General features: G+C 31.7%; 2 protein-coding genes across 19 annotated transcripts; one reads left to right on the forward strand and one right to left on the reverse strand.

The window, feature by feature from the left end:
• The first annotated feature begins 6,765 nt into the window (after nt 1-6,765).
• LOC141701581 (cytochrome b561 and DOMON domain-containing protein At4g17280-like) lies at nt 6,766-8,511 on the forward strand. Its single transcript, XM_074505214.1, has 4 exons — nt 6,766-6,833; nt 7,226-7,382; nt 7,707-7,961; nt 8,457-8,511. The coding sequence occupies exons 1-4, from the start codon at nt 6,766-6,768 to the stop codon at nt 8,469-8,471; spliced, it is 495 nt and encodes a 164-aa protein (XP_074361315.1). The 3' UTR covers nt 8,472-8,511.
• Nucleotides 8,512-41,930: 33,419 nt separating this feature from the next.
• Nucleotides 41,931-46,046, reverse strand: LOC141701583 (small RNA degrading nuclease 5-like). Of its 18 annotated transcripts, none has more exons than XM_074505229.1 (11): nt 45,757-46,046; nt 45,228-45,289; nt 45,021-45,125; nt 44,814-44,939; nt 44,635-44,675; nt 44,167-44,392; nt 43,775-43,851; nt 43,605-43,678; nt 42,789-42,824; nt 42,279-42,341; nt 41,931-42,176 (listed from the first exon to the last, which is right to left on the reverse strand). In XM_074505229.1, exons 7-11 carry the CDS (start codon nt 43,785-43,787, stop codon nt 42,138-42,140), a joined length of 225 nt encoding a protein of 74 aa, XP_074361330.1. In that variant the 5' UTR covers nt 43,788-43,851; nt 44,167-44,392; nt 44,635-44,675; nt 44,814-44,939; nt 45,021-45,125; nt 45,228-45,289; nt 45,757-46,046; the 3' UTR covers nt 41,931-42,137. The 18 variants fall into 18 exon arrangements, 17 of the variants coding, with proteins under 17 accessions (XP_074361330.1, XP_074361328.1, XP_074361329.1 ...); XM_074505227.1 differs by having other exon boundaries at nt 45,021-45,136; XM_074505228.1 differs by having other exon boundaries at nt 45,228-45,306.
• Between the last annotated feature and the right edge of the window lie 7,897 nt (nt 46,047-53,943).

Here is a 53,943-nt window from a genome sequence, read left to right on the forward strand (position 1 = left end):
TGCTATAGATTTTCTCTTGTCTCTGAAATCAGCTTGATATTTAGGCCAGTTTTAACTTATTTTTAAGATTGTAGAAATCTCTTTTAAAGTGAATTTTGTTGCCGCATTCATAACATGTGTCTGCCTTTGAATCTTTCTTTGCACCAAAAGCTTTTCCTTTGTCCTTGGTCATTATGTTCTTCTTTTCAATTAGTTTCTTCATTTTCCTGGACATGAGAGCCATTTCTTCATTTGATTTTTAGTCCTCATCTGATTCCAGCTTGTTAAAAAATGAGTAAAAAGATAAATTCTTATTTTCTCAGTTGATAGTTTGACATGTTCAGATTTGATAGCTTCAATTCTTGACTTAAATTTTTCCAGCTCAGCAAAGAGAGCATAATCCATTGTATTAGCATTTATGGCACATTCCAAAGCTGTAGTCTTGGATTGATAGATAAAAGGAACTGAGTTAAATACTTTCATGTTGATCTCCTCTTGTGGAATCTTCTTGCCCAATATTTGTAAACCATTGATTGTATTCTGGAACCATGCTTGAGCTTCCTTAATAGTTTCAACATCTTCCAACTTGAAGTTTCCAAAATCATTAATTAGAGAACTAAGTTTAAATTTCCTCCATGCTTTGAATCCTTCATGGTATGTACACAACGGGGAGCTCTTCACAAATAGTCTCCTAATTCTGGGCTTCAACAAATCCTCCGTCTTAGAGTAAGGTTGTCCACATTAAAATAAGACACAACATTAAAATACATCTACCAGGATATTTAGTAAAATTACAAAAATATCTAGAAAAAATTAAATAAAGGCAAAAGAAACAATACAAAAGATTAAAAGATTAAATAAAATTATATAATTTTTCCTTCTTGACTCACTCCTCAAGAAACTCCTCTAGTAAGATCTAGTAAAATCTAGAATCTTCAATTTTATTTTATAAATAGATAGTCCCTGGCCTATCACTATCTGATCCCTCCCCACATTTTCTTCTCCCCTCTTCCCTTAAACAACTCAATAAAAATTTTAGTAAAAATTAGAGTAATTATAGCTTTTGTAGTTTTGAATAATCTTATTAAGATATTATAGGAGATTTAGCAGTTTTTATTTTTTCTAGAATTTCATCTCCACTATCACTATTTTGATTTTGTATGAGCCAAATGGTATGTCGTATGGTCTTTTTGAATAATTATCTAAAATCTGGTTTTTATATATGTATGTATTCTATGATCACTTAGAATTAATTCTTTGTCCAGACATAACTTTTAAGATTTGTTTTTTGAAGATATCTTTCCTCGATCACAAAAAAGTTGTGTTTTCATTTATGTTTTGATACTGAATTCAATAGTTTTTCATAATTAGAGCTACTTAGATCCTAATTATTTTTGGTTTGAGATTTGAGCTAAGTTTTTCATTAATTTTGGTTTTCATCAAATTTCATCCCATGTACAACCAAATCAAGATATATAAATTAGGATTTTTGGTTCATTAATTGTTCTTTTTTAGATCTAAATATGAGAATTCAAAATTTTAATTGCCATCCATGTCCATGTAAACTATTAAAATCTATATATTATAGATTCTACCCAAATATTATCAATTCATTTTTTAATACTCTAATCCAAAATACTCATATTACTTTTTTTATTATGCACAGTAAACAATGAAGAAATTGCGCCACAATTAAGAGATACTATTCTTTTATATTTATCAAATACATAGAAAACAATTATTAATAATTTATTTAATTATCAGATTCCATGTTATAGTCATTTGTATTTGTTACTTACATTTGATTGAAGAGATAATTGGATGACAAATTATTTATTCTTAATTTGAAGGTGAAACTCCCAACACACCAGGGATTATCGTTGAACATCAGCAAGTAGTTCTTTTTTATTGCACATCCTTCTTTTATTCGCTGACATGATCACTCATGATTATTTTATAATTTTATTTTTTATTGCTCCTTCTTCATGATGCAATATATTCTCTACTGAATTTTGAACCAATTCCCATTAACACAGCTTTTGAACACGAAGGGTCTCTTCTAGGAAAAGTGGAAATGTTAGATTATGTATGCCGATCCAATCATATATGATGTATGCAATTCAATCATGTCAATTGTATTAATAGCATGTAGCATAATAGTTTCATCATTTCTCAAAATTCTATGTTGTCAACTTTGCATTATCTTTATCCATATGTCCTGTACCACCTGATGTACAATTTTTGTACTAAATTGAAAAATAACCTTTTAATCTTTTACTTGATTGGTTCTTGATTGGTTGATTTTGATTTTTTTCAATGTATCCTCTCTCTATATATATATCATTGTTTACCAATTAGTTTTATTATTTAGAATAAAACAAAATAGACGTCAATAATAACAACTAAAAAGCAAAAAAGATCCTTAAAATAATATTATGAGTTTGAGTAGTGGTAGAGGTATCAAGTTGTATAATAAAATTTGGTTCCAAATTACATGACATGGTGACTTGAGATGATATTATTGGTGAGATTTTTGTGAATGGAGGAGGTCTACTATTATTAATTAATTTATTTGAGATCCATTTTGGTTACCAATATGTTACCTGTATCATTATTCTTATCACTTTATTACAAATTATCACTTATAATGCTTAACACTTGTGCCATTTTATATTTTTGTCCTTTTGTATTATGTACTCAATTATGTTTTTGGAATTTTTTACATTTTTAAGTTTTCAAATTTGTATAGTTTCAACAACATGACAAATTATTATACCCAATAGTCATTCACGCCATTTAAGTGCTTCAAATCACAACCACATACTATCACCTTAAAAATAACTAATTATTATATTATTATATTTTATACGTTGTCAGCCATGGTGAGGGGTATAATATTTCCATTATGACATAACAACACATGAATGGACCGTGTTAGCCGCAAGAACTAGGTGGTATAAGAAAACTACCACAGCTCACACTTGTTGATCCTTTAAACTCTGAATGAATTAGATGAGTTTGGTGGTTCATGTATTACAGTTGAAAATGTGGTATCTTGAACATGACAAAATTCTGGTTTGTAAATGAGTAACACAAACTAGAATCATTCGGTCTTCAATGTTGATAGTAGTTTCAAATATTCTCAACCTCTTATTATCAATGATGCTTCAATATATTAAAGAACTTTTATCACTGTTGGCATGCAAATTTCTTCATTGCAACAAAGACACTGTAAATGAACCGAGTTGTTCGTGAGCAGTTCAAGCTCGACTCCTTAAATTAAAAATCGGTTTGGTTCAGCTCGTAAGAGCTCGAGCTTGAACAATAAAAAGTGTTCTTTAAGGATAACGAGTTCGAAGCGAACTCTAGCATGTTCGACTCGAGTTCAGCTCAAGAGCAATTTCAAATTAATAAATTGGTTCGAAATTGAATAACTCGTGTTCGGCTCGTTAGATCTCGAAAAAAGTACATATAATATTTTTTTCTATTTTTATGGTATATATTCAAACCGGCCCTGATTTTTTTAAGAAGCTATTTTAATATACAAATCTGCAATAAAATAGAGCAAAATCGAACATTACAACATAAATCGATGTATACCAAGAGAGATAAATAGATAAGTTAAACTATATAATCGCATACGTAATATATATATATATAACATAATCAAATATGTGCATCGTGAAATATATAGAAAGAGGATAGATGATTATGGAGAATTAGGAGATGATAAATGATGGTTGAAGATTTAGTTGAGATTCTGCAGCTTTAGCTTCACCGTGTTCTAGTTTTACACATTTAGGGATTGGGTTGTATTAAATTGATTTACTTTAGGTTGGGTTAGGCCTAGATTTCTTTCTTATATTGATAGTTATATTTGAGCCTTTATTTGTTAATAGTTTGCTAAACTATTTAGTATGAAAAGAGTAATGTTTGCGAGCTGCTCGATTTGTACACTAGTGTGACTCTACTCGTTAATGTTCGATAAGCTCTAGTTCGACTCAGTTTACTAACGAGCTCGAGCTCGAATACAACTTTTGTGCAGTAAAGATGCTCGGCTCGGTTCGTTAAGAAAAATGGTTAAGCTCAGCTCATTTTCCACAAAACTCGACTTGACTCAATTCTTTTACGGCCTTGTATGTACCAATTCTTCGGTCTTCATAGATTTCTTTATTGATATAATATTATTTGATGTCTATAAGTCCTAATTAGTAAAATCTCCTTTATTAGCATCAATGTTACACTTTATCTTTAAACATCTCTTGTTTGATTGTGAAGCATTAATAACTATTAAATTCATAGAAAAGAACTCATTTTAATTGTGTGTTTTACTATTATTGATCAAAGATATTGACTTCAATTATTCATTTTCGTTCTTTGTATTACAGAGTGATATTTTTTCAAATTATCATTTCTTCAATGCTAAAAATATTAAAAAATTATCATATGATTTTAGGTTTCCCTTTATGATGAATAACATCCTATATATAAATGTTAATTTTTGTATCTGACTCACTATTTTTGGACTGCTAGATGTTCTTTTCCTCAGAAACCTCAAACGCAAATTAAAAAATTGGTTTATATTTGTTTCACAAGATTATTTTCATTTGCACAAAAGTGTGCAATGAAACAACGTTGCATACACAATCGCTTGTAGCTTGTGAGAATCAAGAACTTAAATTTACCTTATAAATACCTAGCTTCTTTCGTACAAGATATGTTTCTCAACTTCGGGTTGAATCAACGTTGTTAAAACAGTTTAAAAATTAAGAACTTCTTTGTTAGTAGCACAATACAAAACTAAGCTTAAAAAAGAATATACGTGAACATATATATTTAGTAACAAGATCTATGTTGTAAGTAATATAAATGAAAAAATTATGACTACATCTATAATCATATTTTAAATATGCAAGAAAGTGTATCCCAAGAAGGAAGAATAAAATATTTCGACCTTCAAAAATATAGATAAAAGAATAGGTAAAAAAACACATTGTGAACATTTTTGAGTGGTATATTACAACCTAGAGTGCTAGCGATCAACTTGTTATTTCTTTTATCACTCTTACTTTGATTAATCAGAATTATGACTGGATATTTATATGTATAACTTTGAGTAAATTATTAAGATTGATCAATAATTAAGCGTCGTGTAAGAGCTCCCAATCTTTCTGCATTTCATAATGTCCGTCGCATATATAATAACAAGGAAATTACATGATACACATTCTGTTGGATAAAGTTAACACTACATAGCTACAATTGAGAAGTTATATAACAATTCACAAGAACATTCAGATCCGCCAATAACAAACTAAACACATAGGTCAAAGTACAACATATATGAATGACCGTAATTAAAAGAAAAATATGATATCACTTAGATATAGAGCAGCTTTATCAAAATCATCGCAGTCTGTGAACCCTCGAGAAAACTTGATTGTTCTTAAGGGTTTATTTTCCCACTTAGGCTGTTATGGGTTGCAGGACTATCAGGTCGAGGATCATACAACTCTGAAACACTCAGAGACAATCAGTTCACATATATGACAAGGCTTAATAGCAATTAACACCTCAATTCACTAAAAAAATTGATCTACCTTGTATGTATATGTGGAAGAGAGCTAAAAAGATGAAATTTTAGGGTTTCTTCTATTTTCCCATTCGATCTCACTTCTGAGACATCCAGATCTAACTTATGTTTATCGTTGATATATTATATATTCCACAAGAGCCAAATTTATATATTTATATAAAGGAGAATCACAGAATCACACGAGTCTGACCTGGCAGGTCTAGGCTTTCTTCAAACCAAATTCTCCCATTTTCAAAAGTTTTAGTATTTGGGCAATATTTTGTAATAAAGATGATCGATTTGAGGATTGAGAACTTTTCATATATCCACTCCAATCAGGCATGGACTTTTGACTTTCTATCTCCCATCCGGTAAGCTTTAGGCTTTCATCTTTATCTCCGAAATCCTATTTAACTATTTATGCATAGGAGCTCTAGTAAAAAAGCTAAACTAGGAGGACAAAAGAGATTCACCCGAATTTTTGTTCAATCAGGTTTGTAACATCTCAATTTCAGATCTATTTTCATTTTTAAAAATATTAGGTTGTACTATGTATTAATTTTTTGTTGATTGAATATGAATCTAAAGGGAAGCACTGAATTACAAAACTACATAAATATTTTGTTTAAGGTCATGCTTTTTTCCCCTTGTATGTGTCAATCCAAGCTATAGGAATGTAACAACTAACAAGCAATGATGGTGGATTCAACTTAAATTATCCATGTTCTCCTTCTTTTTATGTGTATGCTCACTACATCAATTGATCTTTTTTAAAAATCACATTAATTGGTTTTTGTTTTATTATTGGTATTAATAAGTGTTATTGTGGGGAAAAGCAGAGCAGTTGTTTTAATCTCGGTGTGCAACATGCAAGTTCTCATCAATCCACTCAATTTGTTTCAACTCAAGTATATTGTGCATGGTAAAAATCCCACTTAAACTTAAATTTGAAGAAACTGAATATATGAGATTGTTGGCATCACTTAATTATTGGCATTGTCCTATTAATTTGCGACTTCTAATTTTCATTGTTCCAATTAATTAATTAGTTTGTACTATATTGACTTAAACTAAATAGATTTTGATATTTGTTGGCTGCTACATTTGTATTCCGATTTAAGTTATGAAAGCATGCGTTTTATGTAAATTTCTTACAATTTTAACCATATATACTCGGAACAAACACTAGCTCGTGCCTGGACAAATCAATAATGGAAAGTAGGCGGCCAATTGCGAGGACACCTCTTTGCACTATGGCAAAACTGCAGAATACATGTCGGTATGTCAATTTACTCATCACTCTACATGTTATGCAACCATTTTTTGATGATTTTCCGTGTAGCAAAATTACTATATACTAATATAAATTTAGTGCAACTAATCATCCAAGAACAGGGAGCTTAACTGGTAGCAGGTTTAAGTAACACACTCATTAATAAGAATTTCCCACTAAGTTCCTCAATTAGATGGGGGGTTGAGAGACATTGATATCTTATTCTTGGTTATGAGCTTGCGTTGTTGCCACCAATTCATGTTCGATTTTAGACTTTTTCCATTATTTTATCTTGCCTTCGTCCTTTAATCCTGCAAGTTAAGGTTTACAATTATGTTTCCTGTTAAATCTGTTGACTTTTTATTGCTCATTGCGTTGTAATAGCATTATTATTCAAGTCATTATCTGTGGCAAGAAGGGCCTGTTTCGAGTGATAATCCAGGTGCACATGCACTGGGTTCAGCTAATACAAATTCTGTTGGAACTGTGGACTTTAGTTCAGCTCAAGCTAGTGCTGGTGGTGGTGTTGGGAACTCGAAGAGACGAAAAAGAAATGTAAGTCAATCAATCTTTTTATTCTAGTCCTAATTTAAAATTTTCTGCTTGGACTAATTAATTGTACGGTATAATTATCATAAATGATTTTGTTCAGCTATTTGTATATTTTGGTTTCTTAAGCTGGTCAAAGTGCTTATTAGTTTGTTTGAGCATCTGATTAGTTTGTTTGGTTAATGATCCAGCTAGGTCATTGTTGACGAAGAGTCTAATGTTGGTGACACTTTGAATATCTGATGCACCGATGTTCTTTGAGAAAATTAGCAGTCAATTTATAGATAAGGGTATTATCGATATTGAATTCTGATTCTGATGATTTGACAGGTTCATGGTGTGCTGGACACAGTGGCCTGGGGAATTTTATTGCCTTTGGGGGCATTGACAGCTTGGTACTTGAAGGTATTTAAATCAGCTGATCCAGCCTGGTTTTACCTTCACGCTTTCTGTCAATCTTCGGCCTACATCGTTGGTGTTGCTGGATGGAGCACTGGCCTCAAACTCGGCAGTGATTCACCGGGAATTACATATCACAAGCATAAAAATATTGGCATAACTTTGTTCTGTCTTGGAACTCTTCAGGTACTAAACATTCTTAACTCTAAGTCTGTCCTTGAAAAAACATTAGTTAAAACACCTATAACATGTCATTCAATTTTTTCGTTGATAATATGGGGCAGGGCTCTATGTTGCCACTCCCAATTGGCTTTGGAAATGAATAGATAAATTGGTTGCCTTGTATGCTTTTGTCTCTTCATGATATCGTGTGTTCTTACTCTTCCGGAAGTGCATTCAAATTGGCCATGCTATGTGTTGTGTATAAAACAAGTGCATGTGATATCATTGACAAATGACCAATTATTTAGTGTTTAATTACTTGAAACTTTCCAAAGTTTGCCCCTTTCATATTTTCGGAGATAATATACTTGCACTTTTAACCATGTTACTGGTTTGACGCTTCTTTAAAGCAATCAAAGAAAGTAAAACTTAATTACATTATTTTATTATGATCCATGTTCCAACTCAAAGATTACCTATTATATGTATCATTTCTTTTTTATGTTTTTGATGTTTCAGGTTCTTTGCTGCTGATTAACCAAAAGGAAAAGGAAGAAATGGTCAGCTTGTGCAAGAACAAGGAAGTGGAGGTGTTGTGACTTGCGCAAAAACAGAATTTCCTGGCTAAGTTAGTAAGGTTAAAAATGTACATCTTACATGATATTAATTTCAACGCCGCAAGCATAAACCTATATTCTTTATATTGAGCCTATCCATGTGTATGTTCAGTTGTATAGTCACCCATATTATTCATATTGATATACAAGCTTATTTTTATTATATTTTTGATAATTGTTTACTTCAATAAACTATTATGATAAATTTGATGTTACATTCAAGCAATAGCAATTTCTGGTAATGATTTCTCTTTTTCACTCTTTTATGTATAGTTGAAGTGAATTGTTTTACTTTCTTATACAAGAAGTGTATCAACACTAATTCTGCAAATCAAGAATATAGGGGTTCATGCGTGTTCTTTTGATTTGCAGCATACCAGATAAGAGAATCTAGACCGGCTTTGGAGGAAGCTGTCATTGGCAAAAAAGGAATGAAGTTTGTCTGAGTTTTGAGTTTTGGAGGCTTCTTTGAATTGCTGGCATGGGTAAAAAAATGTAAACTGTCCTGTTATCAGATACCTTGAATTTCATTAAAAAAATAGATGAAAAGGTTGATGAAGTTCTTTTTTCAAGAAATTGTCAAGTTAAAAATGTATTCAAACTTTTTAGCCCGCAATTGTTTCAAGCATGAATATTATTGGTATCATGGCCAAGCTAGGAGGGAAAAGAACAATTGATTATAATATCACAGCCACCACTTTGTATTACCCCAGTCGAAGTAAAATAGAGAGTTCTTCTCAATAACAGATAAAGGACTACATACCGCACGCCACACTTGCAAATAGCAACACTCCAATAGCGGCAAACACAAATTAACTTATAAATCTTTTTTATACTTGATTGTATAATAACATAATGATAATGGCTTTATTCAATCAAACTTAACAAAAAATGATAAATAATTTTATTATTTTTCTTAACTAGAGATAAATGATACTCTCTCAGTCCCTTCCAATTGTACATCCTTCTTTTATTCGCTGACATGATTACTCAAGATTATTTTATAATTTTATTTTTTATTGTCCCTTATTCATGATACAGATATATTCTCTACTGAATTTTGAACCAATTCCCATTAACACAGCTTTTGAACACGAAGGGTCTCTTCTAGGAAAAGTGGAAATGTTAGATTATGTATGCCGATCCAATCATATATGATGTATGCAATTCAATCATGTCAATTGTATTAATAGCATGTAGCATAATAGTTTCATCATTTCTCAAAATTCTATGTTATCAATTTGCATTATCTTTATCCATATGTCCTGTACCACCTGATGTACAATTTTTGTACTAAATTGAAAAATAACCTTTTAATCTTTTACTTGATTGGTTCTTGATTGGTTGATTTTGATTTTTTTCAATGTATCCTCTCTCTCTATATATATCATTGTTTACCAATTAGTTTAATTATTTAGAATAAAACAAAATAGACGTCAATAATAACAACTAAAAAGCAAAAAAGATCCTTAAAAATAATATTATGAGTTTGAGTAGTGCTAGAGGTATCAAGTTGTATAATAAAATTTGGTTCCAAATTACATGACATGGTGACTTGAGATGATATTATTGGTGAGATTTTTGTGAATGGAGGAGGTCTACTATTATTAATTAATTTATTTGAGATATATTTTGGTTACCAATATGTTACCTGTATCATTATTCTTATCACTTTATTACAAATTATCACTTATAATGCTTAACACTTGTGCCATTTTATATTTTTGTCCTTTTGTATTATGTACTCAATTATGTTTTTGGAATTTTTTACATTTTTAAGTTTTCAAATTTGTATAGTTTCAACAACATGATAAATTATTATACCCAATAGTCATTCACGCCATTTAAGTGCTTCAAATCACAACCACATACTATCACCTTAAAAATAACTAATTATTATATTATTATATTTTATACGTTGTCAGCCATGGTGAGGGGTATAATATTTCCATTATGACATAACAACACATGAATGGACCATGTTAGCCGCAAGAAGAACTAGGTGGTATAACAAAACTACCACAGCTCACACTTGTTGATCCTTTAAACTCTGAATGAATTAGATGAGTTTGGTGGTTCATGTATTACAGTTGAAAATGTGGTGTCTTGAACATGACAAAATTCTGGTTTGTAGATGAGTAACACAAACTAGAATCATTCGGTCTTCAATGTTGATAGTAGTTTCAAATATTCTCAACCTCTTATTATCAATGATGCTTCAATATATTAAAGAACTTTTATCACTGTTGGCATGCAAATTTCTTCATTGCAACAAAGACACTGTAAATGAACCGAGTTGTTCGTGAGCAGTTCAAGCTCGACTCCTTAAATTAAAAATTGGTTTGGCTCAGCTCGTAAGAGCTCGAGCTCGAACAATAAAAAGTGTTCTTTAAGGATAACGAGTTCGAAGCGAACTCTAGCATGTTCGACTCGAGTTCAGCTCAAGAGCAATTTCAAATTAATAAATTGGTTCGAAATTGAATAACTTGTGTTCGGCTCGTTAGATCTCGAAAAAAGTACATATAATATTTTTTTCTATTTTTATGGTATATATTCAAACCGGCCCTTATTTTTTTAAGAAGCTATTTTAATATACAAATCTGCAATAAAATAGAGCAAAATAGAACATTACAACATAAATCGATGTATACCAAGAGAGATAAATAGATAAGTTAAACTATATAATCGGATACGTAATATATATATATATATATATATATATATATATATATATAACATAATCAAATATGTGCATCGTGAAATATATAGAAAGAGGTTAGATGATTATGGAGAATTAGGAGATGATAAATGATGGTTCAAGATTTAGTTGAGATTCTGCAGCTTTAGCTTCACTGTGTTCTAGTTTTACACATTTAGGGATTGGGTTGTATTAAATTGATTTACTTTAGGTTGGGTTAGGCCTAGATTTCTTTCTTATATTGATAGTTATATTTGAGCCTTTATTTGTTAATAGTTTGCTAAACTATTTAGTATGAAAAGAGTAATGTTTGCGAGCTGCTCGATTTGTACACTAGTGTGACTCTACTCGTTAATGTTCGATAAGCTCTAGTTCGACTCAGTTTACTAATGAGCTCGAGCTCGAATACAACTTTTGTGCAGTAAAGATGCTCGGCTCGGTTCGTTAAGAAAAATGGTCAAGCTCAGCTCATTTTCCATAAAACTCGACTTGACACAATTCTTTTACGGCCTTGTATGTACCAATTCTTCGGTCTTCATAGATTTCTTTATTGATATAATATTATTTTATGTCTATAAGTCCTAATTAGTAAAATCTCCTTTATTAGCATCAATGTTACACTTTATCTTTAAACATCTCTTGTTTGATTGTGAAGCATTAATAACTATTAAATTCATAGAAAAGAACTCATTTTAATTGTGTGTTTTACTATTATTGATCAAAGATATTGACTTCAATTATTCATTTTCGTTCTTTGTATTACAGAGTGATATTTTTTCAAATTATCATTTCTTTAATGCTAAAAATATTAAAAAATTATCATATGATTTTAGGTTTCCCTTTATGATGAATAACATCCTATATATAAATGTTAATTTTTGTATCTGACTCACTATTTTTGGACTGCTAGATGTTCTTTTCCTCAGAAACCTCAAACGCAAATTAAAAAATTGGTTTATATTTGTTTCACAAGATTATTTTCATTTGCACAAAACTGTGCAATGAAACAACGTTGCATACACAATCGCTTGTAGCTTGTGAGAATCAAGAACTTAAATTTACCTTATAAATACCTAGCTTCTTTCGTACAAGATATGTTTCTCAACTTCGGGTTGAATCAACGTTGTTAAAACAGTTTAAAAATTAAGAACTTCTTTGTTAGTAGCACAATACAAAACTAAGCTTAAAAAAGAATATACGTGAACATATATATTTAGTAACAAGATCTATGTTGTAAGTAATATAAATGAAAAAATTATGACTACATCTATAATCATATTTTAAATATGCAAGAAAGTGTATCCCAAGAAGGAAGAATAAAATATTTCGACCTTCAAAAATATAGATAAAAGAATAGGTAAAAAAATACATTGTGAACTTTTTTGAGTGGTATATTACAACCTAGAGTGCTAGCGATCAACTTGTTATTTCTTTTATCACTCTTACTTTGATTAATCAGAATTATGACTGGATATTTATATGTATAACTTTGAGTAAATTATTAAGATTGATCAATAATTAAGCGTCGTGTAAGAGCTCCCAATCTTTCTGCATTTCATAATGTCCGTCGCATATATAATAACAAGGAAATTACATGATACACATTCTGTTGGATAAAGTTAACACTACATAGCTACAATTGAGAAGTTATATAACAATTCACAAGAACATTCAGATCCGCCAATAACAAACTAAACACATAGGTCAAAGTACAACATATATGAATGACCGTAATTAAAAGAAAAATATGATATCACTTAGATATAGAGCAGCTTTATCAAAATCATCGCAGTCTGTGAACCCTCGAGAAAACTTGATTGTTCTTAAGGGTTTATTTTCCCACTTAGGCTGTTATGGGTTGCAGGACTATCAAGTCGAGGATCATACAACTCTGAAACACTCAGAGACAATCAGTTCACATATATGACAAGGCTTAATAGCAATTATCACCTCAATTCACTAAAAAAATTGATCTACCTTGTATGCATATGTGGAAGAGAGCTAAAAAGATGAAATTTTAGGGTTTCTTCTATTTTCCCATTCGATCTCACTTCAGAGACATCCATATCTAACTTATGTTTATCGTTGATATATTATATATTCCACAAGAGCCAAATTTATATATTTATATAAAGGAGAATCACACGAGTCTGACCTGGTAGGTCTAGGCTTTCTTCAAACCAAATTCTCCCATTTTCAAAAGTTTTAGTATTTGGGCAATATTTTGTAATAAAGATGATCGATTTGAGGATTGAGAACTTTTCATATATCCACTCCAATCAGGCATGGACTTTTGACTTTCTATCTCCCATCCGGTAAGCTTTAGGCTTTCATCTTTATCTCCGAAATCCTATTTAACTATTTATGCATAGGAGCTCTAGTAAAAAAGCTAAACTAGGAGGACAAAAAAAAATTCACCCGAATTTTTGTTCAATCAGGTTTGTAACATCTCAATTTCAGATCTATTTTCATTTTTAAAAATATTAGGCTGTACTATGTATTAATTTTTTGTTGATTGAATATGAATCTAAAGGGAAGCACTGAATTACAAAACTACATAAATATTTTGTTTAAGGTCATGCTTTTTTCCCCTTGTATGTGTCAATCCAAGCTATAGGAATGTAACAACTAACAAGCAATGATGGTGGATTCAACTTAAATTATCCATGTTCTCCTTCTTTTTATGTGTATGCTCACTACATCAATTGATCTTTTTTAAAAATCACATTAATTGGTTTTTGTTTTATTATTGGTATTAATAAGTGTTATTGTGGGGAAAAGCAGAGCAATTGTTTTAATCTCGGTGTGCAGCATGCAAGTTGTCATCAATCCACTGAATTTGTTTCAACTCAAGTATATTGTGCATGGTAAAAATCCCACTTAAACTTAAATTTGAAGAAACTGAATATATGAGATTGTTGGCATCACTTAATTATTGGCATTGTCCTATTAATTTGCGACTTCTAATTTTCATTGTTCCAATTAGTTAATTAGTTTGTACTATATTGACTTAAACTAAATAGATTTTGATATTTGTTGGCTGCTACATTTGTATTCCGATTTAAGTTATGAAAGCATGCGTTTTATGTAAATTTCTTACAATTTTAACCATATATACTCGGAACAAACACTAATTTTTATCCGGAATGATCCAACGGGATACTAATTTTCCGTAATTATAAATAGCCTTTACCATATTTTATTTCGTACCGAAAATCATTTGCAAATAGTATTTATAGAATTTTCCAGAGAAAAACCCTAATTTTATAAAACCTACAGAGAATAAAACCTCAATTCCAAGGTGTTACCGGAATCCGTTGGTGAAGCTCGAGTACTCAAATCAAAGCTCTTGAAATATACTATCAAAATCTGTGCTTCATATCACTGCAGAATCAAAGGTTTATTTTCTGTAATTTTATTTATTTTCAAAAATATGAATTTTTGTACGGATGATTGTTCGAATGATTTGATGCGTGGATGTTGTAGAGCTTGTTCTCCTGATGATTTTCATATGTCATATGACTGATTTGAAGTTCAATAACATGTTCAAAATTGAGTTTAATTTTCGAATTTAAAAATTAGGGTTTATAACTCGTATGAATGTTTTTAATTGAAAATTAGGGGTTTTTGTTCTCGGGGTTATGAGCTGTTGAAATATAGTGGGTTGTGTTCCTTATGAAATTTGCAATCGATTGTTGTATAGCTCGTTAACAGCCGATTCATGGTATGAAGGGAGTTGTGTTTTTAAAGTTACGTCGAGCTCGCCGGAAAACGGCGAACTTCCTGACCATTTTCCGGCCAACTCAGGGGTTATCTGTATGATTGAATGGTATGGTTAAATTTTTTGTGAATTGTAGAGTAATTCTGGAGCTTTTGATGATGGGAGGATTCCGGGAACGAATTCTCCGGCAAACCCCGACTATTTTCCGGCTAGGGGTGGTAAAATTGCAGTTAGGTCCCTGTACTATTGAAGATGGTGAAGTTTAGTCCCTGAAGTTTCTGGAAATTACAGAAATAGGATTCATGTTTATAAAATGTTTAAAAATCATATTTTCTATTTATTTTAATTATAAAAATTCATTTTTAATTTCCGAAAATCCCAAAAATTATATTTTAATTCAAAAATTTATTTTTAATTCAAAAATAAATCTGAATTAATTAGTTAATTAATGTTAATTAATAATTAATTGATTAATTGGTCAATTAATTTGAAAATTAAATAATTAATTGATTTAATTAATTATTAATTAATTTTAATTAATTATTTAATTAGATTTAATTATTTAAGAATGATTTAAAAATTCCGAAAAATAGTTTCGAGCTTTAAAATATTATTTTAAATTGTTTTCAAGGCTCGATAATTATTATAAAAAAATTTTGAAGCCAGATTTGGCCAACCGAACCCTGTTTATTGCTTTAAAATTGATCCAACGACCCAATTTAATTCCGAAAAAGATTTAAAAATCATATTAAATACCCGAAAGCCTGTTTATCTCTCAAGACTCCTTTATAAATGATATATCATTGATTGTTTGACGTGTTACGTGTTATATGTGACTTGTTGATTGACTGACGGTCTATATGTTCGGTGTTTACTTATTTATAGCATAACTTTCAAATTGTTAATCAGATTTGGGTAAAATGAAGGGTAGATAGAAGTATATATCAAATATAATCATATGATTTGAGTATTGATAGATGTTTATGATATGTAAGAAGAAGAGGCAAGGCGTAGGAAAAGGAAATATATAGTCGAGGAGTAGGACATTGTGATTGGAAGTTAGAGAAGTATAGCAGGCTAATATCAGGCAAGTGTTCTGAACTTTCTCGAGATATATTGTAGTTGATTAATAATCTTGTTTCATATAGCAAGTGCTTTGAAGCACTGAACCCTAAACCTTATTATTTTTAAACCATTGATTGTTGTATACCCGAATACGAATCACAGATATACGATACTACTCCACAAATACATACAAACTAAATGGCAAACATTGAATCTAATTACTTACATACTCAAACCATTGTACCTTATGCTTGGAAAGACCAAATCCATGTAACCTTGAAACGTTGATTCCTTTGTTATCCAATTCTTTCATTACCTAACAGTCATTCTTTGAAATTGCCATACTGTTCCTTTGTGAAGATTATAACCATCTCGTTATTGAACATCCAATGTTGCTTATAATTTTGTTTATTGCTTTACATTGTTTATTCTGTTATTATGTTAGAATTGGATTGTTTTATAAAATTGTGGACCAGATTCGTGGTCAGACCAGATTGGTGGTCGAGTTAGGCCAATGTGTGCCTTGGATCCAGTGATTAGAGCAGAGCTGTGTGCCTTGCTCGGGGTTAGTGCGTGACTGATCAACAGCCTAACCTTGGTTTTAAAAAAAACATAATATCCGATTCTAAATCATTAATCATTGTTCACTTGATATCTTAACCTTTTTCACTTGATGATCATTATTCCCTGTCTTGTCTTTGTGACTTGCTAAGCTAGTTAGCTCATTTGTGCAATGTTGTTTATGTTCTTTTCCAGTTAAGAATGAACCAGTCGGTAGCGAGGATCCCCAATCTAGTGCGAGAGCTAGGGGTCCAAGTTGATCAAGTTAAGATAGCTGGAAGCTTTTGAGGTAGTTTAAGTTTGTAATAATATTTAATGTTCAGTTCTACGTTTGTAATATAAGTGTGTGTACGTGGCTTGTGGGCATACTTTAACCTGTTGCGGTCTGTGGTAGTTGGTAAGTAGGGTCACTGCATATTATTATTATCTTTATTATTGTTATAAGCTGGTTATAATAAGGTGTGTGTGTGTGTGGACCCCAAACTTCTGACCCGATTTGGAGGGCGCCACAGGTTATAAGTCACTGACACAAGCCTAGGTTGAAGGGAATGGGTAGAGGGTCAGGATTAGAAGTAAGGAAATAGAAAGATAGAATGTCGAGAGGATGAGTGTGACGGTATAACAGGTATTAGTATAATTCGTGTTGTGGTTCGAGATTCTTATATTGCGATATGATTTTAATAACAGCGATGGCTGACTCTTTCATCTCCGTACCAGCTGATCACTCAGAGCCCTCAGTTGGAGGACCATCTTCAGATCCACCTCCTGTTGATCCACCAGTGTTGGTTATTTTACCTCCACCTGTGTTGCAGCCCGTACCACTGCAGGCTATTCCACCCCCACTGTAGCCCCTTGGCTGATTCAGGTCTTACTGGTCACTCAGTTATAGGTGTACCTTTCCAGTTTTCTTCCTATCATGCCCCATATCATTAGTTCGAGGGTCAGATTCATGAGTTATTACATATCATGCGTACCAGAGAGGTTGGGAGTGGTGAGAGGAGACTCAAAGAGAGGCTCCAGGTATTTCAGAGAGTAGCTTGTGTGAGGATTCTTGAGGCTACATATGAGGATATCACCCTTGATTTTCTTGTGGAGTGGGCTAAGTGGGTTCTGGAGGAGTTTGAGGAGATTGGAGGTCCAGACTTGCCATGAGCCAGAGGCACAGAGATGGAGATGCTAATTAGTGCTGTTGTGGTTGTTTAGTATGTACAGTAGTGTGTAGTATGTATCAGTAGACTTTTGGGTTATATTTATAGACTAGATCTGCTGACTAGTGAGTAGGTTTCTTGTCCCCTTTTGCTTTTCTTCCGAAGCGTCTTTACGCTTGTACTGTTGGATTTTAATCACAGCGGAAGCATGGTAAAACTCTTTACACATATAAAATCCAAATAAAAGCATATAAATTGTGATTAAAACATATGAATCGATTACTAACCTTTAACAGCGATCCAAAAGCAACGATCGGAGATCCTTAGCAGCTGCTCCTCAAACGTGAAGCACTCCACCGGTATCCACCAAGAAAACGATGCTAAGGAGGAGGAGGAGGTGGAGAGAATTAGGTTTTTCTAAAATTTTGGGTTAGAATAAAAATATGGTTTATAATAGTATATTTATAGGCAAAATTTTCAGCTGAAATTTTCCCATAAAATATTATTATTATTAACCCTTTATTATTCATATTAATAATTGAAACATCTTTTAATTATTAATCCTTTTTCTAAACACTTTAGAAATAATTCTCTCCACCTCCTCTTGATTTAATTTCGAAAAATTAAATTCTTAATTAATAATATTAAAAAAATTTCTTAATTAATTTATAATCAATTAAATCTCATTTAATCAATTAATAAATTTACCAATTAATTATTTATTTCATAAATAAATAATTATTAGCCATTATTAATTAATTCCTCCACCATTAAATCATTCTCTTTTATGGTGTGACCCTGTAGGTTCAATATTAAGCCGGTAGTAGAAATAAATAATAATAAAACTATTTTATCATTATTTATAAAAATTCTCTAATTTATTAAATAAGATTAATTAATTATTTATATTTATTTTACATCGTGAGGGATACTTCTCAGCATATCGCGACTATCCGGATAATACGAATTCACTGCTTAGAATACCAAGAACCTATTCAGTGAATAGTTACCGTACAATTAACTCCTTCTACCCTCCAATGTCCTGATTAAATATAAGGCATAGATCTTGTGTCAAGCCTATCTAATTTAATCATTTGCTTTCCCATTTACTATGCTCAGTTCTATGTAAATTAGAAACTCCTTTCTAATTTCATTCACTCTGGCCAGAGATTCCTGAACTAGCATAAGTGGATCAGCCTTGAACATTCTCTTCCTTCACTGGAAGGGGTAGATCCTTTATTGATCATACACTATCTTCATGTACAAATTCCTATACCCAGTAGAGCCCTAATAATTGTCCCTGGAGACTAAGAACTAAACCAAAGCATAGTTCAGTGTACACAAGGTGACTATGATGACCTCAAGTCTAAGTATACTTGTACAACTATCACTATGTGAACAACAGCTGACACGTGAGTGAACTCCATCAGTTGTTCAGCTGTGCGAGTCATGTTCAGTGAACTTATTCTATAATAAGCACCTACATACTAGCTATAGTGTCACCACCCAAATATCTATGAGAACAGACATCCTTCATAATGAAGCAAGCATAGTATATACCGATTTTTGCGTATTATTAATTACAAGTTAGTAATCCTATGACCAGGAACTATTTAAGTTTAGAGTTATCATCTTTTAGGTCTCACTATTATGATCTCATCATAATCCATAAAATTTTTTACTCTAAACTATGGTATATCTTATTTAAAAACTTAAATAGATAGAGCCCGTAATAAAAACAAAACAAGTCTTTTATTAATATCAATGAAATCAAAACAAATTACATAAAAGTTATTCCTAAATCCTCATACATTATTAGACTTAGGACATATTCCTTTCAATCTCCCACTTGTACTAAAGCCAATCACTCTGGTATCTAATACCCATCTTGTCTTTATGACGATCAAAGTGACTTTCAGAAAGTAGCTTTGTGAGTGGGTCTGCTATGTTGTTATGTGTGTCAACTCTCTTTCAATACTAGAAATATTACCGCGCTCCCACTTACCCTTTTATAGACAAATGGTTCATCTACGTTTTTGATAAAACCAAACTCTTTGATTGTCTCATCAAAACGGATGTTCCCTCTATGAGAAGCTTGCTTTAAACCACATATGGTTCGCAGTAGCTTACACACCAGGTTTTCATTTCCCTTGGAAGGAAAACCATATGGCCATTTGCTAGATTTTATAGTCGTAGTAAGCAGCATTCGTAAGTAAAATCCAAACTGATTTTAACAGGGCTATAGGTAAAAGGTTTCATCAAAGTCAATCCATTGCCTTTGTTTGAATTCTTTTGCCACAAGCCTGGCCTTAAAGGTCTCCACCTGGCCATCTGCTCTAATCTTTCTTTTCTATACCATATACATAGATTCCATTTCGAATTTCATGGCACTTTGCCATTTCTCTTAGTCAACACTACTCATAGCCTCATTATAGGTCACAGGGTCGTCTTCATCGATGATTGACAACTCATTGTCATTCTCAATGATAAGGCCATAATACCTCTCAGGTTGGCGAGACACTCTCTCTGACCTACGAACGGGCTGTTCCATAGAAGGTTGTTTAGTCTGAACAGGTGTTTCCACTTGATCCGTAGTAGTTTGTGCTTCTTGAACTTCATCAAGTTCAATTTTTCTTCCACTGTTTCCTTCAAGAATAAACTCCTTTTCCAAGAAGGTAGCATATCTGGAGACAAACACCCGATGATCGGTGTAAAAGTAATACCCTAAAGTCTCTTTAGGATATCCCACAAAACTACATTTTACGGATTGAGATTCCAGCTTATCTGGGTCAACTTTCTTGACATAAGCTGGACATCCCCAAATCTTAACATGTTTAAGACTCAGTTTCCTTTCTTTTCATATCTCATATGGAGTTTGAGGAACAGATTTGGAAGGTACCTTATTCAGTAAATATGCTGAGGTTTCCAATGCATAACCCCATAGGAATACTGGAAGATTCGGATAGCTCATCATGGACCGAACCATGTCTAACAAAGTTCGATTTCTTCTTTCAGATACCAATCTGGAGGAGTCCACTGGGAGACTATACACTTTTCTTTGAGATAATCCAGAAACTCTCCATTCAAGTATTCACCACCTCGATCTAATCGAAGAGTTATAATACCATTTTTGGTTTGTTTCTCCACTTCATACTTATACTCTTTGAACTTTTCAAAGGCTTCAGACTTTTGTTTCATCAAATACATATCCGAATCTAGATCTATCATCTATGAAAGTAATGAAGTATGAAAATCCACCCATGGCTTGCGTAGACATTGGTCCACATACATCTGTGTGTACCAATCCTAGCAAATCTGTAGCCCTCTCTCCATGTCCACTAAATGGAGATTTGGTCATATTACCCAATAGTCAAGACTCGCATGTAGGATAAGATTCAAAATCAAAAGGGGGTCAAGTAACCCTTCCTTATGCAATGTCCGCAGTCTATTTTCACTAATATGACCAAGTCCGCAGTGCCAAAAGAAAGTGAGATTTTCATCATCCCTTTTCTTTTATTAGTTTGTTCAATCTGAAGTAAATTATGTCGCATACATACAGACCTTTATTTAAAGTACCACGTCCATAAAGAATATTATCTCTAAGAATAGAACATTCATTATTCTCAATAATAAACGAAAATTTAGCCAAGTCTAACATGGGAATAATATTCCTCACAATCGAGGGAACAAAATAACAATTATTAAAAAAAACAATAGTCTTGCCCGTAGGCATATGTAAATGAAATGATCCTACATCTTCAGCAGCAACCCTTGCTCCATTTCCCATCAGTAGAATCACCTCCTCTTCCTTAAGAGTCCTACTTCTCCTTAGTCCCTGCAACGAATTGCAGATATGAGAAACACAGGTGGTATCTAATACCCAAGTAGAAATTTGATTTAATGACATATTCACTTCTATCATGAACATAACTGAATCAGAAGCGGTAGTCTCACTACCCTTCTTCTTCTTCAATTCTGCAAGCTAAACTTTGCAGTTCCTCTTCCAGTGCCCCACCTTGTTACAGTAAAGTCAAACAACTTTGCTCTTGGGGTCTTCAGCTTTTGGTGGAACCGGCTTTTTTTTACCTACTTTCTTCTTCTTGGAAGGGTTCCTCTTCCTTTTCTTAGGATTGGAACCTTCACCAATTAGAAAAACAGAACTCTTCTTAGGGGAAAATTCGATTCCGCAGTCTTCAACATGTTGCGGAGTTCAGGCAGGCTGACATCCAACTTATTCATGTGAAAGTTCACAATAAACTGTGAGAACGAACTCGGAAGTGATTGCAAGACTAAGTCTTGGCTCAGCTCCCCATCCATGGAAAAACCAACTTGTCCAAGACGTTCAATCAAATTGATCATCTTAAGTACATGGTCATTCATAGATGATCCCTCAGACATCCTACAACCGAACAGCTCCTTCGATATCTCATATCGAGCTGTCCTCCCCGCCACATCATACAACTCTTGTAGATGTATTAGGATAGTGTGAGCATCCATATACTCATGTTGCTTCTGTAGCTCAATGTTCATGGAAGCTAGCATGATACATTGAGCAACATTATATAATGTGAATTCTTTATGTGGCAAAGTGTTAATAGATTCGGGACCAACTCGATCGTTTATTTCTCAAGATCTTGTTAGTTAAATTGTCCGGTTGAGTATTTAAATAAAATAATAACTGTGGAATTAGCAAATCAAGAACGTATATCTGTTAATCAAGGTTGTGGGAATTGTGAGATTGAGATTTCTGGTGATAAGTTTTGTGTAGATTTGATACCATTTAAGCTAGGAGAGTTTGACGTTATTTTAGGGATGGATTGGTTATCTAAACATGATGCCCAGATAGATTGTCGAAATAAGAAGGTAATGGTAAAGATGCCAGATGAAAGAATAGTAACGTTTAAGGGTCAAAAGCAAGTAAAGAAGTTTTTAACAATGGTTCAAGCTAAAAAGTTACTACGGCAAGGATGCGAGCATTTCGTTGTTTATGTGATTGATAGAAGTCAGGAGCCAGCAAAATTTGAAGATATTTCAGTAGTCAATGAATTTCCAGACGTGTTTCCCGATGAATTGCCAGGACTTCCTCCAGAAAGAGAAATTGAGTTTGCAATCGACTTAGCACCTGGAATGGAACCAGTATCCAAGGCTCCGTACAGAATGTCGCCCATTGAAATGAAGGAACTAGCAAAGCAATTGCAAGAATTGTTAGAGAAAGGAGTAATCAGACCCAGTTTGTTATTATGTTTATAGATGATATTTTGATTTATTTAAAGATAGAAGAGGATCATGCAAACCATTTGTGAATAACTTTGGAGATTTTAAGAAAGAAAAAGTTATAAGCTAAATTTTCAAAGTGTGAGTTTTGGTTACAGGAAGTTCAGTTCTTAGGACACATAGTCAGTAATGAAGGGATCAAAGTAGACCCGGCGAAGATTGAAGCAATTATAAATTAGGAGAGACCGAGAACACCAATAGAGGTAAGAAGTTTCTTGGGATTAGCGGGATATTATCGCCGAATTGTTCAAAATTTCTCAAGGATTGCAACACCATTGATGAAGCTTACACGAAAGACTGAAAAGTTCATATGGATCGATAAATGTGAAGAAAGTTTTCAGGAATTGAAACGATGATTAATTACGGCACCTGTTCTGTCACTTTCAGATGATCAAGGGAATTTTTAATTTATAGCGATGCTTCTCATAAAGGGCTCGGATGTGTTATGATGCAGCATAATAAGGTTATTGGGTATGTGTCAAGGCAATTGAAACCACATGAACAGAAGTATCCTACTCATGATTTGGAGCTAACAAATATAGTATTCACTTTGAAGATTTGGAGACATTATCTATATGGAGAGAAATGCGAGATTTATACCGATCACAAAAGTTTGAAGTACATATTCACACAGAAGGAGCTTAACATGAGACAGAGAAGATGGTTAGAGTTGATCAAGGATTACGACTACACGATTAACTATCATCCCGGTAAAGCCAACATTGTGGCGGATGCGTTAAGTCGGAAAGAAAAGTTGAATGTGGTATCAGTACCCGAAGAGATATACAAGGCATTTGGGAAACTGGAATTGGAGATTAGGGTTTGCAAGCCTGATAAAGCGAAAGTGTATAGTCTGACTTTTCAACCGGAGTTGTTAGAAAATATAAGAAGTGTCAAATAGAGATAATGGATCATGACATTAACCATTTGGTAGGAGAGGAATTATGCACGCAAAAGGACGATCAAGGTATTCTTAGGTTTTCTTCTAGAATTTGGATTCCACCAGTAACGGAGTTGAAGAATGAAATTTTACAGGAAGCTCATAATTCAAGGTATTTAATCCATGCAGGAAGTACCAAGATGTACAGAGATTCAAAGGAAAATTATTGGTGGCCAGATATGAAGAGGGAAATTGCGGAATGGGTTAGCAGATGTTATACATGTTAAAGAGTTAAAGAAGACCAAGTGGATTATTGCAACCTTTGGAGATTCCAGAGTGGAAGTGGGAGCATATTGCCATGGATTTCATAGTCGGATTACGAAGGATGAAAGCTAATCATGATGCCATTTGGGTTATAGTGGACAGACTTACCAAGTCAGCTCATTTTCTGCCTATAAATGAAAGATTTTCACGAGACAAGTTAGTCCATATGTACCTGAAAGAAATTGTAGTTCGTCATAGAGTCCCTGTGTCTATCATCCGATCTAGATCCAAGATTTAATTCAAGATTTTGGAAAAGTTTTCAAGAGTGTTCGGGAACGAGACTGAATATGAGTACCATCCACTGACGGACGGCCAAAGCGAAAGGACAATCCAGATGATCGAATACATGTTACGTGTTTGTGCCATTGATTTCCAAGGAAGTTGGGACGAGCATTTACCCTTGGTAGAATTTGCTTACAACAACAGTTATCATGCCAGTATTGGGATGCCACCCTATGAAGCTCTTTATGGACGCAAATGTCGATCTCCCGTGTATTGGGACGAAGTAGGAGAATGTAAAATACTTGGACCTGAATTGGTGCAACAGACGAAGGAAGTTATTGAAGTTATCCAGAAGAGATTGATAGTAGCACAAGACGGTCAAAGGAAATATGCAGATCAATCAAGGAAAGATATGGAATTTGAAGAAGGAAATCTGGTATTACTGAAAGTATCGCAGTGGAAAGGATTGACACGATTTGGAAAGAAAGGAAAACTGAGCCCAAGATATGTCGGACCTTTTGAGATTTTAAAGTGCGTTGGAAAAGTAGCTTACGAGTTGGCATTACCTCCGCACATGGAGCAAATTCACAATATTTTCATGTATCAATGCATAAGAAGTATAATCCAGACTCTAGACATGTAATCAAATATGAGCCAATAGAACTTCAAGCAGATTTATTTTATGTAGAGAGTCCAATAGAGATTCTAGAAGAAAAAAAGAAAGTGTTAAGAAATAAAGTGGTAAAGTTAGTAAGAGTACTGTGGAGAAACCCAAAGGTTGAAGAGTCAACCTGGGAGTTAGAAGGTGACATGAGAGAAAAGTACCCTCATTTGTTTTCATAGGAGATTCTGAGGACATAATTCTTTCAAGGGGGAAGGATGTAATATCTGGGATATATCGTGTAATTATTTTTGCTAATAAATAAATATTATGCATGTTCAGTATTTATTCTGTGAATTAATTATTAAGTGGTATATGCATTTGGATGTTTAAAAATAATATCAATTGAGTATTTTAATTTTCATATGTCCAAAAATAAAATATAAATAATTGTCATATCTTCCTATTTATTTTTATGTTAATTTATGATTTTATAGGAAATATATGGATTTTATAAAATCTTTTTCCGAGTATCTATAAACTATTTTATATAATCGAGAACCAACCGACGTCACCCGTTTTTACATTTTTATAACCCAAAACTCTTCCAAGAACTCCTTCCTAACCTAATTGCAATATTCTGAGCATTTTCCATGTTTCGACATTTTCGATCTGGCGTACGGTTTGTCCTGTGCGGGTCCCGGCGCAATATTTTCGATAAAATATTCGTTTCGGTAAATCAATAAAACTCGTATTTTTGATAAACGAGATCTTTTTATTAAACTATTATAATTATCACCTCGTAATACGTGTAACCAGGTGCTGAGACCAAGACCGCGGTACAAATTGTACTGATTTGGATAATTATCCTGAAAACCGGTACCGTTTGGATCTGTTTTTATAAAAAAATGTACCATTTTGTATTCGGACTGATCAAACGGGATACTAATTTTCCGTAATTATAAATAGCCTTTATCGTATTTTATTTCGTACCGAAAATCAGTTGCGAACAGTAATTATAGAATTTTCCAGAGAAAAACCCTAATTTCATAAAACCTACCGAGAATTAAACCTCAATTTGAAGGTGTTACCGGAATCCGTTGGTGAAGCTCGAGTACTCAAATCAAAGCTCTTGAAATATACTATCAGAATCTGTGCTTCATATCACTGCAGAATCAAAGGTTTAATTTTTTGTAATTTTATTTATTTTTGAATTATTTTGATTAAAAAAATGAATTTTTGTACGGATGATTGTTTGAATGATTTGATGCTTGCATGTTGTAGAGCTTGTTCTCTTGATGATTTTAAAATTAGGATTTATAACCCGTATGAATGTTTTTAATTGAAAATTGGGGCTTTTTGTTCTAGGGAGTTGTATTTTTTAAGTTACGTCGAGCTCGCCGGAAACCGGCGAACTTCCCGACCATTTTCCGGCCCACTCAGGGGTTATCTGTATGATTGAATGGTATGTTTAAATTCCTTGTGAATTGTAGAGTAATTCTGGAGCTTTTAATGATGGGAGGATTCCGGGAACGAATTCTCCGCACTGCGCCATAGATGGCCTATCGCAACGCCCCTCTTCAAAAATGTTACCTAATATGTTACCCTAGATATGATACTCATGAGCTAATCTAACATTGTATTTTTTGTGTTACCTTAGCCGAAAACGTGATGTTGCACTAGGTAAAAACTGTTGCAGCTTGTAACATTCTTGTCAAAATGTTACCTTAGAGTATTAATACATATATATAATATTTTTTAAAATTAAATATTAATTTTATAAGAATACTTAAGGTGATATACAAATTTAATAAATGAGTTACATGTTGATATAATAAATATTTAATGAAATTTTAAATAGGAACTTTTAAAAGTAGTAAATTTAAAAAACTAAAAAATTGAAATTTAAAAGTAATAAATATTAAAAATAATTTAAATTTCTCGTGTTTTAAAATGAGCATTAATATAAAAGTTTTAAAAATAATATATATATATATATATGTATATATATACGAATTCTTAAAAATAAATAAATAGAAATAAGTAATAACTGAATTCTTAATTATTAAAAAAATAAAACATAAAATATTATATAAAACTTTTTGGGCAGTAAAATTTTTGTAAAACGGGGCAAAATTTTAACTAAAAGACCGCCCGAATTTTGGGTAAAAGGCCGCCCAAATTTTCAATAACCCTAAACTCACACAATCCTCTCTCAAATCTCAAACTCCAACCATCTCTCTGGTTCTTGTATCCGACGGCGGCCCAAATTTCGAGTACACTCATCTCTCTCTCATATCTCAACTGTTAGCTTCCATAATCTCATCAATTCAATTAGCCGATCATCGGTGTTTGAATCTCCAACAACAGATTGCTTCTAAGTATTTCGTTATTTTGTCGATTAAATCTCGAATTGATCTCCTCGATTCTGAATATACAGACATTTCGCAACAATTCAGGTTGTTTTTGGTTTATTGTATTTGTCGATTTAGATGTTTCTCGTAATAACATTGTTATTGTTGTTGGCTGAGATGAACTTGTTGAATTCATTTGGTTATAACTCATTTTGTCGAAAACTATGGTTTTGAAGAGTGAAGAGCTGAAGGAGTTGGATAAAGAGAAGGAGAGGTTTTTTGCGTCTGAAATGAAGGAAATGGAGAGTTTTAAAGTGAACGTGGCGAAATTTGCTGAGGAAAGTGGAAAGGAGATACAGGAGCTTAAGAATCATACGGAACAAGTATATTTTAATTTTAGGTTAGCTATGTTGTATGTTTATTAAAATAGGATGTTTGCTTAATTGTGATTGCTTGTTTTGTTATGGGTTTTGTTGATTTAAAGTTTTTGTAAGTTTTGATCGAGTGATTTGTTGTGTATGATGTTAAATATTTTCCTGACCCTATCCAAAAGCTAGTAAAATGGATGTTATGTAGACGTAGTAATATGGAGTAAACCATACCGTGTTGTGTGTGTTGATGTTTTTGTTATTTGACAGGTTCGGTTAAGTGTAGGAAAACAGAGTAGGCTTAGGTTTGGTTTGTCTCGTAAACAGTAATAATACGATCTAATGCAGAATGAAGAAATTAATAAAGTAATTATTTAGCTTTAGAATTTTGGGTTGGACAGGGAAACAATGCTCAGAAGTCCAATGATTTGAAAAGGGTTGGTTATTTCTGAATGCTAGATTAGTGTTTAAAAATTTAACTCTAGAAAACTTGCCATTTTTATGATTATTGGTTGATCCAACATTTAACTTTCCCACATTATGAGGCGGTCAGTGGATTTTTTTAACTTTGACTGTTGCTGCACTTGAGATTAATTGTTGTCTATTATTCCCTCTGTTATTTTCATGCTAATTTGTTCCTGTTCAAGGCAGTTTCGTGCTAATCTGCCCATGTATTATCTGTTAAAGGCAGTTTCGTGTATACTACTTTATACATGTTATTATATAATACTCCATGTTAATATTTGGAGGGCACCCTGCAAAATGTTCATATCAGCATGGTGGCAAATCTATTGACCTAGTAGGTGTAGGTCTGACCATCCTGCCATGGTAGCAATGTAGCTTAGCAGTTTGAGTTGCTTTACCTTGTGCATTTTCATACTATGTTGAAGATATTTAACTTCTATTCAGCAGCCCTCTCTCAGAGATCACAACCTCCTTCCTCATGACCACTACTGGATAGCCATCAAGCATATTGTAACTCCACAAGGGATTATTTCTGGTGCAGGTCAGCTTTGAAAAATACTTTTTTGTTTTTTATATTCCAACAGTTAACATAAACTTCGAGAAATCATGTTGTGGCAAACTTGTGTACGTTGCATTCTACCAGTTGATATTAAAAGATAGAGTTGTTATATGTTATGTAATAAATTTAATTTATAAAATTACATATATTGATCAACTGATTGTTCTGACTGGATGCTTAAATGAGCAGTTGAGGTGAATGAGGGCCTTATCAAATCATTGATTAAAGAAGAGGAGTGGCAAGGAAGGGTCAGGACAGAACAAGTTACTGATTAGGGGGAGGCTGTTGTAATGCCTGGTTTGGTTGATGTGTATGACAAACTGACTTACCTGGTAGCCTTTATATGTTGATTGATTCAACTGTAATTTCCTACCAAAAATAAATTCTTGTTGAACCCCCACAAGCAAATAGCATTTACTTTAAAGAATATCTGCTTTGCCTATATCATTTGTACTATAAGTTTGCTGCTAATTATTAAAAATAAGTTATCTTTTTTAGTTTGTGGATTAATGTTGTACTATAGTTTGCTGTTAATTATAAGAAATAAGTTATCTTTTTTAGTTTGTTCTGTTAATTATACTAGTGGTCATAAAATGTTAATTTTTTAATTATTTAGTATTAAACTTGCCAATTTCATTTTGTTAATCAATAATTTAATAGTCGTACACTTCCTTTTCTAAACACGTACCTGTTAGTGTAGGTGCCCTAGAGGCAATACATTATTCTTTTATCTTTATGTCAGTTGATCATTCAATAAATGTATTTATTATGACCTTAATTACTGCGATATTTTGTTAGCATAATAAATGTCCTTAGAATCATGATACAAATTGTATAGTTTAAGTACATGACTTGAACTTGAGATTATATAATATATCATATTCTTAAAGGTCCCTAGTTGAGTATTATTATATAGGACAATAATAATACATAGATAGACTAGTATGCTGTTTGACAAGATAACCACATCTCATTGGTTATAAGTATGGGGATACTAAAGTCAATACATAGGTACATGTGAGAGTACATGGTACTGGACAGACCTACAGTGAGATTCTTCATGTTTAATAAAGTCATAAGAAAGACTCACAGTGATAATGGTGTAACGATCCTTTGACTTGAAATCATTATATTTCTATACGAGGATTAATATACTTTGACTATATTAAAAGTTACTTTTGATCGGGTGATGATAGAAGTGGACATCGGGTATATCATGAGTCGTATGAGAAATATGAATGATAGATAAAGGATTTAACCCTCCTATAATTAGGAGAGATATTATTGGCCTCTTGATTGAGTGAGATTATAAAAGCATGGCCATGCTCAAATAATGATTTGTCTCGATAATCTACTCATGGATCAAGTAAACCCGGATTAAATATTGAAGAGGATGACTAAATACATGCCTCGAGTTTAATCTATAATATGTATGGTTAAAGGGATTATATTACACGAAAAACATTAATCACGAAAGGTTTTATCTAATCATGATTTAATTATTGTTTAATTGGGTAACAATGATGTATTACTAGATACCGCTCATTGTTTATAATTTTATTAGAGAATAAAATTATTGCCAATTAAATAATAGCCTATAGGGTCACACAAATAGAGCACTTAATGGAATAGTTAATTTAAATTATGGATTTAAATTAATTGATGATTATTTGAATTTTATTATAATTAAGTAAGACTTAATTGAGATAATATAAATTCGAATTAAAAGGAATGTTTTTGCCCATAATAATTAAGTATGACTTAGTTATTAATTAAATAATAGAAATTCGTTTTTATTATTTAATCCAATACCTACTAGGGTTGGGCTTTGCTATTATGGGCCTTTTTAATCAGTCATTATAAATAGATAATGAGAGGTTAAAGAGGCTTGTACGTTTTTTAAGAAAACCCTAGCAGCAAAGAGAGGCAGAGGAAATTCAGATCGTCAAGAAGGAGGCTAGTACATCCATTCCGTAGTCAAGTTCATGAGACGTTCTTGAAGGTGCTCGTGTGGATACCATAGAGGTGTTTCTCCGAGAGGTAGACACAAAGTGTGATAGCTAGGATCTCCGTTGAGTTCGTGAAAGTTAATCTCTTGAAAGGTATGATTCGTTATCTCCATAATCTGCCCATAATTATACATGGATCCTGTTTTTGTGTTTCGAAATTTTTGTTTTATTTACATTTATACGCTGCGTTTTATGCCTTCGGAACCCAACAGTACCATATACATAAACATTAGCTGAAAGGTTCTGCAAAGAAAAATCTCAACAATCAGCGCAAATATATTGGACTATCTAGAGGTTTTTTATTTACCACTTCTTTATCTCTTTATTCTTTTAAGTGAGTAAAGGTTGATTTATTGATATGTGGTTTGATTAACCAGGATGGTTATAGTCGAGAGACATCAATAAAGATTGGTGGAGAGTCCTTAAACACAATGACCTGGTCTAAACTGATACAGGTTCATCTTTTGCTTCTTGATGGAGGTTTCTTGATCTGTTAATCTCTATATTTTCTTAGACCTCATTTCTGCTTGCCTTGAATAGCTCAATATTTTCTTAGACCTCATTTTCTTGCAGGTGATTTTGTCAAGCAAATGCAGGTCAAGTCTATTAATTCTTTACCTTGACCTCCTTGTTGGCTGTTCTGTTGAGTTATAAATGATTAAAGGTTCTTATTACAAAGTAATTTCATGGAAATAGGACAACGAAGTTCTTCATGATATTTTGGCTTCTCACCTAGAAGAAAACTCTTCTCTGCAAGGAAAAGGTCCGGATGGTGGAGTCGAGGAGAAAGTGAAGCAAATTCAAACATTAGCTTCTAGTAGTACTTTTTAAAATTTATAATTTTTGGTTGTTGTTAAGTAAAGAATGTGAACTAGTTTAATTTTTGGGTTGGATGCATTTTTTGCAGTTATGAATTTGTATAATTGGGATTCTTCAATTTACAGAATAGGCATTTCAATTTTTTTGTCCTAAAGTGTTACAATAGCCTCCTAAACTATTACCATAGTATATTTAAAATATTTTATTAGGCTAGTTATAGTGTTACAACAGCTTTTCAAAGTGTTACATTAGGATCTATGTGCTCACTTGCCACGTCATCAAGACAACTCAGCAATGTGGGTCCCACACTTGATATGTCAGCTAGTGGGTCCCCCCGTGGGGCCCACATTTTAAGAACATTTTAAAACTCTAAGGTAACATAAAAAACAAATTACAACTGATCTCTCTTTCGGTTGCATTAGCAAGCTAAGGAAACATATAAACAAGTTAAAACACGATGTTGTCTTAGGCACCAAAGATGTTACCTTAGACCGCTAAGGCAACATAGAAAAACCTATCTTTAAGAAAATGTTACCTTAGTTTAAAAGTGGGGCAAGAGCAATATATTTACCCCCTAATGCAACGTTTTATTGGTGTTACAGTAGGCATTTTATGGTGTAGTGCGGCAAACCCCGACTGTTTTCCGGTGAGGGGTGGTAAAATTGCAGTTAGGTCCCTGTACTATTGAAGATGGTGAAGTTTAGTCCCTGAAGTTTCTGGAAATTGCAGAAATAGGATTCCTGTTTATAAAATATTTAAAAATCATATTTTCTATTTATTTTAATTATAAAAATTCATTTTTAATTTCTAAAAATCACAAAAATTATTATTTTATTTCCAAAAAATATTTTTAATTCAAAAATAAATCTGAATTAATTAGTTAATTAATTTTAGTTAATAATTAATTGATTAATTGGTTAATTAATTCAAAAATTAATCGACTAATTGATTTTACTACTTATTAATTAATTATTAATTGATTTTAATTAATTATTTAATAAAATTTAATTATTTAAAAATGATTTAAATATTCGGAAAAATAGTTTCGAGCTTTAAAATATTATTTTAAATTGTTTTTAAGGCTCGATAATTATTATAAAATTGTTTTGAAGCCAGATTTGGCCAACCGAACCCTGTTTATTGCTTTAAAATTGATCCAACGACCCGTTTTAATTCCGAAAAATGTTTTAAAAATCATATTAAATACCCGAAAGCCTGTTTAGGTCCCGAGACTCCTTTATAAATGATATATCATTGATTGTTTGATGTGTACATGTTATATTTGACTTGTTCCTTGACTAACGGTCTATATGTTCGGTGTTTACTTGTTTATAGCATAACTTCCACTCCGTTAATCGGATTTGGGTAAAACGAAGGGTAGATAGAAGTGTATATCAAATATAATCGTATGATTTGAGTATTGATAGATGTTTATGATATGTAAGAAGAAGAGGCAAGGCGTAGGAAAGGGAATTAGATAGTCAAGGAGTAGGAGATTGAGATTGGAAAACTATAGCAGGCTAATATCAGGTAAGTGTTCTGAACTTTCTCGAGATATATTGTAGTTGATTAATAATCTTGTTTCATATTGCAAGTGCTTTGAAGCACCGAACCTTAAACCTATTCTTTCTAAACCATTGATTGTTGTATACCCGAATATGAATCACAGATATACGATACTACTCCACAAATACATACAAACTAAATGCCAAGCACTGAATCAAATTGCTTACATACACAAACCATTGTACCTTATGCTTGGAAAGTCCAAATCCTTGTAACCTTGAAATGTTGATTCCTTTGTTATCAAATTCTTTAATTACCTAACAACCATTCTTTGAAATTGCCATATTGTTCATTTGTGAAGATTGAAACCATCTCGTTATTGAACATCCAATATTGCTTATGACTTTGTTTATTACTTTACATTGTTTATTCTGTTATTATGGGGGAATTGGATTGTTTTATAAAATTATGGACCAGATTCGTGGTCAAACCAGATTAGTGGTCGAGTTAGGCCAATGTGTGCCTTGGATCCAGTAATTAGAGCAGAGCTGTGTGCCTTGCTCGGGGTTAGTGCGTGACTGATCAACAGCCTAACCTTTGTTTTTAAAATAAAAATATAATATCCAATTCTAAATCATTAATCATTGTTCACTTGATACCTTAACCTTTTTCACTTGATGATCATTGTTCTCAGTCTTGTCATTGTGACTTGATGAGCTATTTAGCTCATTTGTGCAATGTTATTTATGTTCTTTTCCAGTTAAGAAGGAACTAGTTGGTAGCGAGGATCCTCAATCCAGTGCGAGAGCTAGGGGTCCAGGTTGATCAAGTTAAGCTTGCTGGCTGCTTTTGAGATAGTTTAAGTTTGTAAAAGTTTGTAATAATGTTTAATATTCAGTTCTAAGTTTGAATAGTCAGGATTTAGACGTTTGTAATATAAGCATGTGTATGTGGCTTGAGGCATACTTTAACCTTCTATTATCTTTATTATTATTATAAGCAGGTTATAATAAGGTGTGAGTGTATGTGAGGACCCAAACTTCTGACCCGGGTTTGGAGGGCACCACAATATACATACTATATCGTGCAACCTCTCTCTAGAAAACTGAAGGCATATTCATCATTTTCAAAAATCATCGAGTCATGGACACAATGTTATGACTTTTAACCACTCCATTTTATTGATGACTCTAAGGTTCTGTAAGGTGTCTCTTGATCCTAGAAATTTCACAATATTTTGAGAATTTTTACGATTTAAATTATCCACCCATGTCCATATGAAACACTTTAATTTTTTTTGATTCTCTTTCAACGAGATTCTAAACTTTTTGAATGCATTGAAGGCCTCATTTTTTCCTTTTAACTTTAAAATCCACACTAAATAAGTAGTCATCGACTAAGAGTAAAAAATATTTATTGGTCGTTGCTGTCTCCAGTGAAATACATCCGAAAATATCATCATGAATTAATCCCAACACCCTCTTAGCTCGATAATCAATATTCTGTGGAATAGAATTTCGGATTTGCTTTGACATTAAACAACCTTCACAGGCAGTCTTCGGTTAAAAGAAAACAGGTACGCCTTGTGCCATTATGTTGACATTAATTTTATCGCTTGAAAGTTAATATGGCCAAAACTTGAGTGCCCCACCCAAGTTAATTATTTCCCATTAACTAGGAGGCATGAAGGTTTCAAAGTTTCTAGGACAATCTTTTATAGTCTATTTTTAGAGCGTCTACCTTTTATGACTAAGCATTTTTGGCTCTCATACACCCACAAATAAAGCCCTCTAAGAGTGACTTCATTTTTGTTCCCAGCTAGCAGACCCAAAGATATAATATTGCTGCACAAGTTCACAAATATATTAGACCTTATGGATATTTAATTATTCTCTTTTTTTTCACCTAAAACAAACTTTACCCTTACCCTTGATAGCGACGCCGAACCTGATTTTCCTGTCACACTTTCATCTAAACTCTTGAACTTAGACTTGGTACCAGTCATGTGATTGGACGCTCCATTATCAAAATACCATACTTTTGACTCCCAATTCTTGTTATCATTCTTATTTAATCAACGGGGTTGTACTTCATTCTCATTCATTTAATAATCTTGGTTGTACTTCATACTCATTCACAGAAATATTGCCTTTGCTTCTTTTCTACACTCAACCATTAAAAGAGTTGGCTTATCATCGTGGACATGAGTGAAATTAAGCTGAGTCCCTGCTTTTGGTTCTCTATTTCTTTCACGATGTGGTTCAAAATATTTCACCGTATATTGTCCATATACATCGAAATTAAAACATCTTATTGTGCTTCTATCCCTTCCCCCACATCCTCTTCTGTTATTATGATAAATATCAGAGTTCTCACTTTTATTTTTCTTATTCAACCATTCCTCCTTCGTATGGACAAGCTTACCCTATGAATCCTCATATTTTTTCGACTTCTCTTTGGATAGTAAGAGTTATCACTCGCAATTTACTCAATTGTCATGGTCTCAAAATTCCCAAATTTCTCTATCATGGACGTGATTTGTAAGAACTTTGTTGAAACGGCTCCGAGTAATATTTTTACCATATATGCTTCATCAACAGTTTCCCCAAGGGCTCTGATATTGATGACTAGACCATTTAGTTTCATACAGAAGTCTTCAATCAGATATTTGTCATTCATTTATAAGAACTCAAATTCAGCCTTTAACATTTGTATCTTTGGAGGTGTGGTTTAGTGACAGTTGATGAGTATACTCACCACTGATTTTATTGGCTATCTTGATATCGTTACAGTTTAGTGATCAAGTTGATTCATTCAACCGACCTCACTGGCCCTATTTATAACCCCCACTCGACCCACCCACATAATAAGGCTTTCGAAAAAAAACTTGAATGTCACACAAGTTTTAATGGATATTATATACATAGTGATTGCTCCAATTTCACTACAAGAAATTTGCAATCAGACAACACTTGACATACAATGGTTAAAAAAAACCGTCATCCTAAAAAATCATATAACGGTGAATTGATTTTGCAATAAAAAACAGTTGTGTGAGCTCCATAACAGACAACCGATATCCATCTTTTTTAATTTATTGTACAAGTTGTATCCTCTCATCGAGTCAGGAAATGGTTTTTTAAATATAGTGTTGTTGTAGATCTTTAACACAATAATTACAAACCGTTGTTACTATGTTAACGTATAGGGTTAGAAGACAACGGTTTTAACATTACATTGTGTAATTCAGACAACGGTTTTTCAGAAAGGTTTTCCTCTAAACCATCAAATAACGGAATAAAAACAGTTTTCTGAGGAATTTTAATGGGTACCACGTATTGAGATGGCATCACGTGATAGGTGGTAAATCATTCACAAGGATTGCTTAGGTGGCTGATATCCTTATACAACGGTTTTATGTTAAAACAAAATTGTTGTCTAAGTTGGTCTCATACAAGCTTTTCGGTATTACGTTGTGTAATTCACACAACAGTTTATAGAAGGTTTGTCTTAAAAACCTTCATACAGCGCAATAAAACAATTGTCTGAAATAGTTATTTTATAATTTAAATGGGCACCACCTGATGATGTGGCAGCGCATGATAGGTTGTAAACATATTACTCGGATTGCTGAAGTGTCACAATGACAGCCCTTGATTGAAATGAGATTAGATATACTTACACAACAGTTTTATAATAAAAAAAAGCGTTGTCTTAGTTTATCTTTACATAATGGTGTTTCAAGGAAACCATTGTAAAACTATTAATGTATAAAATGAGACTCCTGGTTATAACGTTCAATTTTTAAATGATTTTTTCGACGATACAACCATATGGATGTTAAGATATATTAATTTTAGTCATATGAAACAAATATTAAAAAATTTAAAATTCATCTTGCATATCAGGATTAGAAAAATCTAGTAAAAGTATCACTTCCGACAACGAGACTCGTTCCTAATTTACAAGATGAATTTTTAAAATAATTTTTTCAACGATCCAACCGTACGGATGTTAAGATATATCAATTTTATACATATTCAAAAAAATTATTAAAAAAATTGAAATTCATATTACATGTTAGGCATAGAAAAATCTAGTAAAATTACCCCTCCCAACAACGAGACTCGTTCCTGATTTACAAGATTAATTTTTGAAATAATTTTTTCAACGATCCAACCGTACGGATGTTAAGATATATCAATTTTAGTCACATGAAAAAATTATTAAAAATTTTGAAATCCATCTTGCATGTCAGGAGTAGAAAAATCTAGTAAAAGTACCACTCCCGACAACGAGACTCCTTCCTGATTTACAAGATTAAATTTTGAAATAATTTTTTCAACGATCCAACCGTACAGATGTTAAGATATATCAATTTTAGTCATTTAAAAAAATTATAAAAATTTGAAATCCATCTTGCATGTCAGGATTAGAGAAATCTAGTAAAAGTACCACTCCCGACAACGAGACTCGTTCTTGATTTACAAAGTTCAATTTTTCAATAATTTTTTCGACGATCCAACCGTACGGATGTTAAGATATATCAATTTTAGTCATATGAAAAAATTATAAAAAATTTAAAATTCATCTTGCATGTAAGGATTAGAAAAATCGAGTAAAAGTACAGCTCCCAACAACGAAACTCATTCATGATTTATAAGATTAATTTTTAAAATCATTTTTTCGACGATCCAACCATACGGATGTTAAGATATATCAATTTTAGCCATATTAAAAAATTATTAAAAAAATTAAAATTCATCTTGCATGTCAGGATTAGAAAAATCTAGTAAAAGTACCACTCCCGACAACGAGACTCTATCCTAATTTACAAGATTAATTTTTCAAATAATTTTTTCGACAATCCAACCGTACAGATGTTAAGATATATTAATTTTAGTCAAATGCAAAAATTATTAAAAAATTTGAAATCCATCTTGGATGACAGGATTAGAAAAATCTAGTAAAAGTACCACTCCCGAGAACGAGACTCTTTCCTGATTTATAAAGTTCAATTTTTAAATGATTTTTTCGACGATCCAACCGTACGAATATTAAGATATATCAATTTTATTCATATGAAAAAATTATTAAAAAATTTATAATTCATCTTGCATGTCAGGTTAGAAAATTCTAGTAAAAGTTCTGCTCCCGACAACGAAACTCATTCCTGATTTACAAGATTAATTTTTAAAATAATTTTCTCGACGATCCAACCGTACGGATGTTAAGATATATAAATTTTAGTCATATTAAAAAATTATTAAAAAAATTGAAATTCATCTTGCATGTCAGGATTAAAAAAATCTAGTAAAATTACCCCTCCCGACAACGAGACTCGTTCCTGATTTATAAGATTAATTTTTGAAATAATTTTTTAGACGATCCAATTATACAGATGTTAATATATATCAATTTTAGTCATATGAAAAGTTATTAAAAAATTTGAAATCCATCTTGCATGTCAGGATTAGAAAAATCTAGTGAAATTACCGCTTCATACAACGAGACTCGTTCCAGATTTACAAGATTAATTTTTGAAATGATTTTTTCGAAGATCCAACCGTACGGATGTTAAGATATATCAATTTTAGTCATATGAAAAAATTATTAAAAAATTTGAAATCCATCTTGCATGTCAGGATTAGAAAAATGTAGTAAAAGTACCACTCCCAACAACGAGACTCGTTCCTGATTTACAAGATTAATTTTTGAAATGATTTTTTCGACGATCCAACCGTACGGATGTTAAGATATATCAATTTTAGTCATATGAAAAAATTATTAAAAATTTTGAAATCCATCTTGCATGTCAGGATTAGAAAAATCTAGTAAAAGTACTGCTCCCGACAACGAGACTCCTTCCTGATTTACAAGATTAATTTTTGAAATGATTTTTTCGACGATCCAAACGTACAGATGTTAAGATATATCAATTTTAGTCATATGAAAAAATTATTAAAAAATTTGAAATCCATCTTGGATGTCAGGATTAGAAAAATCTAGTAAAAGTACCTCTCCCTATAATGAGACTCGTTCCCGATTTACAAGATTAATATTTAAAATTATTTTTTCGACGATCCAACCGTACTGGATACTAAGATATATCAATTTTATTCATATGAAAAAATTATTAAGAAATTTGAAATCCATCTTGGATGTCAGTATTAGAAAAATGTAGTAAAAGTACATCTCCCTACAATGAGACTCGTTCCCGATTTACAAGATTAATATTTAAAATTATTTTTTCGACGATCCAACCATACGGATGTTAAGATATATCAATTTGAGTCATATGAAAAAATTATTAAAAAATTTGAAATCCATCTTGCATGTCAGGATTAGAAAAATCTAGTAAAAGTACGGTTCCCTACAACGAGACTCGTTCCCGATTTACAAGTTTAATATTTAAAATTATTTTTTCGACGATCCAACGGTACGGATATTAAGATGTATCTATTTTAGTCATATTAAATGTATCTTGCGCGATAGAAATAGAAAAACTAATAAAAGTACTACCCAACAACACGAGATTTATAGGTGATTGTTAAATAATTTTTTAATATGTGTCTTCTAGAATTCAACTGTACAAATATATTGATATTAGTTATTTATAAAAATAATTAAAAATTTTGAAATTTATATTCCCTTTAATTTGATTTTAATTAAATGAAAAATAATTATTTAAAAATTAACTACTATAAATTTGATTTTTTAATAATATCACACCAATATTTTCTTTCCCTCGGTCGATCAATCATTTTCCCCCTTCACAAAATTTGGTTCCCCCCTTTAACTCCTTTTTTACTTTCAATCTCAGACTTTATCTAACTTATATCTTCCATTTACCTTTTCTTCTCAAATCAGTCTCCGACTTTATTCTTGATTGATAATTTTTCATCCTCTTTGTTGTTTCTCTGTTGGCTAGCTCTCTCTATCCCTCTCTCTCTTCTCTCTCTCTTCAATTGAAACATAATGATTTTGGGCTTCTGTAGTGCTAATTGCATATGAGGGCAAAGTTTAAACTGAAGAAGTGAGAAAGAATTCAACTCTAACAGTGCTCGAGAGTAAAGATCTAGAGTAAAGATCTAATAGCTCGCATCTCCCCTCACTCTGTTCAAATTCAGAGGTTTGAAGAACAAATAATTACAAGTTGGAGTGTAAAGATTGAATTGAGTAAATTTTAAAAACCAAGTTTTCAATTGGGGTTTGAGTTTAAAACCCTATTTTTTAATTAGTTGAGGCTTTAATTTTTTTATTACTTTTAAGTAGTCAAGGATGTGGCTCAAGTAGAAGAAAAAGGTTGCCTCTGCTCCTCTTCCTGTTTCTATCATGGCTGAACTCGATCTTTATAAGTTCGATCTGTGGGAATTGCCAGGTGATTTATAAATATGTGATTATTTGTGTACAAAGTGATAATCATTTAATTATGAGGATGATGTGTTATGTTATTATATTGGGGATTGGTGATGTGTTCTGGTTTGAAAAATGCAGCAAAGGCTTCGTTCGGGACGCATGAATGGTACTTTTTCAGTCCTAATTAATGACTTTCTATTTGCTACATGTATCCTAATTGTATGCAGTATTCATAAGTGTGCGTGTTTATATTTTTATATGTATATAGATTGGAGCAAGATTACAGACAAAAATTAGAAGTTCCATCTTTATTTGGGGCATTGAATTGAATGATTGAAGTATATGGAAATTGAAGTGTCTAAGTTTTGAAGTGCATGAAACATTTTATAGTTTAGTAAAGATAACAATTAGATGAAGCATGGAGTTCATTTGGAGGTTGGACTCTACTTCTTTTAGAAAGAAAATAAAAGACTTCTTATTTAGACATGATATATGCATGTAAAACTTGATTTCGTTGTATGAATTTTGACTTGGACTTTCAAGATTACGCCCTATAACACTCTGATGTTCACACCATTCCTAACATAGCAAATAACAGCCTTAAATATACATGGTGCCTCTGTGCGTAAAATATGCGGAAAAGTTAATTTATATAATTCATCAAACCTTTTTGCATTGAAACCCTCGTCCTGGAGTGGTGCTAGAGGCTATTGCAGTATTATAGATGTCAACTGATGTTTCAAGTTTTATTGCTCTGCAAAGACATAATATTCATATAAGCTTCTATCATGGTTATTATGACTATAAGTCGAGTCAATGAGGGTCTGGCTAGCCACTAGTTAATACTAATCGTCCTCTAGTGGACAAATTATAAATATTAAATTATATGTAATTCTACATGTATGTAATGAAGCTTACACTACAAGAAATTTGGCCATTTACGACGGTTTTTTTGAACTGAAATCGTCGTAATTGAGCCATTTACGACGGAAAAAAATCGTCGTTTTTGGTCGAGTAGTAAGTTCGTTTTTTCGTCACAAGATAAAATTGCGTCACAAGTTAGGAAGAAGGGGCCCACATACTCAATAAAATAATAAATCTACTTACGACGGAAAATATCGTCGTATGTTAGTTACTTACGACGGAAAAATCGTCGGATATTTTCTTGTGGGTCCCACCTTAATAAAATATAACATAAATATACGACGCAAATTTACGTCGTAAATTAGAAACTTCCGACGTAAATTAGAAACTTCCGACAGAAAAAACTGTCGTATGTTAGGAACTGGGGCCAACTTACAACAGAATATGTGATGAACGACCATCGTAAGTTTGTATTTCGAGAATAACCAAATTCTGATTTTTTAGTTTTCAGCCATTTTCAGCTTCCAATTTAAATTCTAAACCTTTCAAATTCTAATGCAATCACAAACTCTAAACCAAAGACATTTTTCCTAAGCATAATTCCAACAACGTATACTTTTATGATTTTATTACATCAAACGCAAAATCAAATACAAGTTCAAAGTGGTAAGTGAAACACTCCTGAATGATAAAACAGGGATCTTTAGTGATCCATGTTACATGATACCCAAGTATCTAAAGTTACATAATTATTTCAATTTTCAAAATCCAAATGCAGGAGCACCCCTATACTCTTGTCCTCCTGACTCTTTCTCCTGACTTTTTCTGCATTTTTCAAAACAATCAAAAAGTTACTACTTGCCACTAAAAATAGCAAATACACTACCACAGGTCTACACATGTTAAATTCATAGGGATAATGAGTACCAAAGACAATTTAAAAGAAACCTTGATTTTCAGCTGTTTGTTGACATCTCCAAGATGACGTTCCTGCCAATACAAAACAGTAAAACAGAATTTGGCTCTTTATTTATTACAATATGTGAATGATTGAAATGATAGAAGATTAGAACTGATCATACAATTAATAATTCATATAGCTCCCAGTACTTTCACACTTAATAAAATCCCTGCAAGCTAAGCCTAACTAATCAGACCAGCACTTGAAGGGTCTTTAAATACATTTAATGTTTGGTCAGCTTTTCACCTTTTGTATACATCTATAAAAACTAATCTCAATAGTGTTATTCTTTTAGTACAAGATTTAAAGAGTTGTAAGATGGAGTACATATTGGATGTTTGGTCAGGTTTTTATTTACATTCATTAATTCTTAATAGGACTTTTTATACTACACTACTCTATAGGTTCTTATACTTCATAGAAAGCAGAAATATATAGGGAGGTTCATGTTAATATGTAACAGTTAGTTCAGATACCTTGCTGCGGAGCTCCTCCATTTGTTCAGCCATAGCCTGTGACACAGTGACAACATACATATAAGTGTATAATCATTTATAACTTATTAGATGGGAGCAGAAAAGAAAAGAAATATTTCTAAATAAACTAAATTATTGTTAAATTTTATGGGCGAGGTTAAAAAAATTAAAGTAATCAGTTTAGAAAATTGATAATTTTACTACTCACTCGGCTGATTTTTGTATAGCTAGCCATTGTTTTCTAATTAACTTCTTTGACATTGTTACCTTTCTAAATATAGAACAGTGTATTATTCTGATTGTGTATAGTATATATGCAGAGGCTATCAGTCACATACACATACTGATATGTTACCAGTTTGAAGCAGTAAAATACTATGTAATCTTGTAGTTAATATTCATGAAGAATTAATAATGGTGCTGCAAATAATTTCCACAACATGAGAAATTACACATGTACCAGCAGAATGTTAAAGTAAATTACGAATTAAACATAAAATATTTATACTTAGTCCATGTTGATGAGCATTTACCAACACTAAATTTAGTCTTTTTCCAACTATTATCTTTCAGATCACTTTCAACATTGCCAAGGAGAATCATTTGAAGGATAATGTTGGGGTGGGGGGTACCACAGAGAGGATATTTATATTACAAACCCAGGCTGACAATTTGCACAGAGAGAATGGGGAATATAAGTTTTTGTAGTAAAAATATTCTCATCCAATCATACATTTTTCGAGTACCAAAAAAATAAACAATTAACAATTAATTTTCTTAGCGAGTTTGAGAACGTTGAATTTTTATACAAGATACCTTTAGGGCAACTGATGTATCCTTCTCTTTTGACTCTTTCCCAGTCTCTGGTTCACAAGACTTCCCCTCCCATTCTTAAATATAATAGTTAAGCTTTAAAACTCTGAATAAACTAAAATTAATTAATTAATTAATTAAAATGGGGAGAATAACCAAAAAGCAACTCCCACCTATAAATGCCATATCAGAATATGCGTGAATATATCACTCCTGTGAGCAGCCTAAGCAAGTATCCTTCAACTAATTTCTGCAAGTGAGGAAAACTCTCATTTACGCAGAACGTATTAAACCCTATTTAGACAGCTTTATACACTGCTTAGACAGAGCCCTCTTACAACAACATACCAAACGTATTTATTGAACACAACACATGGGGCAATATTATATACTTATATTAACTAAAGATACTATAACTAGAATAGATAATACAAGTTAATGATCACAATCAATTATAATATAATAAGTTTCTATAACAAAAATAAAACTATCTACTGAGTAAAAAAGAAAAAAAAAATATCTTACAGGAAACTAAACATTCCAGGGATATTGAGATTAAATTTACCATTTCTGGTTATCAAGAACTGTTTATCAACAGGCAAGTATGGCTTCCTCTTGCTTGGTTCACCAGATTTCCTGCCAATCAATAGAACAAGTTTTTTTTAAGAACTTTCCACCTAAACCAAGCAAAAAGAAGAAATAAAAAGCAATATATTTTTACCATATCCTTCACTGCAACCCTATTAATCAATATATATACCGAATATACAGTCACATATACTGCTGTAATACTGCTCTAGCATATGCAATAGAGACACTGTTATTATCCCATCAAAATTCAATCCGCAACATCAATAACTAACAAGTCTGACTAAGAAAATCCGATCTGGAACTATACAGTAAATTGATTAGAAGAACGAATATAGTACATAACTTCAATATTTGAAAAGTAATATAATATACATATAATAATGATATAGCACTTCCAGGCCAGAAACATCGAACAACACTGAACATCTGAACCCTGCCTTACCATTTCACAATCAAGCGCCAATATTTCGTGGGTAGGAGCTCCTGAAGGACACGGAAGAGTTGAAACAAAATTAGCACAAAAGATGTATCTCATCAGCTTTATCAAGAACAACCAAACAACTTAAACGTGAAGGGAATAAAGGATAAAAAGGAAATGGTATACTGTATATATATTGTCACCTGGTTGACTACGGAAGTAACCATTTTGTTCTAGTTCCGTCTCTGTGAGTGTGTAATATGACAGAGGAAATTGTAAATCTTTCGAGAGATCACCAAAGGATAGATCAAAAACAGAATCACAGGTTCCTGCATCGAAGATAGTTTACTATTTTACTTATTTTAACCCAGAAAGCACTACAAGTCTACAACTTTATAGCTGATATATACCTTGATCAGAACTCTGATTCTGAACAGGTTTGCTTATAGGCTCAGCAATATCCCTTTTTCTTTTCACCTTGTACGTAAGATGAACATCTATAGTCTGTACTCCATCTGCTACACAGCTATCAACAAATAAAAAACCAAAAGCATAAACTTTCAAGAAATGCAATGCATAAATCCAATATTCTGCTAGAAAAGATAAATGTCACCAACCTTAGAGCTGACACTGCTCTTGGAACGCCACAGTACTCTTTGAAACTGTGGAGTACCTTAGACTGTGACAAGTAAAGACCTGCGTCAAGGCCAGGTACATAAAACATAATAACTTTGGGAATGAGGGGTTTGTTCTGCATATCGGAAGATAACTCAGCATTACATACACCAAAAATATTGTATATGATATGCAAGTGCCAATCTCGAAAAACAAAATCCTTCTTAAACAAAGAAATGGTTATATTGAACTATATTAGCTGATTTGTTGTTTATTGATATTTTACCACAAGGATGTTCATCACAATTCAAATTATTTTGTATTCTCTACGCAACACAAACAAAAACAAATAAATACAAATCTACCAGATGAAGCACTACAAGAAAATCAGTGGCCAATTACAGTACAATTTACAAAATCCACTCAAATATATATACAGAGAGGGGGAAAGAGAGGGGGGAAGGAGAGAGGGAGAGAGAGAGAGAGAGATATATGAGCATAGAGAGAGAGAGGAGAGAGAGATGTGCATACCACGAAGAGAGAGACAGAGACGCCTTCCCTTCGATCCAAAAATAAGCCCTAAAGCCCTAGTTTTGAACACCGACTAAAACCCCAAATTGAAGTCAAATTGAAACCCTAAACGAAACCATAACTAAAGCCCCCTTAAAAGAAACATACAAATCAACCAAAGGAGGCTAAAATTAAAGTAAACATTTATGTATGTATAGATTTTGCATAACCAGGAGAGGAGAGGGGGAGAAAGAGAGGGGGAGAAAGAGAGGGGAAGACTGAAGGGGAGAGAGAAGAAAGAAAGAGACACTGAAAATATATTAAGATGCAAAGCAATTAGATTATTAGACTGTTCTATTTCTCAAAGACGGGGTGTTTTTTTTGGACAATAAAACTTTATTAAAACTTAAATAGATTAAATATTGATAATTATTTTAAATATAAATATATAGAATTGTATATTTATATTTGATAATTTGTGTATGTGACTAAAATAAATATATCTTAACATTCACATGGCGGAATCGTTAAAACAAATATATTTTACAAATTATTAGGAAATATATTATTTCTTTAAAAATAAAAAATTGACTTTAGAAGTATACTATTAACTTTGAGAAATAATAATAATAACATATATATATATATCAATATTAATTTATTTTTATATAAATAGCTTTTTATTAAAATAAAAAATTTCCTTATATATATTTCGCAATGCCTTTGGACAATCTATCCCGAAATGAAAGAGTACTGAGCACCAATATGAACAATAGAGGATTAGTACATATTATAATTTATATTATAGAAGTCAATAGATATATATATATATATATAAATGATATAACCAAAATTTTATATCAAAATAATTTTATTTGGTTTACCATTTTAACAGTCAACCATTAGTTTGACTAGTACAGCTAACTAGTGTTTAATCCTCAATTGTTGTTTCGATTATTTTAAAAATACTTTTAATCGATCCAACCGTATGGATGTCAATATATTTATATATATTAGTGATATAACCAAAATTACATATCAAAATAATTTTATTTGCTTTGTGATTTTAACAGTCAAACATGAGTTTGAGTTGTACAACTAACCAGTGTTTAGTTCTTAATTTTTATTTCGATTATTTTAAAAATACATTTCATCGATCCAACCGTATGGATGTCAATAGATATATATATTAGTGATAAAATTAAAGTTACATATCAAAATAATTTTATTTGGTTTGACAATTTAACAGTCAAGCATCAGTTTGACTAGTACAGCTAACTAGTGTTGAATCTTGAATTAGTGTTTCGATTATTTTAAAAATATTTTTCAACGATCCAACCGTATGGATGTCAATAGATATATATAGTAGTGATATTAACAAAATTTCATATGAAAATAATTTTATTTGGTTTGACATTTTAACAGTCAAGCTTCAGTTTGACTAGTACAACTAACTAGTGTTGAATCTTGAATTAGTATTTCGATTATTTAAAAAAAAATCAACAATCCAACCATATGGATGTCAATAGACATATTTATTAGTGATATAATCAAAATTTCATATCAAACTATTTTTATTTGGTTTGCCATTTTAACGGTCAAGCATCAATTTGACTAGTACATCTCCCTAGTGTTTAATCGTGAATTGGTGTTGAGATTATTTTTAAAAATATTTTTCAACAATCCAACTGTATGGATATCAATAGATATATATATTAGTGATATAACCAAAATTTCATATCAAAATAATTTTATTTGGTTTGACATTTTAACAGTCAAGCATGAGTTTGACTAGTACAACTAACTAGTGTTGAATCTTGAAATTGTGTTTCGATTATTTTAAAAATATTTTTCAACGATCCAACCGTATGGATGTCAGTAGATATATATATTAGTGATATAACCAAAATTTCATATTAAAATAATTTTATTTGGTTTGACAATTTAACAGTCAAGCATCAGTTTGACTAGTACAGCTAACTAGTGTTGAATCTTGAATTAATGTTTGGATTATTTTAAAAATATTTTTCAACGATCCAACCGTATGGATGTCAATAGATATATATATTAGTGATATAACCAAAATTTCATATGAAAATAATTTTATTTGGTTTGACATTTTAACAGTCAAGCTTCAGTTTGACTAGTACAACTAACTAGTGTTGAATCTTGAATTAGTATTTCGATTATTTTAAAAATATTTTTCAACGATCCAACCGTATGGATGTCAATAGACATATTTATTAGTGATATAATCAAAATTTCATATCAAACTATTTTTATTTGGTTTGCCATTTTAACGGTCAAGCATCAATTTGACTAGTACATCTCACTAGTGTTTAATCCTGAATTGGTGTTGAGATTATTTTAAAAATATTTTTCAATGATCCAAGCGTATGGATGTTAATAGATATATATATTAGTGATATAACCAAAATTTCATATCAAAATAATTTTATTTGGTTTGACATTTTAACAGTCGAGCATGAGTTTGACTAGTACAACTAACTAGTGTTGAATCTTGAATTAGTGTTTCGATTATTTTTAAAAAAAAAATTCAACGATCCAACCGTATGAATGTCAATAGATATATATATTAGTGATATAACCAAAATTTCATATGAAAATAATTTTATTTGGTTTGCCATTTTAACGGTCAAGCATCAATTTGACTAGTACATCTCACTAGTGTTTAATCCCGAATTGGTGTAGAGATTATTTTAAAAATATTTTTCAACGATCCAACCATATGGATGTCAATAGATATATATATTAGTGATATAATCAATGTTTCATAGTAAATTATTTTATCAAAATATATAAATTTTTCTGAAAATTTTGAAATGTCACCCAAACAAATAAATGTTGACATTAATATGGTTGGATCATGAAATAATATTTTTAAAATTTGAAATTATCAAAAATCATGTGCTAATTTGAGAAAAGTCAAATTTACCGCCAAAATTTTGAGAAAAGTCAAATTTTACGCCAAAATTTTGGGGAAAAGGTTAAATTTCCCTCTTTGATAACTTACGACGAATTTTAATTTCCGTCGTAAATTGGATATTTACCTTACGACGAAATGTTCAAATCGTCGCAACTTCAAATTATTTTTATTATCCCGCCAAATTTTTTTGAAAAAAGTTAAATTTCCATCTTTGATAACTTACGACGAATTTTAATTTCCGTCGTAAATTTGACGATCCGATTTTTTCCGTCGAAAATATTTCGTTGTAAATTTAGATAAAATATTTTTTTATTCAATTTCAATTTAAAATTTTAATAAAAATAATTAACTTACGACGAAATGTTTAAATCGTCGCAACTTCAAATAATTTTCATTTATGTTTAATCATGGTGTGCATAATTTTATTAATAAAATATTTAACTTACGACGGTTTTGATTTTCGTCGTAAATATTTACGACGTTTTACTTTTTTCGTCGTAAGTTGGGCGCGCATTTTTTTCCGTCGTAAGTTGGCCGTCGTAATTGGCCTATTTTGTTGTAGTGTTAGGGCATCTGTATTACCAAAAAGGACAGGACACTGAATTCAGTAAAAAGCTTTTACCACTCTCTTATGCCACTCTTCTATGGATACTAGTCATTTAGCCATATCATCCCATAACTTTTCAGATTTATTTTTTCAAAAATATATGTTCTCGGATCACAAAAAAAATTGGGTTTTCATTTGTGTTTTGGTACTGAATTTAATAGTTTTTCATAATTAGAGGTGCTTAGACCTTAACTAATTTTGATTTCATATTTGAGCTAAGTTTTTCATTAATTTTGATTTTCATCAAATTTCACCCCATATACAACCAAATCAAGATATATAAATTTGAATTTTTGGTTCATTATTTGTTCTATTTTTGGATCTAGATATGAGAATTCAAAAATTTAGTTTCCATCCATGTCCATTTAAACTATTAAAATCTATTTATTGTAGATTCTACTCATATAAATTTGATTTTAAATACTCTAATCCAAATTACTCATATTACTTTTTTAATATGTACAGTAAATAATGAAGAAATTGTTACACAATTAAGAGGTATTACTCTTTTATATTTATCCAATACATAGAAAACAATTGTTAATTATTTATTTAATTATCAGATTCCACGTAATAGTCATTTGTATTTGTTACTTACATTTGATTCAAAAGACTCTTAGATGACAAATTATTTATTCTTGAATTTGAAGGTGAAATTCCCAACACACATGGGATTATCGTAAGTAGTTTGTTTTTAGAATAAAACAAAATAGATGTGAATAATAACAACTAAAAAGCAAAAAAGGTCCTTAAAAATAATATTATAAGTTTGAGTAGTCCAAGAGGTGTGGCGTCCCTCAAATCTCGGGCTCTGGGTGTCTGGATTTGACATCATCACACGAAAACCATCTTTATAAAACACTTTTCAAAACCTGTATTTTTGTTAAGATAATAAAAATCAAACAATTTAAAACATGAAAATTTTAAAAAAATTTAAAAAGGAAAACAATTTAAACCCCTTAAAGAACAGGATCGCATATAGGTTACAACATTGAAATTATAATCAACCACTATTATGAATAAACAACATCTTTTACAACTTCAAGTCATCTTGGATAAGAAGAATCACGATTACTCTATTGACAAACCTGATTTACAACTAAATCTCAATAAACAACTCTAACTCGAACCTTCTTCAACAATCCCCTGGATACCTTCTTTGACCTTTTGATAACTTAACCATTCTTACTCTTCGTCTAGCCTTGAACAAGTTATCTTTAAACCTTTCGGAAATGGTTATAAGAAAAGCAAGGGTGAGCAACAATGCTCAGTAAGTACCAAAGAAGTAACAACAATTTGAAATAGTTCATCAAGAGTTCACAATCTCGGGGTAGTAAATAAAAAAAAGATTCACCAATCTCTGATTCAATTGAAACTGGGAAATCCAATAATTCAAATGAATTATTGAATTTGACTTACATCATTTTACTAAAAACTGAAGGTTAGGCTGCTGATTAGTCACGCACTAACCCTGAACATGGCATATAGCCTTGTTCTTTATACTGGATCCAAGGCACACATTGGCCTACATTTGACCACGAATTTGGTCTTACCATGAATCTGGTCCACATATTTTATAAAAACAATCCAATTCTAATAATTCAATTCACTAAAACAATATTCTTAACTGAATCATAATCCACAGTTATAAAAATATTTAAAAGCAGCATTGCATTTTATAATCAAATCATTACAACATATGTAAGAAAGGATTTAGGAACTTGCATAATAGGGTTCAAAATAAACATCACTTGAATGATAAGTGAAGATAGGGATACTTGCCTTAAATTTAATTCTTAACTCACAGCTCAGTCTCGTACTTTATACTTCATAATCTATGCATATTAACTCCCCGATAACCTCTGACTAGTGTCTATGTACAGCACATCGTTGTTTTCTTTTCTTGTTTTCGTCTTCGATATTGCGCGTCTCATTTAGATCCTTTACGAGAATAACACAATAGTGTAATAACTAAATAGTCTATCGAATTTAACTTATAATCGTCAAACACCACATTTGTAACCCTTCGCATATGCATGCCACGTACACGAATAAACCCTTAACACATAATCATTCTTTGACTCTATCACAACTATTCTATAAATGAATACAAGTTCAGACCATATCGAAAATCTGACATTATCTCCTCTATTTATTAGACTATCCCCCGGTTATTCCATTTCAGTCAACAACCAATCATGATATCAATACTTATTTTGATGTCACATCAAATAATATATCAATACCAACTTTCACTATAAAAAAAATGGCCTTTTCCTACCAGCATTTTGGTAGGAAATAGTCTATTTCTGGTAGGAAAAGGGGGCAATTCCTACCAAAAGGCTTGGTGGGATTTGCTCCAGTCGTAATTGTTTTGTGGTAGGAATTGATCCTTGTATTTCAATTGGCCCCCACTTGCCAAGTGGCTGCCCATGTGGCGTGCCACATGGACGCCACATCACATGCCATGTCAGCGGCCACGTCATAAAAATTGGGGTCATGTTAATGAGTTGGCATGTGGACCCATCCACGTGTCCTTCCACTTGTCCTGCCACGTGGCAATTGACACAGAATAGACCTTTTTCCTACCAGAATTGGTAGGTTTTAAGTGATTATTTCCTACCATAATTGGTAGGTTTTGATTGACGAATGGTAGGTTTTATGTCAGAAGACATGAATATCAGCATTTCCTACCAATAAACCATTATTTAGCTTGACCGTGGTAGAAAATACTTTGAATGTGGTAGGAAATGGCCTCAATGTGGTAGGAAATGTTGGACAGTTTTTAAAAAAAAAATACTTATTGATATCAATGTAGAACAAGTTGTACATAAATTAATAGCTAAATCATAAGCATACAACAATAACCAAAAATTGAAAAATTCATCATAAACCACGATCCGGACATATCGCCATTATAACATGAAAAAGTTACATCTTCATTATAATTGCATATTAGAAATAATAATTCATTACAACAATTATTAGATGTTTCAAAAGTTTAGACTAATCATCTTCAAGTTCTCATCATTGTTGAATCATTTTCCTTCATTTTTTGTAATTTCTTCATTATCATTGTTGAATCATTTTCCTACATTCTTTGTGATTTTTCATTTTCGTATTTGCTTGTTTCATTGCCTTTGGTGTAGAGTGAATAAAATCTACATAAGAAGAGTAAAAAAAATGTTAGTAGTCATTAACACACATAACCAATTAATACATGTAGTAAAAAAAATGAAGTAATTACATAAATGAATCAAAATTAAAAATATGTTAAAAGTATTGAAATACATACATATATAGGAGATGGTTAAAATGAAGAAGATGAAAATATTTACCAAAAGAAAAGAAGAAGATGGAGAAATTGTGAAATGAAATTTTGGTGTAGATGAAATTAAAAGTGAAAAGAGGAAGATAGTGGTTTATACATTCAAGTCACTTATTTCCTACCAATATTGGTAGGTTACGGGTTCGGGCGCAATTTTCAAATTTTTGGGTTTAATTTTGGCTCCCTATTTGAAATTTTCATTTTTGATTTTGGCTCCATATTTGAAATTGTTGTGAAATTAAGGTTCATTTCCTACCAATATTCGTAGGTTTTGAATTTGGCGAAAATTTTGAATTTTTAGTTTTGGCTCCATATTTGAAATTTTTGGTTTTGGCTCCATGTTTGAAAATTTCGTAAAACTGAAGTTCATTCCCTACCAATATTGGTAGGTTTTGAGTTGGTTATTTTTTTTTTGAATTTTTTGGTTTCCTCCAAATTTAAAAATTTTGATATTACTTTTATGTTTAAAATTTTCGTGAAATTACAACCAATATAGGTAGGTAATGGGGTTTAACGATTTTTTTTGAATTTTTAGTGTAAGTGCAATTATTAAAAAAATATTTTAAAAAAATCGAAATATCAATATATGACTAAACACTAGTAAAATTGATTAGTCAAACTAATGGTTCACTGTTAAAATAGTAAAACAAATACATTTATTTTTTTCCAAAATATTTATCTCACTAAAATATATAGATATTGATATCCGTACGGTTGGGTCATTCATAATTTTTTTTAAAAAGCGAAACATCAATATGGGAATAACCACTAGTATGAAGTATTATTCAAATAATTGGTTGATTGTTAAAATAACATACAAAATAAATTAATTTTTTTTAAATTATCATGTCACTAAAAATAAAGATATTAACATCTGTATGGTTGGATAATTTATAACTATTAAAAAAAAATGAAACGTCAATGTGGGACTAAATACTAGTAAGAAAAATTAGTTAAACTACTCGCTGACTATTAAAATAGCAAACCGAATACTTTTTTTTCTAATAATTTTATCATATCACTAAAATATATAGATCTTGACATCTGTACGGTTGGATCCTTCATATTTTTTTTAAATATCAAAAAATGAATACGGGACTAAACACGAGTGAGAAGAACTAATCAAACAATCGGTTGATTGTTAGAATAACAAATATAAAAAATTTATTTATTTCTAAAAATAATTTCAATGTCACCAAAATATGTGGATATTAAAATCCGCACGGTTGGATCATTTTTAAATATTTTTAAAAAAAATTGAAACATCAATATGGTACTAATCGCTAGTAAGAAGAACTGGTCAAACTACTGATTAACTGTTAAAAT

The sequence above is a fragment of the Apium graveolens genome, unplaced genomic scaffold, assembly GCF_009905375.1.
Source record: "Apium graveolens cultivar Ventura unplaced genomic scaffold, ASM990537v1 ctg4136, whole genome shotgun sequence".
Lineage (NCBI taxonomy): Eukaryota > Viridiplantae > Streptophyta > Magnoliopsida > Apiales > Apiaceae > Apium > Apium graveolens.

Excerpts from the sequence above, each read along its gene's own strand:
- LOC141701583 (XM_074505217.1), bottom strand. The coding sequence starts at position 45,334 with ATGTTTTATGTACCTGGCCTTGACGCAGGTCTTTACTTGTCACAGTCT. Across the intron at positions 45,137-45,227 it reads AGAGCAGTGTCAGCTCTAAG|CTGTGTAGCAGATGGAGTAC; the intron begins GTTGGTGACATT and ends ATTTGTTGATAG. Across the intron at positions 44,940-45,020 it reads GAATCAGAGTTCTGATCAAG|GAACCTGTGATTCTGTTTTT; the intron begins GTATATATCAGC and ends TCTTCGATGCAG.
- LOC141701581 (XM_074505214.1), top strand. The coding sequence starts at position 6,766 with ATGGAAAGTAGGCGGCCAATTGCGAGGACACCTCTTTGCACTATGGCA. Across the intron at positions 6,834-7,225 it reads AAACTGCAGAATACATGTCG|TCATTATCTGTGGCAAGAAG; the intron begins GTATGTCAATTT and ends TTATTATTCAAG. Across the intron at positions 7,383-7,706 it reads CGAAGAGACGAAAAAGAAAT|GTTCATGGTGTGCTGGACAC; the intron begins GTAAGTCAATCA and ends ATGATTTGACAG.